The 72,089-nt window shown below is 41.7% G+C and overlaps 2 protein-coding genes across 6 annotated transcripts in view; one reads left to right on the plus strand and one right to left on the minus strand.

Annotated features, from left to right (window-relative positions):
* The first annotated feature begins 15,231 nt into the window (after window positions 1–15,231).
* Window positions 15,232–38,752, plus strand: LOC116980327. Of its 5 annotated transcripts, XM_033032437.1 has the most exons (8): window positions 15,233–15,986; window positions 18,987–19,057; window positions 22,906–23,131; window positions 25,390–26,810; window positions 26,847–28,106; window positions 33,147–33,368; window positions 34,107–34,231; window positions 36,270–38,752. In XM_033032437.1, exons 1-8 carry the CDS (start codon window positions 15,545–15,547, stop codon window positions 36,277–36,279), a joined length of 3,777 nt encoding a protein of 1,258 aa, XP_032888328.1. In that variant the 5' UTR covers window positions 15,233–15,544; the 3' UTR covers window positions 36,280–38,752. The 5 variants fall into 5 exon arrangements, with proteins under 5 accessions (XP_032888327.1, XP_032888328.1, XP_032888331.1 ...); XM_033032436.1 differs by having other exon boundaries at window positions 15,232–15,986; window positions 25,390–28,106; XM_033032440.1 differs by having other exon boundaries at window positions 25,390–27,497.
* Window positions 38,753–67,469: 28,717 nt separating this feature from the next.
* The window catches only part of cldn14 (claudin 14), a 6,574-nt gene continuing 1,954 nt past the window's right edge, over window positions 67,470–72,089 (minus strand). The window contains exon 2 of the mRNA XM_033032441.1: window positions 67,470–68,833. Within this exon, the coding sequence (XP_032888332.1) occupies window positions 68,018–68,725 (708 nt within the window). The 5' untranslated portion in view covers window positions 68,726–68,833 and the 3' untranslated portion in view covers window positions 67,470–68,017. The remainder of the gene's footprint in view (window positions 68,834–72,089) is intronic.

The raw sequence follows: 72,089 nt of genomic DNA on the forward strand, positions 1-72,089 counted from the left end.
TCAGAATGAGCCTTGCAGCCAAGGCTATAAAAGGGCGAGAAGGTTACTTGGAGAACATTTTGGTAATGAACAGAGGATTGCTAACGTTTACATGGAGAAGGCCCATGCTTGGAAAGAAATCAAGCCAGAAGATGGGGATGCATTGAGTAAAAATATGCAATACTAGACTAAGTGAGACCCATTGGGTCCAATGTTCACACGGGTGGGCTGGTCCCCCGACGCAATATTCCACCTCTCCACCAATTCCAATATTGGTGGCTAGTGGGGGGGCTTTCTGGAGTGCTCGTATGGGTTCTTGGGGTGGCAGCTCAGTCCCTCAAGCCTGATCTGCTGGCAGCTCACACACGGCTGGTGGGCTGGCAGTTGACTCATGACTATTCCTTGAAATTCCATTTGGTGTAAGTCCACCAAATTCAAATCCATGTTCCTACCATTTCAAGCAGTGTTCAAGGCCACCAAATTCAAGTGCAGTTTATTACCACTATTAGCAGGGTGCAAGGCCACCAAATTCAAGTGCAGTTTCCAACCACTTCAAGCAGGGTGCAAGGCCACAGAATTCAAGTGCAGTTTCATACCTTCAAGCTGGATCCAAGGCCACCAAATACAAGTGCAGTTTCATACCACTTTCAGCGGGGTGCAAGGCCACCAAATTCAGTGCAGATTTATTCCACTTCAAGCAGGGTCCAAGGCCACCAAATTCAAATGCAGCTTCATTTCATTTCATGCAGGGCGAAACCACCATAAAACCACACAAAACACCAAACTCACAGTTCAGTAGACATTCAGTGTGTTCAGTTGATTCACAGCTCAGACAGAGTCATGACCTCTCCCTCCCCATCATGCAGAGACTGAGCCACACCCACACTTCCGGGTTTTATAACCCCTCCCCATCCCACCGGAAAAGGTGTGGCTTTCAGGGCGTTATTGACAGGAGAGAGATTCTCAACATTTTTTAAACACTAAAAACACTTTTATTTTTCATTGATGGAAGAATTCTCTGCACCTGCTCAGCGGAGGGGATAATGAGTAAGATGGCCAAAAATCACAGCCGTAAGTGTAGCGTTTTATCTAAAATCAATATACAGTGCAAACAGGAAGTAAGTGCATTTGCAGTAGTGCCTTTTAACTTCAAGCCAAAGCGCCCAAGCCGCCATTTGCAGTAAGTAGTGCCTTTCAACCTCAAGCCAAAGCACCCAAGCCACCATTTTCAGTAAGTAGTGCCTTTCAACCAAGCAAAGCACCCAAGCCACCATTTGCAGTAAGTAATGCCTTTCAACTTCAAGCCAAAGCAACCAAACAACCATTTGCAGGCAGTGCCTTTTTACTTCAAACAAACCATATTTTCATTTTCAAACCACATTAAGGGTACTCACACGTACACAAAAATGCTGGAGAAACTCAGCGGGTGAAGCAGCATCTATGGAGCGAAGGAAATAGGTAACGTTTCGGGCCCAAACCCTTCTTCAGACTGATCTCGGGCCGAAACCCTTCTTCAGACACAGTTGTGTAGACATTTGTTCAGTGTTATTCAGAGCTCAGAGGATGTGACCCTTGGCTTCATCCATCTTGCAGAGATTGAGTGAGGCACACCACTTCCTGGTTTTATAGTCCCTCCCCCTCCCTCCAGCAGGGGCAGCAGAGAATATGGTGATTTTTTTACACTTCAAGCAAAAGCTCCCAAGCCACCATTTGCAGTAAGTAGTGCCTTTTGAACTTTAAACCAAAGCTCCCAAGCCACCATTTGCTGTAAGTAGTGCCTTTCAACTTCAAGCCAAAGCACCCAAGCCACCATTTGCAGTAAGTAGTGCCTTTCAACTTCATGTAAAGCACCCGCCACCATTTGCAGTAAGTAGTGCCTTTCAACCTCAAGCCAAAGCACCCAAGCCACCATTTGCAGTAAGTAGTGCCTTTCAACTTCAAGCAAAGCACCCAAGCCACCATTTGCAGTAAGTAGTGACTTTCAGCTTCAAACCAAAGCACCCAAGCCACCATTTGCAGTAAGTAGTGCCTTTCAACTTCAAGCCAAAGCACCCAAGCCAACATTTGCAGTAAGTAGTGCCTTTCAACCATGCCACCATTTGCAGTAAGTAGTGCCTTTCAACCTCAAGCCAAAGCACCCAAGCCACCATTTGCAGTAAGAAGTGCCTTTCAACTTCAAGCCAAATCACCCGCCACCATTTGCAGTAAGTAGTGCCTTTCAACTTCAAGCCAAAGCACCCAAGCCACCATTTGCAGTAAGAAGTGCCTTTCAACTTCAAGCCAAATCACCCAAGCCACCATTTACAGTAAGTAGTGACTTTCAGCTTCAAGCCAAAGCACCCAAGCCACCATTTGCAGTAAGTAGTGCCTTTCAACTTCAAGCCAAAGCACCCAAGCCAACATTTGCAGTAAGTAGTGCCTTTCAACATCATGTCACCATTTGCGGTAAGTAGTGCCTTTCAACCTCAAGCCAAAGCACCCAAGCCACCATTTGCAGTAAGAAGTGCCTTTCAACTTCAAGCCAAATCACCCGCCACCATTTACAGTAAGTAGTGCCTTTCAACTTCAAGCCAAAGCACCCAGGGCCACCATTTGCAGTAAGTAATGCCTTTCAACTTCAAGCAAAACACCCCAGCCACCATTTGCAGTAAGTAGTGCCTTTCAACTTCATGCCACCATTTTCAGTAAGTAGTGCCTTTCAACCTCAAGCCAAAGCACCCAAGCCACCATTTGCAGTAAGATGTGCCTTTCAATTTCAAGCCAAAGCACTATAGATCCATTTGCAGTAAGTAGTGTCTTTCAACTTCATGCCACCATTTGCAGTAAGTAGTGCCTTTCAACCTCAAGCCAAAGCACCCAAGCCACCATTTGCAGTAAGAGGTGGCTTTCCACTTCAAGCCAAATCACCCGCCACCATTTGCAGCAGGTAGTGCCTTTCAACTTCAAGCCAAAGCACCCAAGCCACCATTTGCAGTAAGTAATGCCTTTCAACCTCAAGCCAAAGCACCCAAGCCACCATTTGCAGTAAGTAGTTCCTTTCAACTTCAAGCAACAGCACCCGCCTCCATTTGCAGTAAGTAATGCCTTTCAACTTCAAGCCAAAGCATCCAAGCCACCATTTGCAGTAAGTAGTGCCTTTCACCTTCAAGCCAAAGCACCCAAGCCACCATGTGCAGTAAGTAGTGCCTTTCAACTTCAAGCAAAACACCCCAGCCACCATTTGCAGTAAATAGTGCCTTTCAATTTCAAGCCAAAGCTCCCAAGCCACCATTTGCGGTAAGTAGTTCCTATCAACTTCAAGCCAAAGCACCCAAAACAACCATTTGCAGGAAGTGCCTTTTTACTTTAAAAAAAACATATTTTCATATTCAAACCACATTAAGGGTACTCACAGTTGTGTAGACATTTGTTCAGTGATATTCAGAGCTCAGAGCATGTGACCCTTGGCTTCATCCATCTTGCAGAGTGTGAGTGAGGCACACCACTTCCTGGTTTTATAGTCCCTCCCCTTCCCTCCAGCAGGGGCAGCAGAGAGTATGGTGATTTTTTTAAACTTCAAGCCAAAGCTCACAAGGCACCATTTGCAGTAAGTAGTGCCTTTCAACTTCAAGCCAAAATACCCAAGCCACCATTTGCAGTAAGTAGTGCCTTTCAACATCAAGTCAAAGCTCCCAAGCCACCATTTGCAGTAAGTAGTGCCTTTCAACTTCAAGTCAAAACACCCAAGCCACCATTTGCAGTAAGTAGTTCCTTTCAACTTTAAACCAAAGCTCCCAAGCCACCATTTGCAGTAAATAGTGCATTTCAACTTCAAGCCAAAGCACCCAAACAACCATTTGCAGGCAGTGCCTTTTTACTTCAAACAAACCATATTTTCACTTTCAAACCACATTAAGGGTACTCACAGTTGTGTAGACATTTGTTCAGTGTTATTCAGAGCTCAGAGAGACACGACCCTTGGCTTCATCCATCTTGCAGAGACTTTGAGGCACACAATTTCCTGGTTTTATAGTCCATCCTCCTCCCTCCAGCAGGGGCAGCAAAGAAAATGGTGATTTTTTTAAACTTCAAACAAAAGCTCCCAAGCCACCATTTGCAGTAAGTAGTGCCTTTTGAACTTTAAACCAACGCTCCCAAGCCACAATTTGCTGTAAGTAGTGCCTTTCAACTTCAAGCCAAAGCACCCAAACCACCATTTGCAGTAAGGAGTGCCTTTCAACTTCAAGCCAAATCACCCAAGCCATCATTTGCAGTAAGTAGTGCCTTTCAACTTCAAGCCAAAGCACCCAAGCCACCATTTGCAGTAAGTAGTGCCTTTCAACTTCATGTAAAGCACCCGCCACCATTTGCAGTAAGTAGTGCCTTTCAACCTCAAGCCAAAGCACCCAAGCCACCATTTGCAGTAAGTAGTGCCTTTCAACTTCAAGCAAAGCACCCAAGCCACCATTTGCAGTAAGTAGTGACTTTCAGCTTCAAGCCAAAGCACCCAAGCCACCATTTGCAGTAAGTAGTGCCTTTCAACTTCAAGCCAATGCACCCAAGCCACCATTTGCAGTAAGTAGTGCCTTTCAACTTCAAGCCAAAGCACCCAAGCCACCATTTGCAGTAAGAAGTGCCTTTCAACTTCAAGCCAAAGCACTATAGCCACCATTTGCAGTAAGTAGTGCGTTTCAACCTCATGCCACCATTTGCAGTAAGTAGTGCCTTTCAACCTCAAGCCAAAGCACCCAAGCCACCATTTGCAGTAAGAAGTGCCTTTCAACTTCAAGCCAAATCACCCGCCACCATTTTACAGTAAGTAGTGCCTTTCAACTTCAAGCCAAAGCATCCAAGTCACCATTTGCAGTAAGTAATGCCTTTCAACCTCAAGCCAAAGCACCCAAGCCACCATTTGCAGTAAGTAGTTCCTTTCAACTTCAAGCCAAAGCACCCGCCACCATTTGCAGTAAGTAATGCCTTTCAACTTCAAGCCAAAGCATCCAAGCCACCATTTGCAGTAAGTAGTGCCTTTCACCTTCAAGCCAAAGCACCCAAGCCACCATTTGCAGTAAGTAGTTCCTTTCAACTTCAAGCCAAAGCACCCGCCACCATTTGCAGTAAGAAGTGCCTTTCAACTTCAAGCCAAATCACCCGCCACCATTTTACAGTAAGTAGTTCCTATCAACTTCAAGACAAAGCACCCAAAACAACCATTTGCAGGAAGTGCCTTTTTACTTTAAAAAAAACATATTTTCATATTCAAACCACATTAAGAGTAATCACAGTTGTGTAGACATTTGTTCAGTGTCATTCAGAGCTCAGAGTGACGTGACCCTTGGCTTCTTCCATCTTGCAGAGGGTGAGTGAGGCACACCACTTCCTGGTTTTATAGTCCCTCCCCCTCCCTCCAGCATGTGCAGCAGAGAGAATGGTGAATTTTTAAAAAACATTAATATCTCTCTGATTTGTCATCGATGGGAAAAATCCTCCGCACCTGTAAGGCGGAGGGGGGCTCTGGGCTAGGTGGCCAAAAATGACGGCCGTAGGTGGCGGCGTTCTGTCGGAAATCGCAGCACAGTAGGCCAAAAGCGGTCAAGATCACAAATTTAGTAATATAGATTTCTGAGAGGCTGTTGCAGCTCGATGAAAAATCTCGGCCACATGAAGGAAATGAATCTTGCGAATAATACTCAAGTCACCATTAGCAGGCATATAAAGCAGGCAAAATAATGGATAAGAAGAAGCGAGTAGCCAGGCTACGAGACCTGGTGAAATTCTTAGAAAGGGAAGTACGGTACATATTGGAGCCACACCATGGGATTATTAAAGATCGTAAACCAATTGCAACTAACAAAGGTTCTACCTTTACCAAAATTGAAGAAACATCAGAACCTAAGAGAAGTAGTTTTGCTATCACAACCAGACCTGTGGAAACGACAGATGGAATGAAAGGAAATGTATCTACTAGCAAGCAATTAGTATTTTGTTTGTTATGTGATGAAGTTGGTCACATCATAAGATGATGTCGAAGATTCAAGATGAAAGAACATGAAGAAAAGATGGTTTTCTTGAAAGAGAAGGAAATCTGTTTTGGACTTGAAAAAAGGACATATGGTGAGAGACTGTTAGAGTCCTATAATTTGTTATAAGTGCAGGCAATATCAGTGTGAGGATTTCAGTATAGGAGTCAAGAGGTTCTTCTGCAGTTGCATAGGGCTCTGGTCAGACCACATCTGGAGTATTGTTTACAGTTTTGGTCTCCTAATTTGAGGAAGGACATCCTTATGATTGAGGCAGTGCAGCATAAGTTCACTGGGATGGCGGGACTGTCATATGAGGAAAGATTGAAAAGACTAGGCTTGTATTCACTGGAGTTTAGAAGGACGAGAGGAGATCTTATAGAAACATATAAAATTACTAGACTAAGTGGGACCCGTTGGGTCCCATGTTCACACGGGTGGGCTGGTCCCCCGATGCAATATTCCACCTCTCCACCAATTCCAATATTGGTGGTCAGTGGGGGGGGGGGGGGGCTTTCTGGAGTGCTGGCATGGGTTCTTGGGGTGGCAGCTCAGTCCCTCAAGCCTGATCAGCTGGCAGCTCACTCACGGCTGGTGGGCTGGCAGTTGACTCATGACTATTCCTTGAAATTCCATTTCAAGCAGGGTGTAAGTCCACCAAATTCAAATCCATGTTCCTACCATTTCAAGCAGGGTGCAAGTCCACCAAATTCAAATCCATGTTCCTACCATTTCAAGCAGGGTTCAAGGCCACCAAATTCAAGTGCAGTTTCCAACCACTTCAAGCAGGGTGCAAGGCCACCGAATTCAAGTGCAGTTTCATACCTTCAAGCTGGATCCAAGGCCACCAAATACAAGTGCAGTTTCATACCACTTTCAGTGGGGTGCAAGGCCACCAAATTCAGTGCAGTTTTATTCCACTTCAAGCAGGGTCCAAGGCCACCAAATTCCAATGCAGCTTCATACCATTTCATGCAGGGTGTAAGTGTAGCGTTTTATCTAAAATCAATATACAGTGCAAACAGGAAGTAAGTGCATTTGCAATAGTGCCTTTTAACTTCAAACCAAAGCGCCCAAGCCGCCATTTGCAGTAAGTAGTGCCTTTCAACCTCAAGCCAAAACACCCAAGCCACCATTTGCAGTAAGTAGTGCCTTTCAACTTCAAGCCAAAGCACCCAAGCCACCATTTTCAGTAAGTAGTGCCTTTCAACCAAGCAAAGCACCCAAGCCACCATTTGCAGTAAGTAATGCCTTTCAACTTCAAGCCAAAGCACCCAAACAAACATTTGCAGACAGTGTCTTTTTACTTCAAACAAACCATATTTTCATTTTCAAACCACATTAAGGGTACTCACAGTTGTGTAGACATTTGTTCAGTGTTATTCAGAGCTCAGAGAGACGTGACCCTTGGCTTCATCCATCTTGCAGAGAGTGAGTGAGGCACGCCACCTCCTGGTTTTATAATCCCTCCCCCTCCCTCCAGCAGGGGCAGCAGAGAAAATGGTGATTTTTTTAAACTTCAAGCCAAAGCTCCCAAGCCACCATTTGCAGTAAGTAGTGCCTTTTGAACTTTAAACCAAAGCTCCCAAGCCACCATTTGCTGTAAATAGTGCATTTCAACTTCAAGCCAAAGCACCCAAGCCACCATTTGCAGTAAGTAGTGCCTTTCAACTTCATGCCACCGTTTGCAGTAAGTAGTGCCTTTCAACCTCAAGCCAAAGCATCCAAGCCATTTGCAGTAAGTAGTGCATTTCAACCACAAGCCAAAGCATCCAAACCACCATTTGCAGCAAGTAGTGCCTTTCAACTTCAAGCCAAAGCTCCCAAGCCACCACGTGCAGTTAGTAGTGCCTTTCAACTTCAAGCAAAATACCCCAGCCACCATTTGCAGTAAGTAGTGCCTTTCAACTTCAAGCCAAAGCTCCCAAGCCACCATTTGCAGTAAGTAGCGCCTTTCAACTTCAAGCCAAAGCACCCAAGCCAACATTTGCAGTAAGTAGTGCCTTTCAACCTCATGCCACCATTTGCAGTAAGTAGTGCCTTTCAACCTCAAGCCAAAGCACCCAAGCCACCATTTGCAGTAAGATGTGCCTTTCAATTTCAAGCCAAAGCACTATAGCCACCATTTACAGTAAGTAGTGTCTTTCAACTGCATGCCACCATTTGCAGTAAGTAGTGCCTTTCAACCTCAAGCCAAAGCACCCAAGCCACCATTTGCAGTAAAAAGTGGCTTTCCACTTCAAGCCAAATCACCCACCACCATTTGCAGTAAGTAGTGCCTTTCAACTTCAAGCCAAAGCACCCAAGCCACCATTTGCAGTAAGTAATGCCTTTCAACCTCAAGCCAAAGCACCCAAGCCACCATTTGCAGTAAGTAGTGCCTTTCAACTTCAAGCCAAAGCACCCAAGCCACCATGTGCAGTAAGTAGTGCCTTTCAACTTCAAGCAAAACACCCCAGCCACCATTTGCGGTAATTCCTTTCAACTTCAAGCCAAAGCACCCAAAACAACCATTTGCAGGAAGTGCCTTTTTACATTAAAAAAACCATATTTTCATATTCAAACCACATTAAGGGTACACAGTTGTGTAGACATTTGTTCAGTGTCATTCAGAGCTCAGAGAGACGTGACCCTTGGCTTCATCCATCTTGCAGAGAGTAAGTGAGGCACACCGCTTCCTGGTTTTATAGTTCCTCCCCCTCCCTCCAGCAGGTGCAGCAGAGAGAATGGTGAATTAAAAAAAAACATTAATATCTCTCTGATTTGTCATCGATGGGAAAAATCCTCCGCACCCGTAAGGAGGAGGGGGGCTCTGAGCGAGATGGCCAAAAATGACGGCCGTAGGTGGCGGCGTTCTGTCGGAAATCGCAGCACAGTAGGCCAAAAGTGGTCAAGATAAGAGATTTAGTAATATAGATAGATAAAAGGACTGGACAAGCTAGATGCAGGAAAAATGTTCCCAATGTTGGGCGAGTCAAGAACCAGGAGCCACAGTCTTAGAATAAAAGGGAGGGCATTTAAGACTGAGGTGAGAAAAATTTTTTCACCCAGAGAGTTGTGAATTTGTGGAATTCCCTGCCACAGAGGGCAGTGGAGGCCAAATCACTGGAGGGAGTTAAAAGAGAGTTAGATTGAGCTCTAGGGACTAGTGGAATCAAAGGATATGGGGAGAAGGCAGGCACGGGTTATAGATTGGGAACGATCAGCCATGATCACAATGAATGGCGGTGCTGGCTCGAAGGGCTGAATGGCCTCCTCCTGCACCTATTTGCTATGTTTCTATGACGTATTCTGGGGCGTGTTCAGAGCTAGGTTTCTTGTGCAGGAGCTTAGTTTTTAGTTTAGTTTTGGACCAGCATGAAGAAGGCATACTCTTTGACCATGCGAAGTGTAACGGAGACACGTGGAGTTTTCTAACCTATAAAGCGATATGCTGGAGTTCAATGAAGATTAGAATGTACGAGTCGGAAGAAGGTTGGATGTATACCATTTGTTTTTCATCAACAATAAAGAATCTATTAATCAAAAGACTGTGTTATGAAGATTTATCTGTGAAGAAGCTCTGAAGGTCTCTGACGGGGAGCTCACATGTGTATTACGATATTCTCCTTAATCATTTAGTCCACTTAGTGGCTTGAGGGAGTAATCTCTTGAACAATATAAAAATCTGCCACTATAATCCTCTTCTCTGTCCACACTTCAGCTCTCACCAACCATTCCCCCTCTTACAGCACTTTTCCCAGGCAACAACATGAGATGCCACACCTGTCTTTTTAACTCCTCCTCCTCTCACATTATCCAGGCATTCGGACAGTCCTTCCATGTGAAGCTTTGCTTTGCTTGCACTTCTTCCAATCTAGTGCATTGCATTCGTGGTTCACAATGTGCTCTCCTCTACATTGGCGAAACAAATGCAGATTTGATGACTAATTAGCAGCGTGACCCTGGTTACCTGCCACTTTAATTCTTCATTCTGACAGATCTGTCCTTTGCCTCTTATACTGTTGAAATGATACCCAACATGAGCTTGAGGGACAACATCTTCTTTCAAATCATCTCTCCAAATGAACATTTTTCAAATGTCTTGATTTAATATTGAATTCTACAACTTTAGGTAACTCACTTTCTCTATCTGCATCAGAACTGCTGAAAGTTCATCGGCTACATTGGCTCAGTTCTCTCTCTCCATTGTCACAATCCAACCTCCTGCCCTACACGCCCTCCATCCCTGCATTTTTTTGCACCTTTAATTGCTACTTTGTATTTCACTCCTTAACTAATCTAATCTCTTGGTAGTCCTAACCTCAGAACTTTTCTCATTGTCCGCAACAAAACTAATTTAGTTTCTCTTCATTCCAATTTTGATGAAGGGGCTTCAAGCTGAAATATTAATTATTTTCACAGACGATATCTAACTTGCCCAGTGGTTCTGGCATTTGCTGTTCTTGTTTCAGATTTCCAGTTTTTTTGATTATCCTTCATGATGGTTGGTATGCTTTTCCTCTTTGAAATGGGAACTGTGAACATTTTTCGGTCTGGTTATTTGGATCATAGAAACAATGTTAGAAACATAGAAACATAGAAAATAGGTGCAGGAGTAGGCCATTCGGCCCTTCGTGCCTGCACCGCCATTCAATATGATCATGGCTGATCATCCAACTCAGTATCCTGTACCTGCCTTCTCTCCATACCCCCTGATCCCTATAGCCACAAGGGCCACATCTAACTCCCTCTTAAATGTAGCCAATGAACTGGCCTCAACTACCTTCTGTGGCAGAGAATTCCAGAGATTCACCACTCTCTGTGTGAAAAAGTTTTCCTCATCTCGGTCCTAAAAGATTTCCCCCTTATCCTTAAACTGTGACCCCTTGTTCTGGACTTCCCCAACATCGGGAACAATCTTCCTGCATCTAGCCTGTCCAACCCGTTAAGAATTTTGTACGTTTCTATAAGAATGTTGGTTCCAAATTGGATATACTTTTGTTCATTTACTGACGTGTTGCTGTTCCCTAGTGAAGTCAATGGGCAGAACTGAAATCTCACTGCAAAGACTTGAGCCTAAATTTAGCGTGACCCTCCAGATCGTATTCATGGAGTTGTTTGACTAATGCGCCTAATTCTACTTCTAGAACTTATGAACTTACATAGATGGTACATGGCAACCATTTTGAAGAAGAGCATGGGACTTATCTCTGGTGTTCTGGTCTAGGTCGATTCCTCAATCTTCCTTGGATCAATGGTGGAATTCTGAAGACCAAGCAGAATCTAAGGGGAAAGAAGCAATGTTAAAGTTTAAATTGATGACTCTTATCAGTACAATGGGAAATGTTGCCTTTAATTTCTATGGAGAGTCATCAAGCTGAAACATTAATTGTTTCTCCCTGTACATTTCTCCCTCTCCGTCTGCATGATCTGAGCTGCTGAGTGTCTCCACTGTTTTGCTTTGAATAAATAATATTAAGCTCATAAAATCTTTAGTGGGAGCTCAGTAAGTTTAGCTACTTCAACACATCAAAAGTAGTCCTTTGATATGCAGCATTTGGAATATGCCAAAAGGGGTTATTAAAATGCAAATCTTCCCTTCAAATATTTTAAGGATGTCAAACCAGTGTGCTATTCATTTTGCTTTGATTTATATTTGTTTTACAAGAGCCATATCTTCCAGAAGATAGTTCAGTTCCATTTAGTTTATGGTCGCGTGTACCGAGGTACAGTGAAAAGCTTTTGTTGTGTGCTAACCAAATAGGTCACTTTTCTCAGTTGGCAACCAATTTAGTGTGTAACTATCAGAATTACTTTTTTTATTTTGATGACTGATGGTTTCTGATTATAACCAGCCAATTTCATATTTTCATTGCATGTAGAAACATAGACATAGAAACATAGAAATTAGGTGCAGGAGTAGGCCATTCGGCCCTTCGAGCCTGCACCGCCATTCAATATGATCATGGCTGATCATCCAACTCAGTATCCCGTACCTGCCTTCTCTCCATACCCTCTGATCCCCTTAGCCACAAGGGCCACATCTAACTCCCTCTTAAATATAGCCAATGAACTGGCCTCGACTACCCTCTGTGGCAGGGAGCTCCAGAGATTCACCACTCTCTGCGTGAAAAAAGTTCTTCTCATCTCGGTTTTAAAGGATTTCCCCCTTATCCTTAAGCTGTGACCCCTTGTCCTGGACTTCCCCAACATCGGGAGCAATCATCCTGCATCTAGCCTGTCCAACCCCTTAAGAATTTTGTAAGTTTCTATAAGATCCCCTCTCAATCTCCTAAATTCTAGAGAATATAAACCAAGTCTATCCAGTCTTTCTTCATAAGACAGTCATGACATCCCAGGAATCAGTCTGGTGAACCTTCTCTGCACACCCTCTATGGCAATAATGTCCTTCCTCAGATTTGGAGACCAAAACTGTACGCAATACTCCAGGTGTGGTCTCACCAAGACCCTGTACAACTGCAGTAGAACCTCCCTGCTCCTATACTCAAATCCTTTTGCTATGAAAGCTAACATACCATTCGCTTTCTTCACTGCCTGCTGCACCTGCATGCCCACTTTCAATGACTGGTGTACCATGACACCCAGGTCTCGCTGCATCTCCCCTTTTCCTAGTCGGCCACCATTTAGATAATAGTCTGCTTTCCTGTTTTTGCCACCAAAATGGATAACCTCACATTTATCCACATTATACTGCATCTGCAAAACATTTGCCCACTCACCCAGCCTATCCAAGTCACCTTGCAGTCTCCTAGCATCCTCCTCACAGCTAACACTGCCCCCCAGCTTAGTGTCATCCGCAAACTTGGAGATATTGCCTTCAATTCCCTCATCCAGATCATTAATATATATTGTAAATAGCTGGGGTCCCAGCACTGAGCCTTGCGGTACCCCACTAGTCACTGCCTGCCATTGTGAAAAGGACCCGTTTACTCCTACTCTTTGCTTCCTGTTTGCCAGCCAGTTCTCTATCCACATCAATACTGAACCCCCAATGCCGTGTGCTTTAAGTTTGTAAACTAATCTCTTATGTGGGACCTTGTCGAAAGCCTTCTGGAAGTCCAGATACACCACATCCACTGGTTCTCCCCTATCCACGCTACTAGTTACATCCTCGAAAAATTCTATAAGATTCGTCAGACATGATTTACCTTTTGTAAATCCATGCTGACTTTGTCCAATGATTTCACCACTTTCCAAATGTGCTGCTATCCCATCTTTAATAACTGACTCTAGCAGTTTCCCCACTACCGATGTTAGACTAACTGGTCTGTAATTCCCCGTTTTCTCTCTCCCTCCCTTTTTAAAAAGTGGGGTTACGTTTGCTACCCGCCAATCCTCAGGAACTACTCCTGAATCTAAAGAGTTTTGAAAGATTATTACTAATGCATCCACTATTTCTGGAGCTACTTCCTTAAGTACTCTGGGATGCAGCCTATCTGGCCCTGGGGATTTATCGGCCTTTAATCCATTCAATTTACCCAACACCACTTCCCGGCTAACCTGGATTTCACTCAATTCCTCCAACTCCTTTGACCCGCGGTCCCCTGCTATTTCCGGCAGATTATTTATGTCTTCCTTAGTGAAGACGGAACCAAAGTAGTTATTCAATTGGTCCGCCATATCCTTGTTCCCCATGATCAACTCACCTGTTTCTGACTGCAAGAGACCTACATTTGTTTTAACTAATCTCTTTCTTTTCACATATCTATAAAAACTTTTGCAGTCAGTTTTTATGTTCCCTGCCAGTTTTCTTTCATAATCTATTTTTCCTTTCCTAATTAAGCCCTTTGTCCTCCTCTGCTGGTCTCTGAATTTCTCCCAGTCCTCCGGTATGCTGCTTTTTCTGGCTAATTTGTACGCATCATCCTTCGCTTTGATACTATCCCTGATTTCCCTTGTTATCCACGGATGCACTACCTTCCCTGATTTATTCTTTTGCCAACTGGGATGAACAATTTTTGTAGTTCATCCATGCAGTCTTTAAATGTCTTCCATTGCATATCCACCGTCAACCCTTTTAGAATTAATTGCCAGTCAATCTTGGCCAATTCACATCTCATACCCTCAAAGTTACCTTTCTTTAAGTTCAGAACCATTGTTTCTGAATTAACAATGTCACTCTCCATCCTAATGAAGAACTCAACCATATTATGGTCACTCTTGCCCAAGGGGGCACGTACAACAAGACTGCTAACTAACCCTTCCTCATTACTCAATACCCAGTCTAAAATAGCCTGCTCTCTCGTTGGTTCCTCTACATGTTGATTTAGATAACTATCCCGCATACATTCCAAAAAATCCTCTTCCTCAGCACCCCTGCCAATTTGATTCACCCAATGTACCTTTTTGGGTATTACTTTGTCACTTTAATTAGCCGTTGTACTTTATACATTTTCAATATTAAACCACCACCAAGGAAACATCTGTAAACTTTTTTTTATATTTTCTCTGCTCCTTTAAAAAATATTGGGTTGCTTCTACAACTTTTGATCTTCATAAGCTCATAAGTAATAGCAGAATTAGGCGATTCGGCCAATCAAGTCTACTCCACCATTCAATCATGGCTGATCTATCTTTCCCTCTCAACCCCATTCTCCTACTTTCTCCCCATAATCCCTGACACCCATAAGGGCCTGTCCCACGAGCATGCGACTCCATGCGGCAAGCGCGACCTAACGTGGTCGCTTGAGCCTTATGGCCTCGTGGGGCCGGTCCCACTTCGATCATTGATTTGGCCTCCACATCCTTCTGTGGCAATGAATTCCACAAATTCACCAGAGTGGCAAACTTTTAAAAAGTTAAGGGTTCATTCGGCACAGAGGCTCAAGTGTCAAGAAGCTCTTCCAATCTTCTGCTGCAATATGGAACGAGTAAAATGACTTACAATATACTTTTTTTCTTTTGCAAGTCCATCATTTGTTTTTTTTTGGGGAGGTGGGGAAGAGATTCACAGAGTCCTGAAAAATGTGTATATTTATTTTGCAAGGGGAGGGGGGATGCGATTGCTGGATGAACGTTTGTTACGGAAAAAAAATGCTTTGAGTTGCAGCATTGAAGACAAGTCAAGTCTACTTGACTTCTGCCAGACGCGTGGTCCCTGGAGCACAGGCGAAGTGTTGGGTCAACCTACCTTGTTAGCCAAGTGACACTCGTCATGGGTCCCAACCCCGCCCCCTTTACCCCCCTGGGCCAATCAGAAAGTGTAACTACCCCGGGCGGTCCAATAGCCCGGCGGAGAAGACGCGATCGCACTCTCGCCATCAAACTAGGTTGAGCCCGAGGTTATATAAAGAGTCAAGAGCCGGGACGGCGCCGGTGGAAGAGTCAAGAGCCGGTGGCTGCTGTGGAGTCGCCTCTGCGGCTGAGGGAGATATTGTGTCAATCAACCCATATATATATATATACATGATTTTTTTTAACCCGGGGTGAGAGAGCGGAGGAGTTAAAGAGCGACAGGCAACGCCGACAAAACTGAGAGGAAGAAAGTGAAAAGAATATTTATTTGAGGGGAAAAAAAAACGAACCAAAGAGGAGAGGAGGGGGCGAAAGCATCTAATTTATTTATGAAGAAAACAGGGGCCTGTAAAATGGCCGGCGACTGCGGCTCGTCTGAGGTGGTCAGCCGGTATTTAAAGGACGCCGAGGAGCAGGGCTCGGCGATGGGCGGCGAGGAGGAGGAGGAGGAGGAGGAAGAAGAAGAAAAAAAAAATCCCGGAGTGGAAGGAGACGGAGACGACGATGCCGCCGCCATCGCCATCATCTCCTCCTCGGGCGATGGCTCTCCGGCCGCCTCGGCTTACGAAGTGATAGACGGGACCCTGTACCGCAAGAGGCTGGAGAGAGGGGCGACCAGCTACACCGAGGTGCTGGTGGGGGCCGCCGCCGAGCAGAGGAGCGCTGTCATCGCCTCTTTCCACCAACAGCAGCAGCAGCCGGCGGTCGGCCAGCGTCACTGCACCATGGAAGAGACCTACAAGAATGTCTCTGAGAACTATTGGTGGGAAGGTGGGTCGGTGGCCTGCCTCAAAAAGTTTTATTTTCCAAAATAAAAATCTTTTGTCTCAGCGGGTTTACCCAGAAAGAGCCGGGTGGGGGGGGGTTGAATGTTCCAGATTGAGTATTTTTTTTGGTTGTAGAAAATATCTCTTTCCTAACCAATGTGGTGGAATTTGTTTGCCTGCGAGGAGCTCAAACTCTTCAGTGAAATATGAACTTGCCGGTGTTGTTTTCATGTGACTGCTGTTTTGGCTTTGAGAACCCAAAGGTCCGAAATGGGTTTATGGCCAAATTCAGAAACTTATTAAGCAACTAATTTGAGATTGTAAGTGTTTGTTGTAGTTGTGGAAAGACTAGATGTCTTCCTCCTTCGTTCTTTCCTATGTTTTCAGCCAAGGTGTGGTCAAAATCTGTAGATATTTTGTGTTTGGCTTGATTTTCCATTGTCTATTAATTTTGCTTATTTTTCTGAACTTTTCATTAAGTTCTATCAGCACAAGCACACTCCTTTTCTTCCCTATAAGGGACTTCTTGATTAGTGTGGTTGTCAGGGGTTATGGGGAGAAGGCAGGAGAATGGGGTTAGGAGGGAGAGATTGATCAGCCATGATTGAATGACAGAGTAGACTTGATGGATCGAATGGCCTAATTTGCTCCTATCATTTATGACCTTATGACTAGGTACTCTTACTAATAGTGCAGTAACTGCAGGTGATTGCAAGAGTAATTTGGTTTGATGCTTCCCACTATATAACAAGGCAGGTTTCTGAGGAGTTAAGATGTTCATAGGCCTAACCCAGATTTGGAATGCCTGATTGATTTTGAGAAGGTGAGGAATGTTAGATTGACTTAGAAAAAAGGTGAAAAACAGCACTGAAATTTAGGGAGTTGTGAGGACAGATGTTTCTTTAGACACTTGGATACATTTGTTTTGAGGTAGCATCTTCAAGTCAAATAACAAATTTCAGTTTCAAAAGTGTTGAATTCTTAGGGTTTTTTTAAGTTCTGATTTGAGTCAACTCAACTGATTCATAAAATACTGATAAACTTTATGTGAAATCTGAATATTAGGAACCGATTCAAAGGAAACTTGTGTTGTTTTCATGCAGTTGTATATTCCTGAAAAGTGTGTCAATAAAATGGTTAAAAGTCCATTGTTAGAACATCGACCAACATTTTTCATCAAGGGTGACCTCTGAAGTTTGGGAAGCTCATTGTGAACCTCTAGTGGCAACAAACGGTATTGCAGTATTATGGTTAACGGCACTATCTCAAAATTACGGAAAAGGGGTTCCTGCATTCCTTTAAGTAATTAATGAGAAATACTGAGTGGTAGGTGATATAAGTTGTTGTGGCATGAACCATTTTCCATAACATCTTCTTACTTCGTAAATTAAATTTGTATATATAAATTATAAATGGGTTTTACAAAGTGTCAGTTGGTATAAGGGAAGGAATGACACAAGACTTTATGACGAGATATGGACTTATGGACCTTTTCCATATTTTAGCTTGCGGCAAAGTTTGGGAATTTTTTCATCAACCTTTTTGGTCCCACAGTTGAGGTGCATGTTTCCAAAGCAATATCCTTAAACAAAGACTTGGCTGCAACCGTTGCAATAAATACTGCATAACGTTTCGAAAAAGAATGTGCAGTGAAAAAAGTGAAAGATGCAATTGGAGCATGTTGGAAGCAGATATGATGGCGGTATTTGACACTTTTAGATCGGCACATGGATATGCAGCGTGCATAGGGATATAGATCATATGCAAGCATAGGAGATTAACTTGGCATCATGTTTGGTACAGACATTGTGAACCGAAAGGCATATTCCCGTGCTGTACTGTTCTATGTAAACCAGTTACAATACGAATGTGGAGAATACGGTCATAATCAAAAATAGATCTGGATGGGTGTGTTGATGACAAATGTAGGCAGCATAAAACTTTTTTCACACAGAGTGGTGAATCTGGAATTCTCTGCCGCAGAAGGTAGTTCATTGGCTATATTTAAGAGGGAGTTAGATGTGGCCCTTGTGGCTAAAGGGATCAGGGGGTATGGAGAGAAGGCAGGTACAGGATACTGAGTTGGATGATCAGCCATGATCATATTGAATGGTGGTGCAGGCTCGAAGGGCCGAATGGCCTACTCCTGCACCTATTTTCTATGTTTCTATAATGAAGCTTAGTGAGGGAACTAATCAGTGAGAAAATATAGATGGCCATAACACAGGATTTTTTTTATGCATGTGGTCTGAATGAGGATCAAGTGCAATGTACCAACGTTCGCTGATGAAATATAGGTGGTGGAGATTGTGACTGTTTATCATCTTGTCAGCTGTTTCAGAACTGTGTAAATCAGAAATTGCAAATCCTTCACAAGAAAAAAATGTCCTCTGGATCACATCCTCGAAAGCTTTGTCTAATGTTTAAGGCAGCCCATGAAGGCCAGGCTCAATAAAGGAAGTAGATTTTTTTTTAATTACTGAAATTATAAAAGTCTAGTTCTTCATTCTTTCAAAGTAATCATACCTTTTGTGGTCTATTACAAAGGCAATGGTGGGACACAATATCGCAAAATTCAGGAATATAAATGTGCAGGAAAGAACTGCAGATGCTGGTTTAAATTGATGGTACACACAAAGTGCTGGAGTAACTCAGCGGTGACCTTTTGGGTGATCAGTCTGAAGAAGGGTCTCGATCCGAAACGTCACCCATTCCTTCTCTCGAGAGATGCTGCCTGTCTTGCTGAGTTACTCCAGCATTTTGTCTACCTTCAAGAATATAAATGATGGTTCAGAAGTTCTGTGATGATTTATGTAAAATAAGTGATTTATTTTTTCTCCCTCGTCCCTTCCCCAAATGCTTGTATAGTTTATGTTTGACAACATCGGATCCCATTTCTTTTTGAAAGAATAGTGCAATAGCAAATATGCATCTGATCCAAACTTTCTAGTAGTTTGTATGAACTTTGTCTATCTCTACTAATAGGCCTTTTTATATTTTTAAGGAATGTTTCCAGACATCAGAGACTATGTCCAAGGATGCAAACAATGTAAAGACAAGAGAGATAATCCTCTGGTAAGTGACTTTTGTAATAAATATGTTTGTTGATAGCTGATCTTGTAAATTCTTCTGGCTTATTCAATCATAATTTTTGTAGAATTTTGAAACAATTTCATTAAATCTGGTGACTGGATCTTTCAATTTGAGTAAAATGTTTTAATCCCATTCCTCCCTTTCAACTTGTATTTTCAAATCAGTATTCCATTCTGTTTCAGTTTGTGCTATAATCTCTGCTCTAAACTGTTATGCAAGGCATCTCAATTCAAATAATGACTGACAGCCACTTGCAATAGCATGGTGCCTTTGTTAGATTGAAAAGCCCTGAGATTCTGGGAAAAATAAAGCGCAATTAAATATTGAACTATTGGGTATTGGCCATGGAGATGAGTTTAATGAAGGGACACGTGGCGAGATGGAATGCATTCTGAAACCTAGGTTCCAGGCAAGTGAGCACTGCAACCCCGTTCTTTTGACCATCTTAATCCATCACATTTTACTTGCCAAACACAAGATCACGTATTATATATTTTTCTAAATTTCACTTTTGTAATGTTTTGTAATCTCTTTTAGATTTGCAGTTGAATGGTTGTTTTCCAAAGATTATTTTGCACATTATGGTATAAACCTCCTTATTTACCATCCATCGATATTTTGGAATGCATATCCCATTTCTAATTATTTTTTTACTTTTAGATCCATGCTTGCCGCCAATTCCCATTGACTCCTAAGTGCTAGTGCAAGTAGATATGAGTTCAAATGTCAGTCAGTGCAGAATATTGAGGTCAAGTCCTGTTCCAAGTTGAGCAATTAATTGTTTGCAATTGGGTGCCTTGACACAATATTAAGCAAACGTGGGATTGCAGCCTTTCAAATTGGACATCGAAAGCTGAGCATGCATCCTCAGGAGTAATAACGTAATCCAAGATACTTTTTGTCTTGAGTCCTTGGTATCTGGGACAACCAAGTTAGTAAAGCAAAACATTTTTATATTAAGGAATGAGTTTCCTTTGAAAATTGTTGCCATTTTTTCTGCAGCATTGGAATGATTGGATTTCAAAAGTACTTGATTCGCTATGAAATTCTAGGGACACACTGAAGTTGTGAAAAGTCCTTTGTAAATGATTCCATAGATTCTCAGCACTTTTTAGCTTAATATTTTTTTTAAACATTGTATTAAAGTGTTCTTATACAACAAAGATTGTAGTTACACGACTTAATTGTTCACTAATGTGAACAATCTCCAATCTAAAAATGGCCAACTTGCCACCTTCAGTAAGCTATGGACTTGATTTGCATCCCAAGATCCTTCTGTACATCAATGCTCCCAAGGGTTCCACCACTTACGGTATACTTATCTCCCTTGCATTTGACCTCCCAAAGGGCAGCACCTACGATACGATACGATAAAACTTGATTAATCCTCAGAGGGAAATTGGTCTGCTGACAGTCACAACACACAAGGTACACAAAAAACACTTCTCCGGATTAAACTCCATTTGCCATTTCTTTGACGATATCTCCAACTGATCTATGTTTTACTGTGACAACCTTCCTTACTAATCAGCCCATCAGCATTTTCGCCCCTCTATATATCACAAACAACATAGGTCCCAGCACTACAGAACACCACTGGTCATAGACCTCCAGTCAGAAATACCCTTCCATCAAGTCCTCTTCTATGTCCAAGCCAATTTTGAATCTAATCTACCAAATGACTATAGATCTGATGCATTTTAATGCACAGCTAACTATCCCCAATACGTCCATGCTTTTCCAAATATGTCTAAATCCTATTCCCATTAATCCTCATTACTATCATTGATGTATGAGTCACTGGGCTGTAATTTGTTGGATTATTCCTATCGCCTTTCTTAAAGGAACAACACGGGCTATGCTCCAGTCCTCTGGGACCTTGCTTGTGGTTATAGAGGACATGATAATCTCAGTTGAGCAGGCATGATATTCTTCCGATTTAAATCATAATTCCAATTTTTTTCTTTTCCCAACAATGAATCAGATTTTTCAATTTTTTGTGCCCGATTTTGACACAGTTTAGTTGGCAAGATCATAAAATAAAGGGGTAAAGGAAAGAGAGTCAGTGGATGTATCGGTCTGGAAGCGGGCATGTTTGTGATTCATGATGGAAGTCAGCAAGGTCAGCCAATAGCGGAGGGGAGGGGGGGAAGACACGCGGGAGGCCGTGGGCGGAGGGAACACAATGACGCTCTTTGGCTGCTGCTGAGATCAGCGCAGTGCGAGCTGTGACGGTGCCCATTTGTCAGAGGGAACCGGAGCGCGAGCGGGTGAGAAGCGGGGCCACGAATGGGAGCGCGGGCTCGGGGTGACCGGGAACCCCGGACAGCTGAGACGGGGAGATGGCTGTGGGGCGTTGATCCCCTCCCCCTCCTCTCTTGTGGGGAAAATAGATAAATGAACAGTCAACAGTATTGTGTTTCCCATATGGAGCTGCGACTTGAAAGGGAATGGTACCGGCGATGATAGTGGGGGTTAGAGAGGTGCGGGGCCCTACCTCCCGGGCAGTGGCTACCCCCTCCCCTTTTTGGTGATTTTCTGTTTATATTGGTAATTTTAGTTTTCATTGTTATTGGCACAGGTTTTTAGTTTTCTACCTTCTTAGCGTTGTAGATGTGACATCAGTGTATTGACAGTTAACTGTGCCTTGCAGTATTGTGCGTAATTATGCCTTGAGATGGTGATGTGTAGGTTTTACTTTTGTGTTCTTTTGGCATCTCTACAAATAGCTTATTTAGAAATTCGGGTAACATTTTTTTTTAGCTGAATGAAGTAAATTATTTCATTAAATATTTATATTTTGGGGGTTATTTTACTGCTTATGTGTTAAAAAAAATTCTAAGCTTCGGTTATGTGAATTACCAGCCGAAAGCTTCGGAATTACCTTCAATTTATTGAAAATGCAGGAGGACCCTGGACCCCGCCGGGCGCCTAGCCGGCCAATACTTCCTACTTTTTTTCTGGAGGTGAATATCATGCCTGGTTGAGGTCACCGCAATTTCCTAGAATATATCTTGATAGGTCTTAGAGACATTTGGGTCCATGTTTTTGTGTAGAACCAATACCACCTATTAGATATCCTGGAATACTAACATGCCACGTACTAATCTCACTATCATCATCCTTGTCCATCACATATATTAATGCAAAGTACTCCTTTAGTACCTTGCTCATATCTTATGGCTCCAGGTAGCAATTCTTTATTTTGCCAACAACCTCTAGTGTTGTGTTCTTTCGTGGAGTCTAGTCTAGGAACAACATCAACTTCCAGAATTTTCCTAAGGGCAAAATTAAACTTGACTCAGATTCAGAACTGCCATTATCTCAATGGGGAAGAATAGCTACAAGGGAGAGGAGTATGTTTCTGGTGATTTATATTCCTTCGAATTAAGTGAGTTGCATTGAATTGAGTTATTTTTTGGTAAATATTTTCGTTTAATATTTAAGAGCATGCTTGCCACAAGTTGCATCACATGTTGATCATGGGTGTATCAGGTTGCATAGTGATGCTTGTTTGATGCATTTACAGTATGGATGAATGGACATACATGGCTAAATAATGGCAAGTTTATTTGTTGTGAATTAGCGGTTGTGTTTGGGGCTGTATAGGAAGGTTGCTTGTAATGATTTAATTTCTCAGGTTAGAGGAAGAGAAAATAATTATAAATCACTTATGCCTACATTGGATTAGTGTTAGCAGGCCTGCAGAGGCAGGCAATGTTATGGAGCAGTTTATTACAAGGGGCTGGTTATTTTGGAGCGGGCAAAGTCAATACAGAAGTTACTCTGAATGGAAAGAAATGTTATAAACATTTGATTTTTATTGACAGATTTCAGAAGAAAAGCACATAACTCGTAAACTGACTTCACACTGCAGCAAAGTGCTTGAGAGGTTGAACAGCCAACGTTCAAAAGGACTTTTTTGTGATGTGACTTTGATAGTGGAGAAAACACCTTATCCAGCTCACCGTGCTGTTTTGGCAGCTGTTAGTGAATACTTCCACGATCTGTTTTCAGAGAAAGGAACCATGTCTAATAAAGTTGTGGATTTGAAAGGTGAAGGACTTTTAAGTAATTATTTTGCAATCCTATTGCAATTTTGCACATATATTTTGCACATATACTGCAATCCTGATGGGAGCTTATCTTGGTAATAATGAGTCATAACTTCAAAAATTAAAATCCACGCTAAAGAGTTGAATACATAACCTAGGCTGACTCTTTGGTATAGCACTAAGGGCATGTACAATTACCGTGCATTATTTTGCATGAGATGCTGAACGAAATCTCCTTTTACTTAAATATTTCCACTTTTGGGGGAAAGAAAGGAGCCCTCTATTCTGCTTAGCATCTATCCCCAGGTTAATATGATTTCCTTGGTTTAGTTTTGTGGGATGCTTTGGACAGTTTGGCTATTAATTCTACCTATAAAATAGTGTATTGTTAAGAAAAACAAGCAATAATTTGTCAATGAAGCATTTGGAAACAAAGGCAGAATATGAACAACAAGTATTGTTTCCATTATTTACTTGTCGGGGTCACAGAATTTTCATTATTTAATTATTTCACTATTTAAACTTCTAATTGCAGTTGTGTAAAGATGGACTGGCAGTAATAAAGCCTACTTAAAGCATTCTAAATTCATCTCAGTCACCAACATCCACATCTATGCTTTTTAAGGTTTTTTTTGCCATGCTGATTGGAAAGTACTTATTAGTATCTTGTGTGACAGAAGCATCAAATCTATTTGTTAGGGTCAGCTGTCAACTCCAAGTCCATGCATTCTGATATTTGAACTCCAATTACCATGATTCAAGATGCAGTAATTAATTAAAAACAATTAATACGCAATTCATGAGTAAGCTATTTACAGATTATAACGAGTATATAAAGTGTAACTTGCTCTCGTAATGGTGTAGGTGAGTGGCAAATGCATTTAAAAAGAAACAAGATACACAGGGATAATGATTAATGAAAGGATTTGTTGAGGTGAATTAAGATGATTGAGGTTTGTGGAGAGCAGTGGCAATGGCAGTTAGGGATAAGTGGTCTCTTTTTGTGCTGCAAATATTAGATAGTGTATGAAACTCACTTTATTCTTCAGCATTGACATTTTTTTTTTAAACTGCTGAAGCTGGAAATGCTGAAATCAATTAAGTCAACAACATGTGGAAAGAGCTACAGAAATTATTATGTCAACTAATTAGACTCTTCGTGCAAGGTGAAGGGTTTTTTACCTGAAATGTTGATTTTGCTTCTCTTTCTACAGAAGCTGCCTGCATTTCCAGCATTTGTCTCAATATTTCTGCTTAACTTGTAAATTAGATCCAATGTCCTGTGCGAATTGTGAAATTAATATTCATCTACAAGATGAGTAGGAAACTGTTCAACTGTTCGTTTTTATTGCACATTGAGACATTGGTGTTTTTGATCATGAGGAATTAGTCAGTGAAACAGCATAGAAACGGGCCCTTGGGCCCAACATGTCCTTGACAACCAAATGCCCGTCTATGCCAGCATTTGCCCTTGTTTGACCTATATACCAAACCTTTCTATCCACATGCCTGTCGAAGTGTCTTCTAAATATTGTTATTGTATTTGCCTCAGCAACAACTGATTTCCATTGTCTTCATTTCAGTGACAGAATGCTAGTTTTATGATTTAGCAATTATGAAGTAGCAGCACCCTTGGTATTCTTACTGCTTTTATTATTTATTCACGGTTGCATTTGGCATTTGTGACATTTCCTTAACTTTCAAATCTCAATATTCAAATAGTGCACGTTGAAAATATAGTTTGATAAGTAATATAACCTCACACACAATTTTAAGGAAATAGAAATATGATTTGTGCACATTTCTAGCAGAAATAGCAGATGGAATAATTTTGCCTTTGGTTTACCGAAGAGCTGAGGTGAAATTTTCATTTACATGATATTAAAAAATGAAATTTGAAGTGGAAGAATTGTGGATATGGGTGAATCAATAGCAGCAGGAAAGAGATAATTCCAGTATTCAGATTGCACATTGTGTTGGTGTTCATGAAATTATTCTGATAAATACCAGTATAAATGTAGGTGGACCAAAGTTGCATCCATTAGAACTGTCATGCTAGTTACAGGTTTTGCATTTAGAAGATGAAAAAATAAGAAAAAGATTAGGGAGATAAAATTTAGACCTTTAGTTTTTTTTTTTAAACCTTCCGTTAACAATTAATTATAGAAACATACTTTGACAAATGGATTGCTTGGATTTTCATAGATTAATTGAAAGACTAGTTATGTTTTGTAATTATATTTATATTTTGCTCTCTAGGTTTCAGCAGCATAAGTTTTCTTCCGCTTTTGGAATTTTCCTACACGTCTACATTGTCTGTGAAACTGGATTATTTTGCTGAAACATCTGCTTTAGCCAGACATCTGCGGATTTGGGATGTGGTTGAAATATGTGCAGCATTGTGCAAATTGCATGGAACTGGGAACAGTAAAGCGTACAAAGAGGAACCCAATAAAGAAGAGAAAAAGGAATTTTCTTCATATGAAGTTTGTATTGATCAATCTTTAATTGGATCGAGGCAGCATGTGTCTGATCTTTACTATCGTTTTGGCCAGTTAGAAGACGGTCCAGCACAACAAAAACAGGATAAATTTGGTAGAAATGTGTTTTCTCCAATATCACATTCACCAGTGATTCAAGGTGAAATTAAAGTGCCTGATTTTACTCTTAAGCTACAAGAAATGCAGTCGGGACTTTTCAAAGACAAGATGGCACCAGTTCATTCTGAAAGCTGTTTTGGTAATCTGGGGATGGAGACATTGGAAAATCCCAGTAGACGTTTTAAATTATTAGGTCAAACTCCATCTAAAAAGTTAAAGGTTAAATCTGATTCGCCACAAAGATGTTCAGCTGCAAATAAGGCACTTAATAACATTCCTACTTCTTTCGAACCAAAATTTGTAGATACGTCGAGAAATGTTTATCATCAAAGAAAAAGTAACCTTGAGAAATCCCCCATCAAATCCAAATCACGGTCAAGAGCGTCAAAGCACTTGGATCATAATAACTCTGGCCCTCAAGATAACTCTGGTTCCAAAGGAGTGAATACACTTCTCCGGTCACCTGTCAGACAAGTGGCCACTGAAGAAGAACTTTATTCACCTAACACAACTGAGAAATATAAACTACTTAGTGTATTGGGGTTGCAGAGAAAAACCTCTACTACTGATGGGGAAGAACAGGCTAGTTGGAAACAGAAAAGAAGACTTCGACAGGCCAAAGTAAGAAATTATTCACTGGCAACCGGAACAAGGAAACAAAGGATCAAGAGGGCACGAAGCCAACTGCAGCAAGACCAGATTAAAGCAAAAGGACTTGCCAATTGCTTTGTTGTCATTGAAAAGATCTTGCCAATGGTACAGAAACAAAAAGAAGACAATCAACAATTAAACAAAACATGGTTTGCACTAAAATCTGAACCTTTAAATTGTAAAATCAATGTGTCTCCGTGTTATACTGGAAAGGAAGTAGTTTGTAGTCCAGCTAAAATACAAATAAATAACCCTCAAGTTAAAATAGAAGGCTGGAACAGTTTACTTGATAAGAAAATCCAGCCAGAAAATAATTGTTCTGCAACCAAAAAGTCTCAACGCCAAACAAATTCCAGTATTTCTAAAACAAGTGTGAAGAATAAATTGTCAGTAAGTTCTGCGGAGGTAGCAGTGTCATCAAAAACTCAAACAAGTGACAGCAAGAGTACAGAAGGGAGCCCATTGCCCAGAAAATCTGGAAGATGTGCCTTGTATGATATGTCAGTGAAATGCTCTTCCTCTCTAGGAAGCACTGCAGCTAAGTTGTCACCTTGCTTGATGGATCATGGTCACATTGGTAGAAGAACTAGACAGTCATTCAAGTCCATGGTAAATTGTAGAAAGTGTAAACTGAAGAACTTGGACTATATGCCAAATTGTCCAAAAAATGCTGCTCAGAAAAGATTGTCAAAACGAACACTTCTGAAGAATGAACTATTGAAGAATAAGCTATTAGATGGACATAATTTTCATGGGAATCAAAAGTTGTTTTCTGATGATATCTGTGCGGCAGGGCCAGCGAAAAGGAAAGAAAAACAAGTTATGACGGAGAAACTGTTAAACCAATTGCCTGCAAGAGATAATGTTGGAAAGTTAAAAAGACAAAATGATGGAAAAACCCCAGTTCCAAAAGTTTGCCAAAATATTGCTGGAGTAGGGAAGGAACGGAAGGCGACACCTCAGCTAAACAGGAGACGAGGTAGAAATGAGCAACTAAATTTATCACGATTGAGAACTGATCAAGGGACAAAGAAACAAGAACAGTTAAAAACTGTTTCCAGGAACCCAAAAAAGCAGATTCTGATCACCTCCAGCAAAACACAAGTTAAAAGGAAAGTAAGTAGCACAGGATGTCGATATTTAGGTGCTGAAAACCAAAATTATTTGCAATGCATAAAAACTGTCCTGGGTAAAAGGAAACGTACACCTACACAGAAAATAATTGAAGCTGGTTTATCCTTTGGATTTCTTTTATCTCAAAAAAAGGATAAAATTAATAGGTTACCTGACCAAACCAAAAGCAAACAATTAGATTTATCTCCAAGTCGCATGATAAGGAACAACAGTGCAACTGAAACAAAGACTCCTGAAAAAGTAAAGTCGAAAATAACCACTCCTAATGATCGAGCAACAGTTAGAAGACGGAATTGTAACACAACTGAACATGGCTTTGGTCAGAGAAAGTTGCCGTGTTCAGAAGCTTCAGGAAGGATGAAAGAGATTGTGACAGCAAAAATAAAGAGAATCAAACCTGTTGCCTTGTATGGAAAGAAGCTGTTAAATTTGAACATTAAGAATACACTGGTTAAAAAAGCGACAAAACGACCTAATCCAAAAGCTAATAATATAAACAAAAAAACACAACTGTCTACCTCTCAGAAGGCAATGAAGTTGCGAGTAGCCAGTGCTAGTTCAAAATTCACAGGTTCCAAGAGCCTACCAAAGGTATGCATCCTTTCTTAGTCTTAATGGTAATCTTGAGCGTTAGATTACGAGATGCAACCAAGGGATTAAAATTTTATTACGCCATTTTATATTGGTGAATTGAGATCATAATTAATTGTAGGTTCTATAAATAGAAGCAGTAAAGGCAATGGAGTAGAGCTAATTTTTTGTACATTGATTACAAGTATTTTAGGTTTTGGGGATGGTGCAGAAGTTGTTTACTGAAATGTTAAGTTGAAGAAATTGAGGTTCATGGAGAGACTAGAGAAGCTGGTCTTATTTTAAAGTAATGAAAGTTTTTAAATGAGACATTTAAGAAGCATTTCAAAGTTTAAATTAAATGAATAGACTAAATAAACTATATCTAATGTCTAAGAAAGACACACAAAGCTGGAGTAAATCAATGGGCCAGGCAGCATCTCTGGAGAACATGATTAGGGGATGTTTCAGGTTGGAACCCTTCAGTTGCCTGATTGGTTGGTAACCAGTAAACACAGATTCAAGACATTTGGTAAAAGAGCCCGAAATTAGACATTTTTTGAAGTGTAGCTACCTATAGCCTGGTATCTACCGCATTGAAAATGTAGTGAAACTAGATTCAACAGTAACCTTAAACGGAAAATAGATATGCAATTAGAAGAAAGTTGTAAGTCTGGAGGTGAGTTAGAAATGAGATGAGTTTGATACTTTTAAAGATTGAACACAGTGCCCGATGGTTGCCTTCTGTTTTATAAATTCTATTGCTTATCATAGAATATAGAATAGTACAGCACAAGAGCTGGCCTTTTGCTCTACAATGTCTGTGCCAAGACCAGCTTTTCTCGATCTGGGCATAATCTGTATCCTTCCATTTACTGCATGCCCATATGCCGACCCAAAGCCTCTTAAATGCCACTGTTCTCAACCACCAACCCTGGCAGTGGGTTCCAAGCACTCACTACTAAAGGGCCTGTCCCACTTGGCCGTCATTCGTGCGCCATTTACGCGACCTGCTAGCGTGTGGGTAGCGCGGGACGGGAGCGTGGTGTGGTGTGGAGGAATGTGGAGTCGCGAATCAGTCACTGCCGGCCTGTCGCATAAATGATGGCCAAGTGGGACAGGCCCTTAAGTTTAAAACAAATAGTTGCACTGTACATCTCCTTTAAACTTTACCGCTCTCACCTTAAAGCTGGGCCCTCTAGTATTTGATTTTTCCTTCCTGGAGAAAAAGGTTCTGACTGCCTAACCCGTCTCATAATTTGATGTACTTCTTTCAGGTCTCACAGCTTCTGGTGTAACATTAACTTATTATAATTCATCTTTTTAATTATAATAATCTTATAAATGTATAATTTTTAATACATTGGGTCAAATATAAATATTAAATCAATTGTTGCTGCTGGTTGCAATCAACATCAATCTAATTTTTGGGGGTAAACTGCACAGTATGGTAAGCTGCTGGTATAACTTGCTTAATTATGATGGACATCCCATTCATACTTGCATTGACACCCTGCGCAGTGCAGATAAGGGGCAGCCATTCTGCATTCTGGTTGCATTTAGATGTGCAGCTGGTACTTTCGAAGTTAGGACATTTTAAACATTTGTACATGTGAACTGATTGTTGCCCGCAGCTTGTGTCAGACCTTGTAGTCCCGTTTTAATTTTCGAATTATTTTGTTAGAAGTAAAAGAAGAATTACCATGTGTAGGAAGGAACTACAGATGCCGATTTACACCAAAGATAGACACAAAATGCTAGAATACCTCAACGGGGCAGGCAGCATCTCTGGATAGAAGGAATGGGTGAAGTTTTGGGTCAAGACCCTTTTTCAGACTCTTCAGTTAGAAGAAAAGTCACCCATTCCTTCTATCCAGAGATGCTGCCTGTATTGCTGAGTTACTCCAGCATTTTGTGTCTATCTTAGAAGAATTACCATTTAAATTAGTATACTTTCCAGTACTTGTTTCAGTTTTAAACACTGCATCTTAAATATATGGTGTGGGTGGACAGGGAGTGGGTAATAGCTTCATTGGAATGAAAGAAGGTCAAAGCTATAAATTATGGTGACAATGTAGTGACTTGGCTTGTAGTTCTTTTAAATAATGAACGAAGAGAGTGATTTATTTGACTTTAAAATAAAAATTGATTGGGTCGATAGAGGTTACTTTGAAGGAAGACACAAGTATAACTTTAGAGAAATTCCTGCAGCATAAATCTGGAACTCCCTCAAACGGCTCTGGGAATTGAAATCAAGACTGAGATTAATTGATTTTTTTTAACATGAATGGATCAAAAGTGAGTATATGAACTTGAGAACAGCTAGTTAAATTGTGGAAGAGGGAATTAAATGGCCATGTAAAATTTCAATTATGGAAAAACGTGCAGCTATTTTGAGTATGCACACAATTTGATATTTTCAGCCCTATTGCTAAAATTCTCGATATAGGGTAGTTTTACTAAAATGTAATAGTTGTGTTCCTAAGAAACCTTACATAATAGTAGCAATGTTACAAAATTTTGAGATTTTAAAAATCAAGTCTGTAATTTATCCCATCAGATAAAGCATAAAAAGAAGTTTAATTTGACACCTAATTCACTTTCATATCTCAAGTATTTAAAAAGTTATGGCCATTTTCATACTGGGAAATGAGCATCTTGTTCCCTATTGATTTTCTATGGACATAACAAAAAAGCTGTGATCGTGAACAGTCAAAAGCCAATAACTTTCTTAAAAATTAAGAGAACTGAATGAAATTTTCAGTTATCATAGATTGAAGCATTCTGAAACAAATATAAAATAATCTTACTTGGATGACCTGAAATTAAAGCATATAATTAGTTAGTTACCTAATTGTAGCTAATTTCAGACTTCAATTACTAGATCTAAACATCTATCCATTTCTTAATAAATGATTGACATTTTTAAATAGCCTAAATGTCCAAATAATATTCACAAATAATTCACAATAAAACATGATTTTAAAATCTCATTTACATTAATTTATAGGCCAAATGGAAGGAATTTAGTGTTTAATTGCTGTAAATAAATGTCCATTTAAAACAGCTTTCCAGTGGGTCCCTGTGGAACGCGCTGGTTTAGAACGTTCACATTGCGGTAGATTTGTACCCCCATATGCCCAGAAAAATACTGCGGGATATAATGGGCCCAAAATGAGCATCTCGCAATATTAAACTTTGTATAAAGGGATCTTTAGAAGCCCTTTTTAATGTAAAAATATACAGCCAACCTTCTGTGGTTTGCTTTATGAGACCCTGCGGTTGCTGGCGGTCGCGGGTTTAGAGATTGATTTTTAAACTACTATAACTATTATTCAAGGCCTTTAAACCTAATAGCTTTTGCGACGGGGTCTTTCAGCGATTTTTCGTTAATAATTAACTAGGCTGAACATTTTCGATTGGAACAGCTTAGAGAAAATCGCGTTTTAAACCCGCCCCCTCTAAACGGCGCCAAAATCGCGCACACCCGCAACGACAGATTTTCACCGACGCTTCAGGTAGGCTTTGCAACATACCTAATAATAGAAAATCACATTACAGAAACGATTGTGTCAATGGGAGAGTTGGGGACTAGAGACTCAGCAATAATAGTTATTTTTCCTGCAGGATTTTCAAAAATAGGTCTTTTTAATAACAATAACTATAACCACAAGCTAAAAATATTAAAGGCTTTAAAGTACATTTTTTAATGGTATCATTGCACAAGTGTCAAGCGAAGTGATTGCTTGTCAATTTCTATGGCCACCTAAAGTTAGCAGCTGCTCTTAACAGCCAATGATGCTCGATTACTGCGGAGTAGTTACGCCACAGTTTTTTTTCCCTGGTCTGTTTTGTTTTCTACCAAAGACAGATTTTTTTTTTGATTGTCTGTTTCTAAAGTAACTTTTAAGTGGGTCGCTGGTTCCTTGTCCAAAATAGTGTTATAATTCGGCCATGCTAATCGAACATTGTTCCCTAATTAATCTCTTGCATTATATTCAGTTCATGACGTGGAAACATCAATTATGCAGAACCACCTGTGTGCCCTTATTCCAGCACAGTTAACTCTTAAGTTTGTGCTGTTTTCTGAAATGTGCAGGGGGTCTGTGAAACCATTTGAAAGGCAAAATGAGGATATGGTAAATAAAGCTGTGGCATTGAGCTATCAACATGCTCAGTAGAGTTCACGGTTAACCCTTCAAGTTAGTTCATTGCGATTAATGTTTAACATTGAAAGCACAGTGGAATTTATGAATGAAAAACGGAAGTAACTTTTCTAAGAGATTTTCTCCATGAATGTACTTCTTACAAGATTAACAGTTGTGTAAATCTGCCCCTGTTTTATGGAAAAAACAGCTTAAGGCCTCCAAGAGAATGAACTCTTCTGATTAAAACCAAATATTTAAACATGGGTGTTGAATTGTTTTTAGTAAGATAGAATGTAGCAAGATGACACGAGTCCAATGAAACCTCTGTATTGCAAGGATTTCAGATAATTAGCACAGAGACCACTAAGCAAGAAGAGGTTCATGTAGGAAATAAATAGATAAAGGGCCTGTCCCAATTACGCGACCTTTACAGGCGACTGCCGGCACCCGTGATAGGTCGCCGAAATTTTCAACATGTTGCAAATTCAACAGCGACCAGAAAGACGCTACGACTCTTTGGAGACCTCTCACGACCAAAGGAGACCTTTCATGACCATACAGCCTGTAACCCGTGACATGTCGCCAGGGGTCGCCTGTATGGTCGTGAGAGATCTCCAAAGAGTCGTAGCGTCTTCCTGGTCGCCACGGAATTTTCAATATGTTGAACATTTCGGCGACCTATCACGGGTGCCGGCAGTCGCCTGTAAAGGTCGTGTAAGCGGGACAGGCCCTAAACAGTATTATGAAATGTGCAAAATAATCACTTGTAGTGTCTGTCCTTTGTATGAGTTGCTGGTCATGTAATGAAATACTAAATTTAAAAGCATGTTATATCTTTCAAATGGCCTATGCTGTTTTAATGATAATAGGACCGTGCAAATACATGTAATATGATTACAAATATATATTTTAGAATTTGCAGGGAGCTGCACAAAAACTGAAGAAAATGCAGCCAAAATGTAAGGAAACGTTAAAATTGACTGCAAGAAGAAAATACATAGGTGAAGAAAGCATGAAAAAGACCAAAGTTTCAGGAGCCCACACATGCCATGAATGTAGTACAACGTTCACAAATTGTGACACTCTGTTTCTGCACAGAATCAGACACAGTGGGGGAAGGCGCTGGCCCTGTCTCGTAAGTACTGTTTGTTGGAACTTGTATAAGGTTGATATCTTGAGGGAGGATGGGATGAGGAAAATTATTTTATCCCAAGGACTATCTTTACACGAGATGATCTCTAAAATTTTAACGGATGAAGTTTGAGCAGATTTGGATATGTGTCCTTCACTAGTTCCATGGGTTATACTTAAATAGGTCAATAATAAACACAACTGTGACTTTGGACTATTTCACAGTCATCATTAAAGCATTGACTTTCCTCAGAACTATGCTAAAATATCTTTGCTAAGTAATCTATAATCCTTACCTGGTACGGTAATTTGCATTTGAGCAGTTCCAGAATGATAAGTGACTGCTTCCATGGTCCTTCTGTGACTTGAGTTGTAGAGAGATGATCTTAACATCCAAAGTTGCCTAAATAGTGATTCAACTCTCGGGACCACACTGGAAACATTGACATTTTAATTTAACAATAAATCTTGAAATATTATCCTGAAAGTAGTCTTTGGAAGCTTTATGGAAATGCATATGACTGTTTACTCAGTTTATTAAGTTTCAAGGGGGTAACCTTTTTCTAAAGATAGGATGTGTGTAACCCTTTTGCTTATACTGATAGTATCAATGTTATAATAATGAAGATGTCAAAAAAAAAGATTATAAATCATTTTCTTTGGGCATTTTAATATTTTGCTTAAACTTTGTGCTTTGTTTGTAATTTCTAAACAGTAACCTGTGAAAATGTTTTATTTTTAGCTGTGTGATAAATTCTTCCATCTCCGGAAGAACATCCAAGTTCACCTTCGCAGTCATAGTGAGAAGCTGTACAAATGCAAGCTGTGTATTGCAGTATCAAAGAAAGCAAAGTCACTTCAGTCCAAGTAAGTAATATTTATTGCTGTTTTATTCAGCTACAGAACACTAGATTAAACCAAAAATAAAAATGAAATGTGTCTTGTGAAGGCCTGACCTCAAGTTGCATAGTATTCTGATTTATGTTTTTATTTTTAACTGCCTTCTGTTAACGACGCTATCATTATGTTTCATCCAGCATTTAAAAACAAATGGCAAAATATTGTCAGCTTTCCACTCAGCGGTGAAGTAAAACTTGGAAGAATTTTGTTGTTTAATCAAATTAGTGACTTACGACATTGACCTGTGTTGGAATTGCTGCAGTGTCCTCAATACTCACATTTTTTCATACTTTTCTCGACTTCCATTTTAAATCCTTACAACGATCCAGCTTTTGCAATCTTTATGACATCTCTATCTCCATATCGGGAGAAATTAACTACCGACATCCATTATAACCTCATCAACTCCATTTGATTCTACCATTTTGTTTGTATGCAATTTTGCTCTGGTGATAAGACTTTCTAAACTGTCGTCCTTTTATCTTCATTATTTATTTTCCTCCACGACAGTTAACTAGGCTCTCTGGTGCTTCCTCTATTTCCATTCATGTCCACCTTTCTCCCATCACAAGGATTATCTCACTTCAGTCTCCACATTCAACAATCATCTTTCATTATTTCTACCACTTCCAATGTGATTCCTCCACAGACTTCCTCTTCTCTTTTAGTATTTGAGATGCATGTTTCTCACTGTTACTCTCTGGTTCAGTCATCTGTTTCCACCAACGACTACCACTTTCCTACGGAATTGTGTGAAATCCCAACACCTGCCCTTCCAAGTTGTTCTTCCTCTTCAGCACATTCCTGGCATTTTGCATTATTTTACTTAATATGCCATCATGCTTTGCCCCTTGACCTAACAAAATGTAGTTTTAATTTAATTATGTTGTACGAACACTTTTTAATTACTATGATAACATTAATGCCCCAAGACAATTAGGAACACTTTAATGCATGCTTATTTTTCTAATGCACTTTCCTATTCATTTAAACTACTCTTTATACTCTGACATTCAGACTGTCAAAAGCTTTTCATAATCAAACAATTTAACAATGTTCTGTAAAATAAAATAAAAATAAATAAAACACGAATACTCTATTTTACAAAACATTAGATGGATTTGAACTGAAACTAACTCAAAGCAGCTTCAGTGTTGGGAAATTGCTCCAACTTTGCTCCGAGGAGTGTAATGCTGGACTGTACTCATGAAAAAAGCTAGCAAAGAGTGGCGAGCAAATTAGTATTCCATCTTTTTGCGCAAGATGCGAATACCTGAACCAGGTGGTTTCTATGCAGGTTAACATAGAGTTTCTTGCAAAATGGTGGCCAAATAAATTCCCATTTAAGCAACTAATTAGACCATGATGTAACATGTTTGTGGATGATTGAATGTGATTATCGGAACCACAGAATTAGACAGAAGTCCATCTTGGCATTTACATTCCCTCCCAACATCAGTAGTTAAAATCCCAATTGGATTCTAAACCACTTTCTAAATGTTGAAATAGTTTCTGCTTCGTTCAGACTTGTAAACTCTTCCATGGTACCTATTAGATGTGATGGAAGCTGCTCTCCATCTTCCTTTTTAGTGCACAGCTGCCTCTAGCATGGATATATCACCGCAGTGACGGATCAATCATGGCCAATTCTCCAGCTGAGCAGCTGCTCTAGGCACCCCACCCTGCCTAACACCAGCCTCGCCACACTGAGCCGTGTGATGAATCGTGTCAGGTCCCGGGGAGGGGTGGAAGGAAGGATAGAAAGAAGGAAAGACTGGAGGTTGCACCCGTTTTCTTGCACAACACTGCACAGCCCAACTAGATATTCTTAAGTCTGAAGTGGATATGTGCCTGTAAGTGTTCAGACTGGAGGACTTAGAGTATTTTAACAAATGTTCTGCGGGGTAGCACTAAGCAGCGAAACCTGTCTTTGTGAACTGAAACTCAAAATCTTTGCTTAAAGTAGATTTTACTGATCCTTGTAATTTGTTTCCATTTGTTGCAGGCGGAAATAAACAGCCGAGGTGGATGGGCCAAAGAACTGAAATGGTTATAGTTGCAAGCTGGAGTCTGAAGTTGTTTTGGTACATCCAAATTTATGCAACCATTCAAGACCAGAGGAATTGAGAAAACGGGCAGAGTTTTATGGTGTTTGCATGAGAACTTAATTATCCTTCAATGAGAAAAGTAAAATGGAGCCCATTGCTGTACACGCCATCTGATTCTGCCATCTAAGCCATTAAAAAAATGTGGCCAACCCTTAAACTTATGAAAAATTAGAAATTTTATCCCCCAAAAATTAATCGTACCTGGTTAGTTTTATTTATCCATCAGTGTACTTGCCTTTATTGCAACTCTGTTTTACCCTGTGATTGATTTCTGGTTAATTTGGAATGGATAAAATCTGTGCCTTTGAGACTTGTTATGTACATTAAAAAAAAAAGTGGTTACTGAAACCCCTTAGTAGGTATAACCAAAAGCATGATTGTTTTCTATGCACTGGACTTGGAGACTAGTAACTTGATAGAAAAGGAATCATATTTGATGTTGATCTGTGGTTATAGTCATGTATTTGATGTAACCATTACTGCTAGAATGAAGCAATTGTGCAAAACACTGTAATGTTTTGTAGATTACTGGATATAATTGCTGTTGTAAATATTCAGAAAAATGTATGTTCAGTCTATTTAAAAGAATATGGCTATCCAATTAACAGTCTACACAAACTAACTGGTGAAAAAATTCATACTTAAAATTTATATTTATGAAACTAATGGTAGAGTTATAGGTTTTACTACTTCATAATTTTTAAGATGTTCTTTAAAGTGTTGCACGTTTTATCTCAGAAGTACACCAGCTTTTTTAAAAAGGGAACTTAATATTTTACAAAAGGTGTTTACTCTATTGTTACAATTGAAATGGCCATTAATGTTTGGGAAGTTTTTTCATTCTGCAAATCTAACTAGTTCAGTTGTATGTGTTTTAGTATTGTAAGTGTATTTATATCACTGACAAGCACACAAATATACATGTGTTAAAGCACTCTCCTGCTCAGGTTTTATTTGGCTGAATGTATTTGAGAGAGATGTAGATTTAAACTTATTTCATTTTTGGATTTGTTTTAACATTATCAATTATCAGTCTAAAAGTTTGAAAACGCTGAAGCCTGCAGAAAACCCTCTCATCTCAACCTTCTCTGGGTTTTAGCAAGTTGAAACTATCAAATTTGAACTGAGAAATTAAAATGTATTCTATACAGTCTTGGCATCATTGTTCACTCACCAGCGGCCTCATTTCTAACCAGTTACATTCTCTTGACCTTAATACATGAGCTGCTTTCTGAATCTTCCCAGATATAGTTCTCTGACTAAAATCCTTATATTTGTAGAATAAACAGTCTGTAGCGATAGAACAGAAAGGGGCATTGTTGAAATTGGGTTTTGTGTTGAAATTGGGTTTATCAAGTTATTTATACAAAGATTCACTACTGAAGTTAAATCAGTTTTTTTACAACCTCTAATTTGCTTTCTATGTTTTTACTTTGCCAAGCAAGCTATGTTAGGTAGAACGCCAAGGTTGGCCTTTTAAAATGTGAATTTGAAGTTTAACGTGTTCATTGATGTAGCTGAACCAACGACAACTTTACTGCACAAGTCTTTTTGTTTCCGAAGGTGTTTTAAATCCTCCAAAAGGAACACATTAGGTACCCTTGTACTGCATGTTGCTTTACATTTTATTTTGAAAGGACAGTTATCTGAAATGCTGAACAAAGTGACATGTTAAGAATACCTCCAGTTCGTGGATTTTCCTTAGTCTCAGGTCTTGGAGAGAATCCTTCCTCAAACTGTTTAATGCTTTACAGTCAAAGTTGAATTTGGTTCCCATTCCAAATGTTAAACTTTTTAGGAATGTAAATTTTGTATGAACATTAACATCTTAACTTTTGTACATAATTCTGAGGGGTTTTCACAAAGTTGAAGACTTTATAATATAGTTTTGAAATCCCCCAGCAAAGATGAACTAAATGCTTAATTGTACTATTTGTAATTTAACTTTTGACAGGTAGTTTCAGAATAGATTTTCAAGTAATTAAATTTTGATCTATTAAGGTACTTTGTTTCATAAGTTTTTTCATTGTTTTATAATAATAAAAATATAAATGTACAGTCACTTCAGACACTTATAACTTTGATTACACTTATGCAATGAAAAAAGCTGTAAAATATGAACAACTATGCTAATTTCTTTGCTTTACACGATTAAAATGTATAAAAATAATTTACACTGAATCTATCCACAATGTACAGTTGCAGTTAAGTACTTCTTGCATATAGTTTCTGTGGCTGCCATTTGGGTGGAGAATGTTCCCATGAGCTGCAGAATATATTTTGATCTTTTCTGAAGTTTCCAAATGGAAACTGGTCCCTGTCCAGTTCTTTGTTCCTTATATTATGATTATACAACCAATAAACACATTTTCTGAAATAATTTGTCTGTGCTACTGGTTATTTTGAACAACAGACTTCTCAGTCTTTTCATTACTACTTGCCTCCAATCTCACTGCATCTACCTTGCTGAAATTTCAATGTTTGAACTTTGCTGGTGCAGAAATGTTTGTTTGATCCCTTAAGTTTAAGGCAAGAGTTTTCAAATTGATAGTGCCTTCCACATAGCAATGTGGCCGCAAAGATATCTGCTGAAACAGACCACTGCCATAGGATACCATTACAAAAAAAATGACAGTGGTTTAGGAGTTTTTAGTTACGTTTCTGAATATTGATTAGGTTAGTCAATGCTTTAAAAAAAAAAAAAAATCCATTGCTGTGCCCTTCCATTGAAATGTCTTTGGGAGGTATGGAACTGAATTACTTGCACAAGAATCTACCTTCTGACTTGCTATTTTTGTGGTTGCTCGAGTTGAGCACAAAAATCCAGACACGCAGTGCTGTGCAGCGTGGAGGGAATACCAGGCAGTCTTGCCTTTCAGTCGAAACTCTCTGAAGATGAGGGAAGATTGAAAAATCCCATTCAATTATTTCAAGGTTGGGATTTTGTTATTTGTCATTTAACCTTGCACCCAAAAGATATATTGCTATTTGTGGGTCTTTGCTGCCCAAATTGGCTTTTGTTTCTCCCATGTTACAGAAGTGACCATGTTAGAAATGGCTGTTAACCGTTCAGCTGCTGTAAAAAGAGGAAGATAATTCAAGTCTTTATTTCCTTGATGCTCAGTCATGTCTCTGTAAAAATGAGATGTATATTAAATCTTATTTTGGCACAGGTACCACAAGTAGTTTTAAAGAAAATTGAAATTGTTTGTGTACAGTCCTATTACATTTTTATGATGTCTTGAGTTGCTTTCATCAATAAAAGTGAAAGGCACTTGGTGAAATGCAAGGCCAGGTGATATTTTATAAAATATACAAAATTGAATAGAAACATAGAAATTAGGTGCAGGAGTAGGCCATTCGGCCCTTCGAGCCTGCACCACAATTCAATATGATCATGGCTGATCATCCAACTCCGTATCCTGTACCTGCCTTCTCTCCATATCCCCTGATCCTTTTAGCCACAAGGGCCACATCTAACTCCCTCTTAAATATAGCCAATGAACTGGCCTCAACTACCTTCTTTGGCAGAGAATTCCAGTGATTCACCACTCTCTGTGTGAAAAATGTTTTTCTCATCTCGGTCCTAAAAGATTTCCCCCTTGTCCTTAAACTGTGACCCCTTGTTCTGGACTTCCCCAACATTGGGAATAATCTTCCTGCATCTAGCCTGTCCAACCCCTTAAGAATTTTGTAAGTTTCTATAAGATCCCCCCCCTCAGTCTTCTAAATTCTAGCGAGTTGACAGATTGACAGATTATTGACAATAGTTGACAGATTAAAATATTAGAGATAGTTGTTTCAAATAAAGCTAATTTAGATAAAGAGTAAGAACTCAGTTATTTTGTAGTTCGCAGTATAATGTGGATAAATGTGAGGTTATCCACTTTGGTGGCAAAAACAGAAAAGTAGACTATTATCTGAATGGTGGCCGATTAGGAAAAGGGGAGATGCAACGAGACCTGGGTGTCATGGTACACCAGTCTTTGAAAGTAGGCATTCAGATGCAGCAGGCAGTGAAGAAAGCAAATGGTATGTTAGCATTCATAGCAAAAGGATTTGAGTATAGGAGCAGGGAGGTTCTACTGCAGTTGTACAGGGTCTTGGTGAGACCACATCTGGAGTATTGCGTACAGTTTTGGTCTCCTAATCTGAGGAAGGACATTCTTGCCATTAGAGGGACTAAAGAGAAGGTTCACCAGACTGATTCCTGGGATGTCAGAACTTTCATATGAAGAAAAACTGGATAGACTCGGCTTGTACTCGCTAGAATTTAGAAGATTGAGGGGGGATCTTATAGAAACGTACAAAATTCTTAAGGGGTTGGACAGGCTAGATGCAGGAAGATTGTTTCCGATGTTGGGGAAGTCCAGAACAAGGGGTCACAGTTTAAGGATAAAGGGGAAATCTTTTAGGACTGAGATGAGAAAAACATTTTTTTACACAGAGAGTGGTGAATCTCTGGAATTCTCTGCCACAGAATGTAGTTGAGGCCAGTTCATTGGCTATATTTAAGAGGGAGTTAGATGTGGCCCTTGTGGCTAAAGGGATCAGGGGGTATGGAGAGAAACCAGGTACAGGATACTGAGTTGGATGATCAGCCATGATCGTATTGAATGGCGGTGCAGGCTCAAAGGGCCGAATGGCCTACTCCTGCACCTATTTTATATGTTTCTATGTTTTGGTTGAGGCAACAAAGTAAACCAAGATACCAAGAGAATTGTTAGTTTCTCAACAATGCCATAAAGTATGCAATGGAAAAAATACCTTTGGATATATTCTCTTTATTTTGTGGTTTGTCACAGTTAAGGATAACATGGTTTCACTCCAGTTCTAAAGGGTGGAAGATCTAATTTCTCATGACCTAGGACTAAGCCATTTTCCCCCATAGAGTTATAAAGAGTAAATGCAATAACATGTTCTCTCTCTCACTCAACTGGCTCTGTGAGAATACTTTACGGAGGGGTATTCTTCGCACACCAGGTACCAGATAAGACAATGAGGTTTGATTCTTTGACAAGTTCACAATAATTATAGAGTCCAGACTTTGCAGCAAAGGCTGAACTCAAATATTTAGGTGCACATTCAGCCACAACGCAGGGTTACAAACACAATCTTTCTCGCATCCTCTTCTACAGCCCCGTTCTCTTCAGTTCCCCACCCCTGTCTCCCCTCCCCACAATCCATTATTTGCTTACTTCAGCTTTTTTACTCCCCTAATCACATCCACTCTTCTAGTGCCTCTCCCTTTTTATGCCTGCTTTCTACCCCTCCCCGAACCAGACTTTCACTAGCCTCTGGCAGATTCTAGGCTCACTGCAAATGGATCCATGGCTGTGATTTTCCAACCAGAGGCAAACGTGTAAATAAAAGCAAGAATAGAGTATCCAAGAATCACCCAAAAAGGTAGCCATGTCCTTTATGCGTGGGAAGGAACTGCAGATGCTGGTTTACACCGAAGGTAGATGCAAAATGCTGGAATAACTCAGCGGGTCAGGCAGCATATCTGGAGAAATGGAATAAGTGATGTTTTGGGTTGAGAAAGATGGGTCTTGACCCAAAATGACACCTGCTCCATGTCCTTTAACTAACTTTGTAAGTGAAGATCAGGACCTCTGCAGTCTTGGTGTAAGTTATATGGTGAAGTCTATTTAAAAAGGCTTAAACCACCACCTCAATCAGAGGTGACCATTTTGTAGAAGCATGTAGTTAACACTTATCAGATACACCTCTTGGGAAGGAACTGGCATGATTGCAAAGGCCAAAGTAGTTATCCATGTTTCGTATGAAAAATAGTAAATCTGAATTACATCCACAAGTTGCCTTGAAATATGTCTCATGCTGAAAGCTATAACCAAAACCTTATGTTACTTCAAACGGTGGTAGATGGAGCTATTTCTGACACTAGTCTATCAAGATGACTGGATTGTGGTCCACACTCTGTGCTGTGGTTTCTGCCTGGGTAGACTCCAGAAAGGTTCCCTGGAGACCACCACCATCTTTTCTCCCAAATCATAACGCCCGAATTGGTTCCTTAATGACCTGATCTCAGTTCATGCTATTTCTTCCTTGGGGTGGGGGGGTGGGGTTTATCTGAAGGATTTGGCAGATGTGTCAACGTCTAAAGTGCCATGGAGCAACTCAAGGTCAGTATCAAATCTTAAATCTGAATAATTCCTTGACATGCAATTTTAAGTAACTCTAGGCAGCTGTCGCAATAGGGCAAGTCAAGATCAAGCATCCCAAACAGATGGCAACACCTAGTTAACTCGCTGGCTTTCTCTTAGTTTGCAGGGTTAATCTTTCATTTCAGTGTCTTGGACTTTGCATACTTTCAGTGTAAATAGTGCCCTTTCCTACAAATTCATTCCATCTCTGACATCTTTATCGACCCCCCCCACCCACCCACATTTGACAACAGCACTGGTAAAAACTTGGATGTACATTTTGATGTACACCAAATCGGTTTTGAAAAAAATGTAGAGAAAGATGACAAAACAAATAGACAAAACAAGAGGCATGGCAGTCAGGTTGCATATGCAAACAGGGATTAGTGCAGAAAAAATCAGTTGCAAACATGTCTAATTTTTTTTAATCAACATAGGTTTTTACTCAATTTGAGAGTGTCTAATTCCACACAGCTGTATTTCTTTATTTTCCATTTAATGCTGATATGCCTTCAAAATGATGTGTTTGATATTTTTGTACTGGAATCAAAATAAAACCACTCACCTCGGTGGATAAAGTTGCCAGCACGAATGCATATTTATTTCAATTATTGAAGCACTGCTCTGTCTTCGTTAGTCTTCCATGTCTTTTACAGTAAAATTTGATGTAATCGATCCAGGTCTTGAATTTTCATATTATCACAGAAATGTCAAAAAAAAACAAAAACAAAATCTGTTCGAACTTTCTGACATAAGGGATTATCAGACTGCTTGCTTAAATGTTGTAATAATTCTCCAGTATGTAGTAAAACCTTAGCAGTGTTTGGTAAGTAAGCTTTTTGAACCTCACCAACAACACATGCGATGAACACTTTAGAAAAGCACCATTAAACAATTTATCTAGCTTGCCACTGGATGGCAATCTTTCCAAGAGATTTTGGGAGTCACTATAAATGAATGTAGGATGTTGGAAACTGTTTCACATATTGACCTTCTTTTATTCAAAATTACACCCACTAATATCAAATTAGTTGGCTAATTTCATGTGTTACTCATGTCAGTGTGCCTGATATTTTTCTGGTGTCAGGGATATATTTAATTGCATCATTATTTCCATAATGCTATTTCCAACTGTACTGGCTTAACTTGGAGCAGAAACGTTATTGCTAGAACACTTGGGGAATAGAGTTGGTAGAATTACTATAGTTTAGAAGTTGGGAGGTCATGTTACTGTTGTACAAGGTGTTGGTGAGGCCACATTTAGAGAATTGTTTTCAGTTTTGGGCACCATGTTAGAAGAAAGATGCTGTCAAGCTGGTAAGGGTGCAGAGAAGATTTACAAGGATGTTGCCAGGACTTGAGGGCCCGAGCTATATGGAGAGGTTGAGCAGGCTAGGACTCTTCCTTGGAGCGCAGGCGGATGAGGAGTGATCTATTGGAGGTGTACAAAATCATGAGAGGAATAGATCGGATAAATGCAGTCATGTTCCCAGAGTAGGGGAATTGAGAACCAGAGGACATAGATTTAAGGCGAGGGGAGTGATTTCATAGGTTAATAATTTGTTAATAATTTTCCATTTTCTTTGCCTGTTTCTCCAATTTGCTCATCTTCAGTTCAAAGATCAACAAGTATCACTTTTTGAGCCATAGTCTTGATTAATGGTGTTTCCAATTCTGATACAATACACAACTATAATGCAGGTCCTCCCCAGATCTTGAATGGCTGACTTTTATATACAGTAAATTCGCACAGGTGAGCAGCTGTATGGATTTGCCGGTTACCATAGGGCCGGGGACATCTTCTGCCATGTGAGAACTTGGTTCAGGGTTACATATCTGATTTGTGAACTGTTTGGTTTATTTGTTGTAACCTAGGACAGTGCTGTTGTTGGACACAGTAATAGCTTCCGTGGCTCTATAAAGAGATAGATTAATGATGCCTTAAAATGAACCAATAACTAATATCTCACTTGGCCAACAACAGCCTCCCTTCTTTGCAGAAAGGGAAAGAAGCATTTAATTCTCTTTTGATATGTGAAACTGCTGGCAAAAAATAGGTTGGTAGTATCAGGGCTATCTACAACTACTTCATTAAAGTTGATTGCAATATGTTCAATTCCAGTCGTAACACCTCAGCTAATGAGGTAACTTACACATCATGCAACAAGACCAAGACAACACGTAGGCATGGGCTGATCCAAAAGTATCAGGAAATGAACATCTCGAAGTAAACAAGGGGTCACAGTTTAAGGATAAGGGGGAAATCTTTTAGGACCGAGATGAGAAAAACATTTTTCACACAGAGAGTGGTGAATTTCTAGAATTCTCTGCCACAGAAGGTAGTTGAGGCCAGTTCATTGGCTATATTTAAGAGGGAGTTAGATGTGGACCTTGTGGCTAAAGGGATCAGGGGGTATAGAGAGAAGGCAGGTACAGGATACTGAATTGGATGATCAGCCATGATCATATTGAATGGCGGTGCAGGCTCAAAGGGCCGAATGGCCTACTCCTGCAACTATTTTCTATTTCTATGTTTCTAAAGCCATCATAATGCTTCAGAAGGCAGTGGACGCCAATTCTCTGAAGCTTTCAAGAGAGAGTTAGATAGAGCTCTTAATGATAGCGGAGTTAAGAGATATTGGGAGAAGGCAGGAACGGGGTACTGATTGTGGATGATCAGCCATGATCACAGTGAATGGCGGTGCTGGCTCGAATGGCCAGGGCTGAATGGCCTACTGCTGCACCTATTGTCTATTGTCTATAATATTGTACATATCTCAAATCTTCTTTCAACAGTTGCTCTCCATGCCAAACTTACCCAAGATTCTCTATTCTGTTCTGGTAACCAAAGCCTAAGATCATCAGAGCACTCTTTTCTATACACTCAAGGCCTTTTACAACTTCCCAAAGAGCAGTGACCAGAATTAGTTGCAATAACTTTCTGTGGCCAAATCACTGTTTTACAAAAGGATCTCATGCAAAGATATCTAAACAGGAAGACGACAGCTTGCAGCAGGGCGGCACCATGGTGCAGAGGTAGAGCTACTGCCTCAGCGGCAGACCCGAGTTCAATCCTGAGTATATGTTCTCCCTGTGACCAGGTGGGTTTTCTCCCAGTGCTCAGGTTTCCTCTCACATTCAAATGACACACAGGTTTGTAGGTTAATTGGCTTCTGTAAATTGCCTCTTGTGTGCAGAATGTGAAAGTGGGATAACATTGAGCTAATGTGAATGGGTGATCGATGGTCAGTGTGGGCTGAAAGGTCTTTTTCCACACTATGTCTAAACTAAACTAAACAAAATAGGAAAAACACAATCACTATTGGTCCGGAAGGAAGCGAGACCATTGGGACTATATTGAATACTTTTGTGACTTTGTTGGTGCCCTATAAATGGCAACTCTTTACAAACTAAATTAATGAGACTGAAGGAGGATAAATCCCCTGGGCCTGATGGATTACATCCAAGGGTCTTGAGGGAGATAGCGGTGGGGATTGTGGATGCATTGGTGATAATTTTCCAAAACTCCCTGGAGGCAGGAACGGTCCCAGTGGATTGGAAAATGGCCAATGTAACACCTATATTTAAAAAAGGAAGTAAACAGAAGGCGGGTAACTATAGACCGGTTAGTCTAACATCGGTGGTGGGTAAAATGTTAGAGACAATTATTAAAGAAACACTAACGGGGCACTTGGATAAACATGACTTCATCGGACAGAACCAGCATGGTTTTGTGAAGGGGAAGTCCTGTTTAACGAATCTGCTCGAATTCTTTGAGGAAGTAACAACCCGGGTGGATAAAGGGGAACCGGTGGATGTGGTATACTTGGACTTCCAAAAGGCTTTTGACAAGGTGCCACATAAGAGACTATTGCTAAAAATAAAACATTATGGGATTGGGGGTAATATATTAGCATGGGTAGAGGATTGGCTAACAAATAGGAAGCAGAGAGTGGGGATAAATGGTTCATACTCGGGATGGCAACCGGTAACTAGCGGGGTTCCGCAAGGGTCGGTGCTGGGACCCCAGTTGTTCACAATTTATATAAATGATTTGGAGGAGGGAACCAAGTGTAATATATCAAAATTTGCGGACGATACAAAAATGGGAGGAAAAGTAGGGGATGAGGAGGATAGGAAGAGTCTGCAAAAGGATATAGATAAGCTAGGTGAGTGGGCAACAACTTGGCAGATGAAGTTTAATACTAATAAATGTGAAGTCATTCACTTTGGGAAAAAAAATGATAGGGCAAGTTATTTTCTAAATGAGGAGGAGCTGCGTTGTAATGCAACGCAAAGGGATCTAGGGGTATTAGTACATGAATCACTAAAAGTTAGTATGCAGGTGCAGCAAGCAATCAGGAAGGCCAATGGAGTTTTGGCCTTTATTGCTAGGGGGATTGAGTATAAAAACACGGAGGTCTTGCTGCAGCTGTACACAGTATTAGTGAGACCACATTTGGAATACTGTGTACAGTTCTGGGGTCCATACTTAAGAAAGGATGTACTAGCCCTGGAGGCAGTGCAGCGAAGGTTTACAAGATTAATTCCTGCAATGAGGGGATTGACATATGAGGAAAGGTTAAGTAGGCTGGAACTCTACTCTTTGGAGTTTAGAAGAATGAGAGGCGATCTCATTGAAACATATAAGATCGTGAGGGGCCTTGATCGGGTGGATGCACCGAGGATGTTCCCAATGATCGGGGAAACTAGAACTAGGAGACATAGTTGCAGAATAAGGGGGGGCTCTTTTAAAACGGAGATGAGGAAGAACTTCTTCACCCAGAGGGTGGTTAATTTATGGAATTCACTGCCCCAGGGAGCAGTGGAAGCAGAAACTTTAAATATATTTAAGACTAAAATAGATGGTTTTTTAGCTGCCAAGGGGATAAGGGGCTACGGGGAGAGGGCAGGGATATGGACCTAGGTATGGTTAGTATAGTAAGACCTGAGTGATCTCCTGGACAAGTGTCGATCGCCTGGATTGGGGTCGGAGAGGAATTTCCCGGATTTTTTTCCCGAATTGGACCTGGGTTTTTATCCGTTTTTTTGCCTCTCCCAGGAGATCACGAGGTTTTTGGGGTGGAGAGGGGTGATAGCGGTATAAAGGGGAGGGTAGTGTCTTGTGTTCTGTGTCTTGTGTCTACTGTTTGTGGGTAAGTGTGTCTGTTTAGTGTTCAGCCATGAGCGAATGGCGGTGCGGGCTCGACGGACCTGGTGGTCTACTCTCGCACCTACTTTCTATGTTTCTATGTTTCTAAACGAGTATTGGATGCAGAACAAAGAATTTCACCGTACCAAGTACATGTGACAATAAAATATCAATCAATCAATAGTCAATAATCAGTCTGAAGAAGAGTCTCGACTTGAAATGTCACCCATTCCTTCTCTCCAGAGATGCTGCCTGTCCCACTGAGTTACTCCAGCATTTTGTGCCTATCGTCAATTTAACATATCTTTTCAGTTGCTTTTAATTGCCTTCCTAATCAAACACGTATATAATGAATCATTCATACAGGTTACATTTGAAATTAGAATCTCAGAGATTGCTGGTGCTTTTCTTGTAAAGTAGATAAACGTCCAAAGTAAGTAACAATTCTTTGCTTTTACTCTTGTTATTTTTCCAGACTTGCCTTAAATCTATTACAAACTTCTACTGAGTAACTACCATAGTTTCCATCATCCTATTTAGAATAATCTTACCTTGCATGCATCTCATTTATATTGTTGCCTCTCCTTCACATTGTTATTCTTACAATCCTGAAATGATTGCAATCCAAACAATAAGATTTTAAATTTGAATAAAGAGCGCACTGTTCTTTAATATTTCCTCTCAGATATTTACATAATTGGGTCAATTATTCCTGGAAGCAAAGTCTGCCTCCCGCTCTCCATCTCTCTCTCTCTCTCAAAAGGAAATGTTTAGTTAAGTAAGGTACCAAAATTCAAACTTTCTTCAGGAAATTATAGGTTAAATGTTAATTAATCAGTCCCAAGTGTCTTTTAAAATAAATACAATATTTTATAGGCTAGCGTAGTGGATATTAAGTGTAAAAACAGTTCAGTTTTTCACTTCTGAGAAATGGTGACATTACTTGCGAGCTGGTTTCCTGTAGCACTGGGGATTAATTTGCAGTTAACTGATTGAACTGAACATAGCCACAACCCTGGGCTTAAAATTGTTCAGTTGTTCAGTAGCAGAGACTTGATTTACACTGGCTTTGATTTTTAAAAAGGTTGATTAATTTTATGCTCTCATTACTTACATCTGAATTTATTGCTCAGAGTGACATGAGCAAAGGTAGAGTGATGGAAGTAGACATTTTTGGTTTATTATTTCTTTCCTGATCATTTCTCAAAGTCAGTTTTTATTTCCAACCCTCGATCACTCCTACATTTTTCAAACTCCACTTCTCGCAATTAAAAAAAATAAGATTGCACATCTTGCGCAAATAAAATCATGAACACCACATAAGCTCATAAATGATATGAGCACAATTAGGCTATTCGGCCCATCAAGTCTATTCTGCCATTCAATCATGGCTGATCTATCTTTCCCTCCTAACCCCATTCTCCTGCCTTCTCCCCATAACCCCTGACACCCTAATGCCCCTGTCCCACTTAGGAAACCTGAACGGAAACCTCTGGAGACTTTGCGCCCCGCACAAGGTTTCCGTGCGGTTCCCGGAGGTTTTTGTCAGTCTCCCTACCTGCTTCCACTACCTGCAACCTCCGGCAACCACCTGCAACCTCCGGGAACCGCACGGAAACCTTGGGTAGGGCGCAAAGTCTCCAGAGGCTTCCATTCAGGTTTCCTAAGTGGGACAGGGGCATTACTAATCAAGGATCTGATTGATTTGGCATCCACAGCCTTCTGTGTTACCAAATTCCACAGAGCGGCATGGTGGCGCAGCGGTAGAGACCGGGGTTCGATCCTGACGATGGGCGCTGTCTGTACGGAGTTTGTACGTTTTCTCGGTGACTGAGTCAGTTTTCTCCGAGTGCTCCGGGTTCCTCCCACATTCCAAAGATGCACAGGTCTGTAGGTTAACCTAGGGTAAATGGTCCTAGTGTGTAGGATAAAGCTAATCTAGGGATTGATGGGCCGAAATGCCTGTTTCCACACTTTATCCCTAAAATCTAAAGTCTAAAGTAAAATGTACGGGATTGTACAGGGGCATAAGCATAACCCTAATTTTCTATTACAAAATATTATAAACTTACCCATTTTGAGAAGGAGGGAGTGGTGAGGTGCAGAGACCATTTCATCCCCATCACTGCCCTGTGCAAAAAGCAATCAACCTTGTGTGCAAAATAGCAGTATTCAAGGAGTTAAATAAACATTAATGTAGCACGATACAGCACCAAAGGTTTCAAAGGTATTTTATTGTCACGTGTACCAATTAAGGTACAGTGATATGCGAATTACCATACAGCCATATGAAAACAAAAGCAACAGAACACATCTACATACCAGTTAACTTAAACATCCACCACAGCGAATTCCCCACATTCCTCACTGTGATGGAGAGCAAAAGTCCAATCTTCTTTCTCTTTATTCTCCCGCGGTCGGGTCAGTCGAACCATCCGTAGATAAAAATAACAACAGATAAAAATAAAAATGCTACTTACATTTTGAAGCCGCGGTCTCCGGTAAGAATGCGGCCGATTCGGGAACTCTAAGCCACGGAGTTTGTGTTCCGATGCCTCCCGACGTTGGAGTTTTGATCATTCCGACGAGAGGGCTTGCATATCGGGCCGTCTGTAGCGGCGACTACGGAGGGTTCAAAGGCCCCGAACACGGTGAACAAAGGAGGAAGACTGAAGGGCCTGTCCCACTTGGGCGTCATTTGCGCGTCACGCAGATGCCGCGCAAAGATTTTGTACATCCCAAAATCCTGGGGCGCCGCGCGCGACCGCTCATCACTGCCTACATCACCACGCATGCGTAATGCACACCGTGCGCGCATCACGTGCGCGTCACGACGCGTAAATGATGTGGCGTAAATGACGTGCAAATGACGCCCAAGTGGGACCCGAGGCCCTTGACTGAACGTTATTGCCTTCCATCACAGTGAAGAATGTTGATTCCACTGTGGTGGATGTTTATGTTAAATTCTATTGTGTATTGTGTTCTTCTTGATTGTATGGCTGCATGGTAACTCAAATCTCACTGTACCTTAATTGGTGCATGTGACAATAAATGTGAACTTGAACTTGAACGGGTACTTTAAAATTGTTGTTTTAGTTCTTTATAAACTAAGATCTTTTGATGTGGTTTTCTATGTATTATTATTGTATTTCAGGAACAGAGTTTAATCAGGTAGCACCAGCCCAGTGATAATGACCAATATTCCTTTCTAAGTTATAATTTCCCTTGAAAACAAATGCAGCAGCAGCCATGACACCTTTCACATATCTTTTGCACTAACAAAGCCGTTCATAGATTGTCTCTTTTGTTGCCTCCAACATATTTGTCTCCCCAGTTATATTTTGCAGGATGTGCGGACTGGGGGAAATGCCAGCATTTATTGACCCTCCCTAACTAAGGCAAACTCGTCTTGATTTATAGATCCAAGATGGCGCCCAACCCAGGTGGGCGAGTCACAGAGGCGGATCTGCCATCACTCGTTACAATCGTTCCACTCTTTTAAATCTCTGCTCTGGCAGCAACATTTCATTAATTCATGATTTCCTCCCATTATCATGTATCTGTACACTGTGGATGGCTCGAATTACAATCATGTATTACCTTTCCGCTGACTGGTGAGCATGCAACAAAAGCTTTTCACCACACACATGACAATAAACTAATGACTAATTCATCAAATTTATGCAACAAAGCAAAATCACAAGATCATAAGATCATGTGATAGGAGCAGAATTAGGCCATTTGGCCCATCAAGTCTACTCCACCATTCAGTCATGGCTGATCCATCTCTCCCTCCTGACCCCATCTCCTGCCTTCTCCCCACAACCCCTGACACCCATGGATCACCTTCTTGATTGCTGTCAATGGATCGCCTTCATGACTGCTGTAGGTCTATCACTTATGAGGGATAAAATCTGAAAGTCTTTTGATTTCTGGTTCAAGCAGCAACTCCTGTAGGTATAATACCTGTGGGAAATGAACATTCAGAGATCAGAATGGAAATTGTTTTGGGCACACCATTATTTCATTTATAATGCTTCAGAAGCAGCAAAAGGATTTTTTTTTTCCAAAGGAGCATAAGTATATCCAGCAGCAAGCAGGTGCCGCTGGTCGGTGTCACATTCTCAAGCAATCTTCCTCTCCAGAGACTGGTGTTTGATTATATAGCCCAGAGCTGGTAAATGAAACAGTCTCCGCTCTTTGACGTACGTTAAAATTGCAAGTAAAATAAGCTTGGAACAGTTTCAACCTGATCTGCTGAGGAAAGAATTGAAGTGCCCCAAACTAACTCCAGCTGCCGTTTCCTCCAAAGTGTGTGGAATGGCAAGTCTACCTGGTAGGAGGCAATGCACATCTGCTGTCTCTCCACCTTTCCAAAAACGCACTGCAATCTTCGATTTACTTGTGCCTTCCGAATAACAGCAAATACGATGATTTATTCTTTTACCTAACGAAAACAAATAATTGTGTTCATAAGTTCATAGTCATAGTGATACAGTGTGGAAACAAGCCCTTCAGCCCAACTTGCCTACACTGGCCAACATGTCCAGCTACACTAGTCCCATCTGCCCATGTCTGGCCCATATCCCTCCTATCCATGTATTCATAGGAGCAGAAAATAGACAATAGGTGCAGGAGTAGGCCATTTGGCCCTTCCAGCCAGCACCGCCATTCAATGTGATCATGGCTGATCATCCCCAATCAGTACCCCGTTCCTGCCTTCTCCCCATATCCCCTGACACCGCTATCTTTAAGAACCCTATCTAGCTCTCTCTTGAAAGTATCCAGCGAACTGGCCTCCACCACCCTCTGAGGCAGAGAATTCCACAAACTCACATATCTCTGTGTGGAAAAAGTGTTTCCTCGTCTCCGTTCTAAATGGCTTACCCCTTATTCTTAAATTAGGCCATTCAGCCCATCAAGTCTACTCCACCATTCAATCGTGGCTGATCTATCTTTCCCACTTAGCTCCATTCTCCTGCCTTCTCCCCATGACTCCCGTACTAATCAAGAAACTATCAATCTCCACTTTAAACATATATCCATTGACTTGGCTTCCACAGCTTTCTGTTGCACTGAATTCCTCAGATTCACCACCATTTTGCTCCAGCAGTTTCAGAAGTTAGTAATATGCTGGCCACCGTCCCTTTGGTTACTGGAAATCCGCTGGATGTTACCGATGTTGGGCGGTACAGTGCCGCAGTAGTAGGGCTGCTGCCTTATAGCACCAGAAACCCAGGTTCGATCCTGACTACGGATGCTATCTGTACGGAGTTTGTACGTTCTCCCTGTGACCGTTTAGATTTTGTCCGGGTGTTTCGGTTTCCTCCCACACTCCAAAGATGTGTAGGTTTGTAGGTTAGATTGGTTTCTGGAAAATTGTCCCTAGTATGTGGGATAGTGTTAGTAAGTGGGCTGGTCGGTGTGGGCGGAGGGCCTGTTTCCACGCTGTATGTCGAAAGTAAAGTCTAAAGTTACTTGCTGGGAAGTTAAGCATAAGACACAGGCTATGAAGGCCACCTGTATGGATTGTTGACTTATTAGTTGGAAGACAGATTAGAGGACATTTAGAACAGAACAGGAACAGGCCCTTCAGCCTACAATGTCAGTGATGAACATAATGCCAAGACTTTCACTTCCCTTTTACACATAACTCATATCCCTCAATTATTTTGGGAAAGAATATCACTCAGTGGGCTGTCTGGATCTCAATGCGTGTCTGGATCTCACCATGTGAAAAGTAGAATTCTCACCACATCAATAAAACAGCTGGATGAAACAACACTGGAAAGTCTATACCATATGCTTGGAAGCAGGATTAACATGGTCTCATTGGCTGGCATGAACATAAAGGGTCAAATGGTCAAATTCTGTGTTGCAAACTTCAGTAGCACCACGATCTCTGTCAGTTCTAACTTTAAACCTGATTGCCACATCCATTCACTCATAACAGATGAGTGAAGAATGGGAATTCCAGCTATCCTCATCTCTTTCTCCAGTCCAGGAGGATAATTACTGTCCCACCAGAGTCAGTCGAGACAGAAAAGATTCAAACGTGGATTTATTCCTCTAATCTCAGTAAAAATATGGATGACTGCTTTCATCTCCCATCCGATTCACTGTGTTGGGGCAGCACAGTGGTAGAGTTGTTGCCTTATAGCGCCAGAAACCTGGGTTCCATCCTGACTACGGGCGCTGACTGTATGGGGTTTGTATGTTCTCCTTGTGGATTTTTTCAGTTTTCTGATTTCCTCCCACATTCCAAAGACGTGCAAGATTGTAGGTTAATTAGTGATTCCCCTAGTGTGTAGGATGGAACTAATGTATGGGTGATCGCTGGTTGGCACAGACTTGGTGGGCTGATGGGCCTGTTTTAATGCTATATCTTGAAAATAACAAACTAATTAGAGGTCTGAAGATGGGTTTCCGACCCAAAACGTTTATTTCCTTCGCTCCATAGATGCTGCCTCACCCTCTCCAGCATTTTTGTCTACCTTCGATTTTCCAGCATCTGCAGTTCTTTCTTAAACTAATGCAATATGATGCTTGGAATATCTCACCAAGCATAAGGCCAGGCAGCATCTGGAGAGAGATGACAAGAAGTCTGAAGAAGAGTCCCAACCTGAAATGTCTTCTGTCCGTTCTCCCCCCAGGTGTTGCCTGGACCATTGAGTTCCTCCAGCACTTGGTGTTTTGCTCAGGATTCCATAAAGTGCAGTTTCTCATGTCTTTATTGAAATATTTCACCTCATCTTCAGTATAACCCAAGGTGCTGCAGGAAAAGAAGGGAATTTTCTGAACCTCAATATCAAGTGTTCAGAGTCATCATTAAGTAGCTTCACAACCATTACACCTCATCTACAAAGCCCTTTTATGAATGTATGCTGATTGATGCAAATATGGATTTAATAAAGCACATATCTAGGAGCTAAATATAGAAAGCGCATTATTAATTGCAAAATAATAGGAAACAGAAGAAGGCCATCAATTGGAAAAGCTCTAAATGATGAGTTATGACAAACAGAGCACATCTGTTTTTGGAACTTCTGTTCATTGTTTTTTCATATAAATTATCTTGTCAAAGTTATTGACGTACTAAAATCTCATAGGAACAGGAGTAAGGCCATCAGCCCCTCAAGTCTGCTCTGTCTTTCCATTAGACAATGGCCAAGTTCTTATCTTCATACTCAGCATCTCCTCTGTCCCATTGCATGGCTCCACCATTCTGGAGAAGGGCCCCAAGGTGAAACATCACCTATCCATGTTCTCCTGAGATGCTAACTGACTTGCAGAGTTACTCCAGCACTTTGTGTCTTTTCTTTTTGTTGTAAACCACCATTCTGCGGAACAGTTTAGATTCTGAACAGATCTAAATTCTCAAAACTGGCCTTTTATGGAGGCATCGTGGAACATCAGTCAGAGAATTGTATTCCACCACATATCAGTAGTTATAAATAGAAATATAGAAAATAAGTGCAGGAGTAGGTCATTCGGCCTTTCGTGCCAGCACCGCCATTCAATATGATCATGGCTAATCATCCAAAATCAGTACCCCATTCCTGCTTTCTCCCTATATCCCTTGATTCCGTTAGCCCTAAGAGTTATATCTAACTCTCTCTGGAAAACATCCAGTGAATTAGCCTCCACTGCCTTCTGTGGCAGCGAATTCCACAGATTCACAACTCCATGGGTGAAACATTGTTTTGGATTGGTCGCTGCCTCTAATGCACTTTGCATTATTTGAAATCAATAAACAGGAAGGTGGCACTCTATCCATCGTTGATAAGTCCATGGTACATGTTTCTGCCAGAGTACATGCAAACAGGCGGCACAGTGGCGCAGCGGTAGAGTTTCTGCCTTACAGTATCAGACACCAGGGTTCCATCCGGATCACGGGTGCTGTCTGTACGGAGTTAGTACGTTCTCCCCGTGACTGCGTGGGGTTTCCCAGGGATCTCCAGTTTCCTCCCACACTTCAAAGACGTACAGGATTGTAGGCTAATTGGCTTGGTATAATTGTAAGTTGTCCCTAGCGTGTGTAGGATAGTGTAATGGGTGCGGGGATCGCTGGTCGGCGTGGACTCGGTGGGCCGAAGTAAGACCACACTCTGGTAGCATTCTGGTAAGCAGCTTTATCTCCACAGGTCAAGTGATTACATTAAATGCGCCAATAGATCAAATATCACCATGCACTGTAGTTGGCCACAGGTGTAAATGAAAGATCATCTAAAACACGAGCTGTAGAAATAACATCTCCCCTCCCCCCCACCCCTTCCCACCACCACCACCATGTCGAATGCCTCTTTCCCAGACACCCATGTTTCCATTTCGAGTTGCAGAGTCATGAAGACTTACAGCGTGGGAACAGGCCCTTTGGCCCAACTTGCTCACACCAGCCAACATGTTTCATAGAAACGTAGAAACATGGAAAAATAAGTGCATGAGTAGGCCATTCGGCCCTTTCAGCAGCACTGCTATTCAACATGATCATGATTGATCATCTAAAATCAGTACTCCGTTCCTGTTTTTTCCCCATATCTCTTGTTTCCTTTAGCCCTAAGAGCTAAAACTAACTCTCTCTTGAAAACATCAAGTGAATTGGCCCCCACTGCCTTGTTTGGCCGAGAATTCACAGATTCACAACTCACTTTGTGAAAAAATGTTTTCTCATCTTCGTCCTAAATGGCCTACCCCTTATTCTTAAACTGTGACCCCCTGGTTCTGGACTCCCCCAACATCCTGCATCTAGCCTGTCCAATCCTTTAAGAATTTTATATGTTTCTATAAGATCTCCTCGAATCCTTGTAAATTCCAGTGAATACAAGCTCAGTTGACCCATTCTTTCATCGTATGTCAGTCCCGCCATCCCCAGAATTAGCCTGGTAAACCTACGCTGCACTCCATCAATTGCAATAATGCCCTTCCTCTAATTAGGAGACCAAAATTCCACACAATACTCCAGGTGCGGTCTCACCAGGGCCTTGTACAACTGCAGTAGGGCCTCCTTGTTCCTAAACTCAAATCCTCTCGCAATGAAGGCCAACATGCCATTAGCTTTCTTCACTGCCTGCTGTACCTGCATGCTTACTTTCAGTGACTGATGTACAAGCACACCCAGGTCTCGTTGCACCTCCCCTTTTCCGAATCTGACACTATTCAGATCATAATCTGCCTTCCTGTTCTTGCCACCAAAGTGGATAACCTCACATTTATCCACATTATTCTGCATCTGCCATGCATCTGCCCACTCACCCAACCTATTCGAGTCGCTCTGCAGCCTCATAGCATCCTCATCGCTGCTCACACTGCCACCCAGCTTTGTTTCGCTTGGGCAGCATTCAACCCAACGGTATGACAATTCTCTAACTTCAAGTAACCCAAGCTTTCCCTCTCTCTCCTTTCCTCCCTCATTCTAGTTCTCTGACTCATTTCACTCTCTTCCTGATCACATTTTACTGATTGTATGCCTTGTTGCCACCTTCCCCTCAGCTAACACCGAACCATTCCAAATATACCTTGAACATCGCCCCCTTTTACCTGTCCCTGCTGAGTTACTCCAGCATTTTGTGTCTACATGCCCTTTACACTAGTCCCACATGCCTGCGTTTGTCCCATATCCCTCTAAACCTGTCCTATCCATGTACCTGTCTAAATATTTCTTAAACATTGCGATAGTACCTGCCTCAATTACCTCCTCTGGCAGCTTATTCCGTGTATCTACCACCCTTTGTGCGAAAAAGTTACCCCTCAGATTCCTATTAAAATCTATCCCACCTCACCTTAAACTTATGTCGGCTGGCTCTTGATTTCCCTACTCTGGGCAATAGACTCGGTGCGTCTACCTGATCTGTTCCTCTCAAGTTATTCAGGAAGAGCGGGGCATTCTTGGCAGGAGCTTGCAGTTTGAGGGGTGCGCGGGCAGGAGTGACCTTGCTACATACCAACATCATCAGTGTTCAATTAAAACCACTCGCTGCTCCTCGGGACCCAAAGTAGTTGCAGGCATGCTCGGGTGTAAAATGTTGTAATAAAACATCATAAGAAGGCTGATTGAGGGCTCGCTAACCCGAACCATAAACTGATAGATTGAGACCTCGGCCCCTGGTGTATTTCAGCCTTGCAGACGGAGAATGGCGCAGACGTGACCTAGGTTTTGCAGAAGAGATTTGGACCCGTGTAATTGCCAGAGCTGCGAACTTGGCTAACCTTATGGCCGGAGCTGTCACTTCGTGTTAGTGTGATTTGAAACACGGGTCAGCTAGTTAAACCAAGCAATTGCTAATTCACCGTACGCTTCAGCAGAATATTCGCAATTGCTGGACAATGGCTGTTTGACTAATCCCACTCCTTTATCCGTTGACACACACTCTGCTTTTATCAGTCACAACATGACTCCCCGATAAATGAACCGAATCATTTCATTAATTCCGACCCACCTTGGCAGAAAGGCCCTGTGTTTATTCACGGTGATTGTACATGGAATGACTATGCCATCGTTATTTGATTAGGTTGTGATAGAGCCACAACACTTAAGGATTTTGTTTGCAAAAGGGGGAAGCAAGTGGATGTGGCACATTTGGACTTCCAGAGGCCTTCATTAAAGTGTTTAAGAAGGAACTGCAGACGCTGGAAAATCGAAGGCACACAAAAAAGCTGGAGAAACTCAGCGGGTGCGTGCTCTGCAAAAAGTTATTAAATACAATTGGAGTGGCATGGTGGCACAGCGATAGAGTTGCTGTCTTACAGCGCCAGAGACCCGGGTTCGATCCTGACCTCGGGTGCTGTCTGTACAGAGTGTGTATATTCTCCTGGTGCTCTGGTTTCCTCCCGCACTTCAAAGACAGGTTTGTAGGTTGACACAAAATGCTGGAGTAACTCAGTGGGACAGGCAGCATCTCTGGATAGAAGGAATGGGTGATGTTTCGGGTTGAGACCCTGACAACAGAAAATGCTGGAAATACTCAGCAGGTCAGGTCACATCTGTGGAAAAGAAACAGACTCTACACTTCAAGTTGGAGATCCTGCAACAGAACCAAGGAAGGGTCTTTGACCTGATCCATTATTCCTGCCTCTTCCCACAGATGCAGCCTGAACCGTATATCCAACATTTTCAGTTTTAATTTTAGACACAAAATAGTTGTTTAATTTGTCTGCAATTTCCCTATTTCCCAACATAATTTCTCCTGTCTCACCGTGTATTAGGTATAATGCAATGATGTGTCACTTTTGTCAATCTTTTCCTTTCTATACACAACACCTGAAGAGGGTGGCTGATAAACTGAAAGCAAGGGTCAACATTATCAAGAAACTTGCAGGCAACAGGTGGGGATCCAATGTCCACACCCTCCGTACCACAAGCTGAGCCCCAGTCTACTCAACTGCTGAGTTTTGCTCAACAGCTTGAGCTAATCGCTGCCACACCAAACGAGTTGACACTGTCCTTAACTCTGCAATGCAGGCCATCACAGGGACACTTAAGTCAACACCTTTGCAGTGGCTCCCTGTCCGCTCTCATATCGCCCCTCCCAGCATACGCAGAAGGGAGAGGATGTTGAAAGATTGGTGCACCATCGAGGCTAACCCTGACCTTCCCATCCATGCTGACTTGAACTATCTGCCTAACATATGCCTGAAGTCCCGCAAACCCTTCTGGTCTTCCGTTAAATCCCTGGGAGACTTTGACTCCAAGACTGAGTGGAGCAGAGCCTGGAAAGATGCCAACACCAACAACAGAGAGGTCATCACACACCCCACAGTGAAACCACCGGGTTTTGACCTCCATCGCAAGCAATGGCTGACTCTGAACAGAATCCGCACCCTCCATGCAAGGACAGCCCATCACCTGCATAAGTGTGGGATGACAGACAGCCCTGCTTGCGACTGCGGACATCCAGACCAGACGATCCCACACATCATGAATGACTGCCCACTGAGGCGTTTCCCTGGGGGCATCAAAGCCATCCACCCAGTAACTGATGCTGTCCTGGCCTGGATGTCTACCCTTGACCAACAACTTTAGGCTGTGCACGCCATACGCAAGAAAAAGAGTCAGCAAGCCCTGGCGACAATAGACCTCTGTATAGTGGATTTCAGTTATAGAGGACGGAGGCTCCCATTGCACTGCCCTCCCAGGTTACCCATCCAACTGGTGTCAGGTGGCGGGAGCGTCTAGTTGCGTGAGTGGAGAGAGCTAGCAGCATGAGGTCGGTGCGAGTACCAGGCCCATCCCTGGCGTACCGCTATTTCACAACTTCTCAAGTTATACGAGTAGAATGAGGCCATTCGGCCCATCGAGTCCACTCCGCCATTCATTCATGGCTGATCTTTGTCTCCTCATCCCATTTTCCTGCCTTCTCCCCATAACCTTCGACACCCGTTCTAACCACCGTGTGGGGCCGGGGGCTCTGCGGTTCCCCGGCCCGTGAATTTCATAGAAACATAGAAAGTAGGTGCAGGAGTAGGCCATTCGGCCCTTCGAGCCAGCACCGCCATTAAATATGATCATGACTGATCATCCACAATCAGTGTTTCCTGTTTTTTCCCCAGATCCCTTGATTCCGTTAGCCCTAAGAGTTATATTTCCACTTGTTTCCATGGTATATGCCTACTATTTTCTGTGTGCTTAAGCAAAGCAAGAATTTCATTGTCCTATACAGGGACACATGGCAATAAACTCACTTGAACTTGTTTAACTCCCACTCAACTTTCTTCCCTCCCAACCTGAGGTTAAACTTTATCCCCTCCCTCTGTTATAGTGGACGATCAGCAATAACGGACACCAGCCCACCCACCGTGGTCCGTTATTCCGAGGATTTACTGTGACTTTTGAAGAGTATACCTCTTTATGTTTCCTTCCAGATTATTTTCTTATTCTGCTTACATTTATCAATTCCACAGACCTTCTTTGCTGAATTATGAAAATGTCTACATCCCCAGGCTTCCTGCTATTTTTTGGCACCATTTATCAGTCTTTTGCTTTGATCTAAAACCATCTTTAACTTCACATGTTAACTGGGGCTGGAACAATTTTCCTGTTGAGTTGTTGTGCCTTGAAGGGATACATATTTGCTGCAAAAACTGTGTATTAATTCTTAAGTGCATATTTACTGCCTTTGAACATCACGTCCATTTACCCCTGTTGAGTATTGTGAGTGTTTTCTCTCCCGAATCCTCTTGTAACATTTGCATACACCTGGAGAAATTGCTGCTGATTTGGAACGACAGGCAGAGCGGTCTGGTTTGCTGCAGATGGAGGTTTATCCTTTGTCTAAACGCCATAGAGTGATACAGGCCCATCAGGGAGGTTGAGTGGGGCAGTGGTAGAGTTCTTGCCTTACAGCGCCAGAGACCCGGGTTCGATCCTGACTACGGGTGTTGTCTGTACGGAGTTTGTTCATTTTGCTTGTGACCACGTGGGTTTCCTCCGGGTGCTCCGGTTTCCTCCCACCCTCCAAATACCTACAGGTTTGTAGGTTAATTGGCTGTGGTAAAATGATAAATGATCCCTGGTGTGTAGGATAGTGCAGTCTCGGTGAGCCGAAGGGCCTGTTTCCGCGCTGTATCTCAAACGTCTAAAGCCTTTGGCTCAACTTGTCCATGTCGACCGAGATGCGCCATCTACACTAGTTCCACCAGCCCATATCCTTCTAAACCTTTTTCTTTGACTTTGAATGGAGGTAGTTCTCAGATTTCCACAGAAGTACAGTTAGTTCAGTTTAGTTTATTGTCACGTGTACCGAGGTACAGTGAAAATCTTTTGTTGCGTGCTAGCCAGTCAGCGGAAAGACAATACATGATTACAATCGAGCCGTCCACAGTGTACAGATACATGATAAAGGGAATAAAACTTTGTTCAGCACTGACGATGTGGACTGAAGGGCTTGATCCTGTGGTGTGCTGTTCTACGTTCTATCTGGTCAAGCATTCTTCTTAAACTTAACTGAAATAAATTATGTCCGTCTTCACGAACAAGAGGGAACGTTCCTGTCCAGTTTTTCCCACCTATCTTGCCTCCAGATGATGTACCACGGTGCTACCTATTGTACTCCACCAGAATAATACCATACTGACGAAATGGGGAACAGAATCTGTGACAAAGGAAAACAACATCATAAACATGATATCATCTGAAGCCATCTATATTCATAATTGTGACAGTTTAGCCAGTTACACGATTTTTGTTCAATCTCCATTATTGACAATGTTGAGCTAGCCATCAGCAATCGATTTAAACAATAGCAGTTGAGTGGTGATATTGATTAATGGTCGCTAAAAGGCATTTGTGGTGTCTGTTTTAAGTGAAGCACATCTTCATTTTTAAGTGTTTTTCACTCACTTCCCATTTATCGCTCAATTAATCTGAAGCACTTTGCAAACAATTCCACTAATCTCCTTTAGACTGTAGAGGAGTTATAAAGTGCACACCATATTAGTTTTTTAGAGGTACAGCGTGGAAATAGGCCCTTTGGCCCACCGGGTCAGCACCCACCAGCGATCCCCGGAAGTTAACACCATCCGAGGGTCACTTTTCAATTTTACAGAGCCAATTAACCTGCACGACTTTGGAGTGTGGGAGAAAACCGGAGCTCCCGGGGAAAACCCACGGAGGTCATGAGGAGAACGTACACACACCAATTAGACAGCACCCTTGGTCAGGATCGAACCTGGGTCTCTGGTGCCGTGAGGCAGCAACTCTAATGCAGTGCCAACGTGCCACCCCTGTCCAATACAGTTTGACAGTGGTACTTGCCTCCTTATCCTTTATCAAAGAAGCTATCTGGCAATAAGCAAGCATAATGTATTGGGGTGCGTATCTTTATAAATGACATGGGTTATGGGGTACACTGGTTATCCCCACCCCTCACCTCCCCTCCTCCAACCTCAATCCATCCCTCCTCATCTAGGTCCTCCTATCCTCTGCCAACTCTTGTCCCACCTCTACACCATCTCTTTACACTGGCTACCTCCCCTCCACTCTCAGCCAGTGGAAGGGTCTCAAGCTGAAATGTCAACTGTCTATTTCCCTCCGCAGATGCTGCCTGGTCCACTGAGTTCCCACAGCAGTAGTTTTTTTGGGGCAGACACAAGATGGAGCAACTCAGCAGGTCGGGCAGCATCTCTGGTGAAAAGGAGTAGGTGACGTTTTGGTTCGGAACCCTTCTTCAGACTGAAAGTAGAGGTGGGGAAGGGGGAAACAAACTGGAATTGGGAAAAGGTCATAACAAATCAGGGCCGGCAACAGATGACCTCAGGAAGGGTGGAGCCCACAATGGCCCATTGTTGGCTGGGGAAGGTGTGATAACAAGAGGGATACAAGGATGCAAACAGTGGAACAGGTAGGATGACTAATTCTGAGGTCATAGCCTCAGAATTAAAGGACGTGCTTTTAGGAAGGAGAAGAGGAGAAATTTATTTAGTCAGAGGGTGGTGAATCTGTGGAACTCTTTGCCACAGTAGGTTGTGGAAGCCAAGTCAGTGGATATTTTTAAGGCAGAGATAGATAGATTCTTGATAGTACAGGTGTCAGAGGTTATAGGGAGAAGACAGGAGAATAGGTTTAGAAGGGAGAGATAGATCAGCCATGACTGAATGGTGGCATGGATTGATGGGCCGAATGGCCCAATTCTATTCCTATCACTTATGACCTTATCACTAGGGTGGGGGAGGGAGGGAATGCAGGAGTTACTTGAAATTGGAGAAATCAATGTTCATACCGTTGGGCTGGAAGCTACCCAAGTGAAATATGAGGTGCTTTAGAGAAATCATCGTTCATACCGTTGGGTTGTAAGTTGTTCAAGCAAAGTGTTTTGGGTGATAGGGTGTGTATAGTTTCTGTTACATTATTGTTTTGCTATATTTCGTCATTCAGAATGTTTGATTCTCAGAAGAAGTTATATTGAAGAAGAATGCCTGACTACACGAGCAACTAGTTACTTGACAAATGTGGCATTTCTAATATGGACAGGTGACTTTTGGGTCCGGACCCTCCTTCAGACCTGAAACACCCCCCCATCCATGATCTCAAGAGCTGCCACCTGACCTGGGCGTTACTCCATCACTCTGTGGCAAACATAATAATACATCATAGAAACTTTGAAAATTGGTGCAGGAGGAGCACATTTGGCCCTTTGAGCCAGCACCACCATTCAATACGATCATGGCTGATCAACCAAAATCAGTACCCCGTTCCTGCTTTCTCCCCATATCCCTTGATTCCGTAAGCTCTAAGAGCTATATCTAACTCTCTCTTGAAAATATTCAGTGAATTTGCCTCCACTGCTCTCTGGGTGAAAAGGTTTTTCCTCATCTCAGTGCTAAATGACCTATCCCTTATTCTTAAATGTAAAAGTATTCTAAATCACACTAGAAAAAGAAAAATATATAGATTTGCCTGTAAATTTATTGCCTTTAATAACTCTTTATTATATACACAATGTTTAAATCTTGTAACTTTTGTCATAATGAATCTATGCTTACATACAACTTTCTTCCTTAAATTCATAAAGAATGACTATTTGAAGGATGTATACAAATTACAGGAGTGACATGAATGTTATTTTCAGAGTCTATCTGTATTATTATGAAAAGCAGCATCTTCGTTCAAATACTAGTACTCCAGGAATACGGGCCAGATATTCCTGTAGCTGACATTGCCTCCTCAATGGAAAGGGAGCATCAGGTTATCAAGCTCTACCAGTGTCTTGCTTATGGTTGCTCTCAATGTAGAGTTGTGACAGAACACTTGCATGTACTGCATGGGGCCACGGTGGCACAGCGATAGAGTTGCTGCCTGACAGCGCCAGAGACCCAGGTTCGATCCTGACTGCGGGTGCTGTCTCTACAGAGTATGTACGTTCTTCCCGTGACCTACGTGGGTTTTCTCCGAGATCTTCGGTTTGCTCCCACACTCCAAAGACGTGCAGGCTTGTAGGTTAATTTGCTTAGTATAAATGTAAAATTGTCCCTAGGATAGTGTCGAATAGTGTTAATGTGCAGTGATCGCTGGTCGGTGTGGACTCCGTGGGTAGAAGTGCCTGTTTCCGCGCTGTATCTCTAAACTAAACTAAAGGTGCACTTGTTGGTTTCTGCAGGAAAGACACAAAGTGCAGGAGTAACTCAGTGGTTCAGACAGCATCCCTGGAGAATATGGATAGGTGCCGCTTCGGGCCGGGACCCTTCTTCAGTCTCATTGACTTTGTTAAATCTTGTAACTTGGAATGTGAGGGAATGCCTGTAATTATGAGTTGTTGAACTTAAAGCTCAGGGAGATTCCCCAGAATAGGGGAATCGAGGACCAGAGAACATAGGTTCAAGGTGAAGGGGAAAAGATTTAATAGGAATCTGAGGGGCAACATTTTCACACAAATGGTGGTGGGTGTATGGAACAAGCTACCAGAGGAGGTAGTTGAGGCTGGGACTATCCCAACTTTTAGAAACCAGTTAGACAGGTACATGGATAGGACAAGGTTGGAGGGATATGGACCTAGCACAGGCAGGTGGGACTAGTGTAGCTGGGACATGTTGGCAAGTGTGGGCAAGTTGGACCAAAGGACCTGTTTTCACACTGTATCACTCTATGACTATATGACTCTATGACTTAATCTGGAATAAAAACTACTGGTATCCATGAAACAACCAGATTACTGTGAACAATAACAAGTAACGGCAAAGGATTTTCAACCTGGAACATTGACTGTGTTTCTCTTTCCACAGATGCTGCCTGACCTGCTGAGTGTTTCCAGCATTTTACCTAAGTTATATGCGGGTTTTTTCTTTTATTTTTATTTTTTTATTTTTTGTATTGCTTTGTAAATATTTGATTAATGTTCAAATGTAAATAATTTGGTGTACATATAGTGGCTGGTGTACATATGGTGTACATATAGCTGCTAAATTTGTATAAGATAATTACAAGCAGTTGAATAAGGGGTGGGAATTAATAAGCTTTGGCTTCTTCCTGCTCCTTTTCGGACACATATGATTTCATTTATTTATAGATATTGTTTATGACACTTTATAAATATTTTTGTTTTGTTTTTTGTATGCTGTTTCACACTTGCTTTTTATTCTTTTATTCTGTTCGAAATAAATAATTAATAAAATAAAATAAAATAAAATAAGTTCATAAGTTCCAGGAGCAGAATTAGGTAATTCAGCCCATCAAGTCTACTCTGCCATTCAATCAAGGCTGGTCTATCTTTCCTTCTCAACCCCATTCTCTTGCCTTCTCCACATAACCCCAGACACCCGTACTAATCAAGAAACCGTCAATCTCCGCCTTAAAAATATCCATTGACAGCCTCCACAGCCTTCTGTGGCAATGAATTCCATAGATTCACCACCCCCTCACCAAAGAAATTCCTGCTCATCTCCTGATAGAAATGTGGGAGGAATAAAATGTCCAAAATGTACGATTGGTGAAAATGGGTAATTGATGGTTATACATACTTGGCAGGCTGAAGGGCCAGAGGCCAAGGTGTGTGACTCAATGGTCCTTGTATAGTTATAAGGTCATAAGGTCCTAAGGGATAGGATTAGAATTAGGCCATTCGACCCATCAAGTCTACTCCGCCATTCAATCATGGCTGTCATATCTCTCCCTCCTAACCCCATTCTCCTGCCTTCTCCCCATAACCTCTGACACCCACACTAATCAAAAACCTATCTGTCTCTGCCTTAAAGATATCAACTCTTGGCCCCCACAGCCTTCTGTGGCAAAGAATTTCACAGATTCACCACCCTCTGACTAAAGAAATTTCTCCTCATCTCCTTCCTAAAAGAACTCCCGTTAATTCTGAGCCTATGACCCCTAGTCCTAGACTCTCCCACCAGTGGAAACATCCTCTCCACATCCACTCAATCTAAGCCTTTCACTATTCCGTACGTTTCAATGAGGTCCCCCCTCATTCTTCTAAACTCCAGTGAGTGCAGGCCCAGTGGTTAACCTACTCATTCCTGGGATCATCCTTGTAAATCTTCTCTAGACCCTCGCCAGAGTCAGCATTTTCTTTTCCCTTTCTCTCATTCATCTGACCCTCCTGACAACCTAAACACTGAAGCTAACTTTCTCCATGGATGCTCATTCGTTTTGTCACAAAATGGTGAAAAGTAAATTGGGTTTCTTGGTTTCTTGGTCCTCCAAAATATTCCAAATGGAATTTAAACTGGAGGTGGTGGAGGGAGGACTTAAGCCAGAAAGGGTTTTTGGGAAGAAAGAGCTACCTTAAATTTAGTTGCATCTGGTTGGGTAACTATGGTAGGGTGAAGACTATTCCATGCTTTAATTGTTGGGGGGAAGAATGAATTGCTGTACACATCTGTCTTGGTAGCTGGTATCTCAAATTGGATCGAATGCCCTCGTCTGCTCCTAATTGGTTTGGGTTTGGTGTAGGTTTTGTAATCTATGTCGAGCTCGCCATTTAACATTTTGTAAAAACAGGTCAAACGGTGAGCTTCACGTCTGTCTTGGAGAGAGTTCCACCCCAGTGAATTCAGAAGTTTGGTAACACTCGCTTCTCTCTCATAGGTATTAGTAACAAATCGAGCTGCCTGTCTTTGGACACGTTCGATGGAAGAATTTTTTTAATTTGTGCATGGGTCCCATGCTGCAACTGCATATCAGAGAATCTCTTGACAAAAAAACGAAGCCGGTTTCAAATTTGAAGTGACCTGCTCAGATGCAAAAATTGAGACACATAAGCAGCAAAATGAACTCCTAGTAACAGAGATCCATTAAAAAAAAGAAATAAAGCAAATCTTCTCATCTAATTTTTTTATCAAGCATTGTAGGTGCATATGTTGTAAAACAAAACCTTCCAATGGCAAACTTCGCATTGATTATTTTACAGAATTCTCCGTTCAGATAACAAAATATACACAGACTCGAATACTGCATCTAGGATCTCTGTAAAGTGGCACATTTCCAAAAATCTGGCACACATAAGACTTCAGTAATTATCAGCAATGGTCCATAGTGAACAATTATTTTCAAAGACCAAGTCAGATCACATATCAAACAGCCAACATTGAACTCGTTAGTTGCAATCTACAGTTCTACCATGTGGTCATGGGGACAGTGAAATGTGTTTTCAAAAAAGTTGGATGAATGAAAGTTTGCATGCTGCTCCCTCCATTAGCAAAAGTCAGTGAATTTCTCCTACAAGTTAACTGGAACTCCCATTGATCTGCAGGGTGCAGAACAAAGTTAATATATACGGTACATTACTTCTTGCAGCTCTGAAGTGCAGATGCTTTTCGCACTTCCATTCGACTTCATTGCAATTCCATGCGACCTCGATGCGTGGTTTGCACTGAAGTCTCTCTTTACTCAGACATAGTCATTTAAACGATAATCGCTAAGTGAGGCAGACGTCTGTGATGTGGAATAGTTGCCTTTACAAACGGAAGGCGGACCATGCTGAGGTGTAGTCTGCGTGAATGAGGCTTGGGGTTGGTCGGGTCTGCCATTGCCTTGCTGAGGGCATGGAAGACACAGGAGAGTCCCACCAACGAGAGCCATGCCTGTCGATACAAAGCCAATGTACAGAGCCTCCCCCATTTCGTATTTGGTGCCGGTTGTTAAGACTGGGTTGTAGAAATCACGGATAAGGTCACTAGTTGACCAGGACACTGGAATGAGACACACGATGCCGGCCAGAACGTAACAGGCTCCTCCTGAGATGGCGATGTGATGTTTGGATGAGGTTTCCCTGCAGCACACCGTGCACTTCATACCCACCACGGAAATGCAAGTGGCCAGCGTGGAAAGCAAGCAGGAGATCACCATCAGGGCACGAGCGGCCTGGAGGTCTGTGGGCAGTGCCAGCTGCGATCGGTGGACCTGGCACTGGTAGATGCCCGTACTTTGCCAGACGCATTCCATCCAAAGTCCTTTCATGAACTCCATGGCGGTGATAATATCCACGCCCACGTGCGCCGTCCTACGCCAGTGCGGTAAAACGGTGGCAATCAATGTTCCGAAGAGACTGAGGAGACCAAAAGAGAACCCAATGATCTGAATTGCCATGTTGGCCATTTTGATGCAGGCTTCGCCCTGTATTCTTCCTTCTTGGATGGATGCAGCTGCAACACCAGCTTTCCGGTGAATTCTGCTGTCCTTCTTACGTGAGGAGCTGACGCCAACCTATTTACAATGAACAGTTTAATAAAATGTAAGTCATTTTCAAACATGGTCTTTCACAATTGGTGTAAGGGTACGTCACAGAGTCATGCAGTCATACAGCAGAGAGTTCCTATTCGGAACGAGATGAAGAGATAAAGTGACAGGTAACTGCAAGCTTGGATTTACGCATAGAGTCATAGGATCTCACAGTATGAAATCAGCCCACCTAGTCAAAACGGGCTGAGGAGGTAGCGGAATCTCGGGTGCCATTTCCTTGAACAATTGCACTTGTGACGGTGCTTTGAGGAAGATTTTCTCGACATTGGAAACTAGGCGATCGACATTTGGAAACAAGCTACGTATGTGCCTGGCAATTCTATGAAATCCTTGAGCTAAGCATGTCCAATGCAACATTTTGGGGAATAAAACTCTAAGAGCACAAGCAGCTTTTTTCATGTACGGAGCTGCATCAGTCACAAACAGAAGAACATTCTCGTGTTTTATACCTTCTGGCCAAATAACAGCAGGAAAAGATGTAACAACTGAGCTATAGTTGAGCTGTTTGATTTCTCCAGTACTTCCAATGTCAACAAATACTCCTTTGATGGTTGACCTGCCTCCAATGTACCGATGACCACATTGGCAACATATCTCCCCACAGCATTGGTTTTCTCGTCTATTGAGACCCATATTTTGTTGCATGCAACTTCATCTCTAATTTTCTGCACAACAATGTTGAAGTTGCTGTCAACATAATTTTTCCACAATGATGACTCGCTTGGTATATGTTCCTCTGTGTATTTTTCTAAAAAAACCCTGAGAGATTTGTTTTCCAATTTCCACAGTGGAATTCCAGCATCAATGAATGCCTTGCACAGATCACTCAAAAACTCAGATTTGCGATTGGAGCCAGCAGTAAATGTAGTGAGGAGACAAGCTTGGGTATTTCACTTGGGTAGTCTATACCCCAGCAGTATCAACATTGACCTCTCTAATTTTAGATAGCCCTTGTCTTCTCCCTCATCCTCCTTCCCAGCTCTCCTTCTAGTCCTACTGTCACCGCCTCTTACTTTCATCCCACATCAGTCTGAAGAAGGGTCTCGACCCAAAACGTTGCCTATTCCTTCTCTCCATAGATGCTGCCTCACCCGCGGAGTTTCTCCAGCATTTTTTGTCTACCTTCGATTTTTCCAGCATCTGCAGTTCTTTCTTAAATAGATCTTGGAGAAGACTGAACCAGCGTGCAGCGGCACAAACGAATGAACGACCGATGGTGGCGCCCCCAGTTTCGCCCCGGTGGTGGAAATTTTCTTGTAAGTTATACTATATTAAAACGTTAATAATAACATTGATATTAACGTGTTAACATAGAAAACATCATTGTAATCATGGTACAACTAGAGAAAATAGCACAACCTTTTAGCAAAACGGCAAAAAAAGGCTGATTTAGGCACTCGATCGTGAAAAAGACATTATCTTGGTGAGGCATGAAAAGGCACTCGTGACATTTATGGCAAAATCCTGGCTCTACACATCACCCTTACACATTCACAACCTTTGTTGGCATATCATTGATATGCACATTGAAGAATAAGGTTCACAAGCTTGAAATAGCTGGAAGTGGACAGCCACAACCCTGTGTCCTCAACCCAATGAAGACATGCTGCTGACCATTTTTGATTACAATCACTGAGGGGCCAAAACTATCAATGCTTGTGATATCCTTACGGTTAGTTTCAGGTTTGTTATTGGCCCTTGCACTGAGGTACAGTTAAAGCGATCCCAATCCCCAATCCTCCATCTCACATCACAACTTGTCACCAGCCTGCATTCCCCACTGATTTATAACGACGCGTTCTGAGAGAGAGAGATCTTTTCCTCTTCATTAACTGCATCTACTTTCACCACGTATGAAGAATCTGAGCCCAATTTTCCCATAATTTGCAAACATTATATTTGTGAAACTCAAGGGCCTGTCCCACTTAGGCGATTTTTCAGCGGACTGCCGCCGACTGTCAAGTTCGTGGCGCTCGCCTGAAAAACCGGGAGCTGGAACGGCGACTGTCAGAGTGGAACACACACACACACACACAAGTACATCGCAAAGGCGGGGACCAGGGAAAGCGGGGGAGCGCTGTCTGAAATTCACACGGTGCAAAGCCAAGGTGATACAGACACACACCGCGATGAACAGGAAGATTAAGATGGCTAGCACAGTGTACGGTAAGTCCTTTAAAAAAGGGGGGAGGGGAGAAGGGGGAAGAAGGGGGGCAGAAGGGGGGAGAAGGAGTGGAGACACTTTTAAGAAACCAGACTACTTTTAATAAGCCAGAGATACACAGCTGTGAATTTTGGCAAGCATTTAACATTAACGATCGGTTATCCTTGGTTTTTTTCCCAATGAGCCAATGAAAATGCCCAGTCAGCAAAGGCGATTAACTAAAACTACCTACGATTACCTCGACTACCTTCAACTACATGGCGACCCCACTACAAGTACACCTACGACTACAGGATTATCGATTTTCTCCATGGTTGAAACATTTGCGGCGAACATACTGAGGCCGCGACTAGTTCCCAGAATGCGGGAACTCCTCGCGACCATGAAGGAGACTCACCAGAGATCACCAGCGAACATGTGGCGACCATGTGGCGATCATAAGGCGAGCGCAGAGTCTCCTGCACGCGCCTAAAAAGTCGCCTAAGTGGGACAGGCCTTTGAACTATTCCACTTCTTTCATTGAATGAAGAAGAAGAAGCTTTGCTAAACCACTTTGAAAGGTTTATTAGTCATAGAGTCATAGAGCATGCAAACAGGCCCTTTGGAATACCTTACCCACACCGACCAACATGCCCCATCTACACTTGTCCCACCTGCCTGCATTTGGTCCATATCCCTCAAAACCTATCCTATCCATGTACCTGTCTAAATGTTCCTTAAACGTTGCAAAAGTACCTCAACTACCTCCTCTGGTAGCTCAAGCCGTGCACCCACCACCATGGAAAACTCCACTATTCTTTAGTGCTGAGTGACTAGTGCAACCAGGCCGGGTCATAGTTCAAAGTTTAGTTGTTCAAGAGAATCCATCCATGATCTTCTCAACTAAAGGATAAATTGAGATGTAGTGGCAGGGTGGCAGGTTCAATACCCTGATGGTTGTTGGGAAGAAGCTGTTCTTGAACCTAATGGTAACGGTTTTGAGACTTCCACACCTTCTCCCCAATAGCAGGAATTAAATGAGAGCATGGACAGGGTGGTGTGGGTCCTTGATGGTGA

This window comes from Amblyraja radiata, chromosome 14 (genome assembly GCF_010909765.2).
Source record: "Amblyraja radiata isolate CabotCenter1 chromosome 14, sAmbRad1.1.pri, whole genome shotgun sequence".
NCBI classification, from domain to species: Eukaryota; Metazoa; Chordata; class Chondrichthyes; order Rajiformes; family Rajidae; genus Amblyraja; species Amblyraja radiata.

What these genes read in the sequence shown, in the direction of transcription:
- LOC116980327 (XM_033032436.1), top strand. Translation starts at nt 15,545, where the DNA reads ATGAAGAAAACAGGGGCCTGTAAAATGGCCGGCGACTGCGGCTCGTCT. An exon ending in TAAAGTTGTGGATTTGAAAG is followed by an intron (nt 23,132 to 25,389) that starts GTGAAGGACTTT and finishes TTTGCTCTCTAG; the next exon opens with GTTTCAGCAGCATAAGTTTT. An exon ending in GAAGGCGCTGGCCCTGTCTC is followed by an intron (nt 33,369 to 34,106) that starts GTAAGTACTGTT and finishes TTTTATTTTTAG; the next exon opens with CTGTGTGATAAATTCTTCCA.